Source organism: Rana temporaria, chromosome 12 (genome assembly GCF_905171775.1).
Source record: "Rana temporaria chromosome 12, aRanTem1.1, whole genome shotgun sequence".
Taxonomy (NCBI): domain Eukaryota; kingdom Metazoa; phylum Chordata; class Amphibia; order Anura; family Ranidae; genus Rana; species Rana temporaria.
In genome coordinates this window covers 106664418-106736506 of record NC_053500.1, presented here as the reverse complement: position 1 = coordinate 106736506, position 72089 = coordinate 106664418, and the positions used below count along the sequence as shown (strand labels likewise).

Here is a 72089-nt window from a genome sequence, read left to right as displayed (position 1 = left end):
CAGACTGTGCCCCATTACATGCCAGACTGTGTCCCGTTACATGCCAGACTGTGCCCCATTACATGCCAGACTGTGCCCCATTACATGCCAGACTGTGCCCCATTACATTACATTACCCCTCTATTGTGCTGTTCTCCCCGTCCGCGCTCTGCTCCGTGTCCCCCCTCGCTGTGCCCTTACCGTATCCTAAGGTAGAAATGCATTAGACATGCAGAATCGCGGCCGTACTGTACGTTTTTCAAAAGCCGCCCCTCCTACATCTTCTGTTCCGTGATAGGCGGAACAGTCAGCTTCCCAGGAGGCACTGTGTTTAGTGTTCGCCTATCACGGAGGCCCTCTCGTCCGAGGACGAGAGGGCCTCCATGATAGGCGGACACTAAACATAGGACGAGAGGGCCTCCGTGATAGGCGGACACTGAACACAGTGCCTCCTGGGAAGCTGAGTGTTCCTCCTATAATGGAACAGAAGACGTAGGAGGCGCGGCTTTTGAGAAAAACATACGGCCGCTATTCTGCATGTCTTTAGAATAAGGTAAGGTTAGGTTACCGGCGTATAAGACGACCCCCGACTTTCAAGAAGATTTTAAGGGGTTAGAAAGTCGTCTTATACGCCGGAAAATATGGTATATGTGTATATGTAGATCTATGTGGAGATATATTTGTCAGAATTTATCTGTTTAAAATTTCAGCAGCTGCTGGCGTATCTTTTAATTTGCAGAAATGTGAGGTTTTGGGACAGCCCAGGCTATTTTAAAATAGTCCTCAGCTGGCTTCCTGACTGGCACAAGCTAACTCGTTTTGCATAACTAATATTCCTGTTGGGGGAGGTAAGATAAAATCCTGCCCCCTCCCTATAATGGTGGCACAAACTGGGTGGGTGAGGAATGTGGGAGGTCCGGACTCCCACACCCTGACCGCCCTGGGCTCTGCCACAATTGCAGTTGGAGGACCTCCCCCTTGCAAACAGGTCCGCCTCCTCTTTCATTCACCACCCCCCCCTTCACACACCCCCCCCCCCCACAGAGAAGGAAAAAAATTAGGAGGCAGGTTTTTAAAAGACAGACTGCTGTTTTCCTAGCATGAGCGCCTGGTTATGTTTAAGATATGAGAAGGATTTTTAGTAACTTACCTTTGTAGCTTATTTCCTTCCGCTGAGCTTGATTTGGATATATATAAATGGGGACTATGATTCTTATCGTTTTATCAGTTAGATTGTGTGCCACCTTGGCTGGGACAGCATTATCCTGACGGTGGTATGTGATTCATGACCTGATACTTATATGGCCTGTTGCCAGTTTAGCTGTTGTAATGTGGTACCCAGGGCCTGTTACTATGATTATTGTCCCTTCATTTCCCTCATGTTCTGCCCGACTGTATGCTGAACAATGCCCCTGCTATCCTGGAAGCATGGGCCCCGCCCGAATGCTCGAGGCCTTGCCCCACCCTGAACGCAGGTGGTGTCCTCTCCTGCCCACTGCCCATACTGGATTCTGTGCTCTGCGGGCCACTGGCCCTTCTTCTCTTTGTCCGCTTGTCCAGGGGGGGTATCATATCATGCCATCTCGTTGGACAAGCATGGAACGAAGAGAGTGGCAGACCTACCTGGAGGTAGAATCCGCTCATTTGCTTGTCCTGGATGCCCCAATCCCAATGCCTTGATTCACCTTGTATGTTGATGGCTCCATGGGGTAGCTGAGGTGGTAGAGAGTGAGTAAATCCTTGCGTTCATTGCTACAGTCCTTGCGTTCACAGTCACAAAAGAAATATTAAAGGTTCTGGGTACCACATTAGAATGTTTTACATATCACATTTAAACGGTTTTATTCCACATGCCAACATACCACCCTCAGGCATAGTGTACGGTATTCCCCAAGAGCATTCATTATCCCCTTTTGAAATCCTGTTTGAGACAGTCTCTAGATTAGGTTGTTATAAGCTATGACAGTTGCAATTACAGTCTGATACTTTGAGAAATTATGTGACCGCTCTTGGAAAATAGTTAACTAATATCCGTGTATGAGTTTTTTCTTGCATTTCTGATGTAGGTACCGATAATTACCGATATTCCCTGGGTGATGATTAAGAGGTTCCTTCGAAAACATTCTCTGGAGATGAGATATGATGGACTGTGCCATCCACATCTGAATGAAACTATATATCTTTTTTTCAAATACATGTGATTGTGATCACTGGGATTTGTGGGTTGGAATATGGTTGATATAGGGTTTGATATATATAGATAACAAAGGGGGGTCCCGGATAAGTTTAAAGTAACTACAGGTTTTGAGTCCCATAATCACTGTGATATATTACATAGGGTAATTAGTTAAATAATGTCAGAGTGTAAAGAAGTTCTTTAATGAGAAAATTAAGTTTAATACTGCCTGTAAATGTTTATGAATATGTTATCCTAAACAACTGAAAATGTATTATGATATGTCAAAGCACAAACATGGGATCAGAACAAAGGTTTAAGAGAAAAATTATTGATTGAGATTGTGTGAAGAACTGTATAAAATTCAGATAATGGTAAACAACATGGTATTTAGTATTTAACAGGAAATCCTACAGATCTGGTTGAAAGAATTAATAATAAGTTGAGGATTGAGCAATGTTTACAACAGATTCTAAATTGGGTTTGGTTGGTAAATTGGGGTAGTAGATTTTTCTAAATTGCTTAAGGTTCCCCAGGAAAAATAATAAAATATGAAAGTTAGGGGCAATCTAAATTTTTTTTTTGTAAAAATAGTAAAAATAAAATAAAAACAAACAAGTGTTAAAAGTTTTTATAATGTGACGTTTCTGACAGGCTAGAAATATTGGATTGGTTGAAGGAGGTTCTCGTGAAAATGGTTCATTAGGCTGGAGCTAGTCTGTGAATTTCATGAGTTTGTCCTCTAAACGATCTTTTGTCGCTGCTGTAGTTGGGAAATGTCATATTATAATGTAATGTACATGATTTTTGGCAGATGTACACACCAAATATGTTTACATTTTTTGAAAAAAAGGGTTAAAAAAGGAGAAAAACTATACAATTTGATTGTAGTCACATTGTATGGTGAGTGGTGTCAATATAAGCTTGTACAATCTTCTCTAAGCAGTGGGGGGGGGGAACAGATGTGTTTCCTTTGGAGAAGCACTAAGGGAATGTGATCTTAGCTGTTAGAGATCAGATTACATAGCCTGACACGCGGCAGCAAAATTGCCTTCGGTGTGTTTGCAGAAACCAGAAACCAACATGTGACTTTTAAGTGAAAACATTTTTATGCCTAAAACATTTTGAGAGTTCATTGAGTTTTTTTAAGGCAAAAATATCTTAGTTTTTTTTAAGTGGACTATAAAGGTTTATTATAGGGTAAAATCTTTCTTTAGTAAGAGGTGATTGGTACACAATCATTTGGAGCTATTTCTCTCTTTCTCTCTCTTTCCTTCTCTCTTTCTTTCTCTCTCTCTCTCTCTTTTCCCTTCTCTCTTTCTTTCTCTATTTCTCTCTCTCTCTCTCTCTGGTATTTTACTAAAATGTGGGTTTTTGCACCATTTGTTTTAAAGAACATTTTCTAGTAACAACTGGATGTTAAGAAGAAAAGGTCAGTTAAAATAGTGAAAATCAAAGATACAACATGAACAGATGATGCAGTATGATAGAGCCATATTTATGGAACAAAAAGTAACTTTTTAGGCTTTAGATTGACAGATGTATTGTGGGAAGGGATATTGTGCCTTTATACTGTTTGTTTAAACAGTCATGTGACAAGAGTATTCATACTGTATGATCGGTTCTGAAAACTAGTGTAATTCAATATGAATAAGTTTCTTTAGGAAATAAAATATTTAGGAAAGAGTCCAATATAAAATTAATGCTCTTCTGCAAAATTAAAATGCTTATGAAGGAAAATATAGTAATTAGGTGAAACGGATGCTTTTATGAAATTTAACTTAGTAATGGGGATGTAGATTGGATTAATTATGTTTGCTATGGTCAACAGAGGTTTGTTAATGATAAACAGAGATATACTCCAAGGTTTAACGGAACACCTAGAGGCCAAATGACTTTGTAAACATTTGGCCCTAGTGAACAAGGGGGGTGCATTCAGAATGTTACCTGAGGACAGTACTGATAAAATAGTCATTTTAAGGGGGGACTGTGATGGACTAGGGTAAAATTCCTATTTTTTATGAGTTAAGCTAATTCTTTTTATTATTAGAATCACTGAAATGTTTTCTCTTTCCTATATTCCTTATACTGTTTATTTGTTTTTATACGCATTATGCATATGTATGTATGGGTATGTGTTGCAATGCAGATATTATGTTTTAAAGAAAGTTATGAACCCAGCATTGAAAATATGAAGAAACAGATATTATGTTGTAAAAGTTACCATTTGAAATGGAGATACAAAGGACTATTATTAAGAGCAGATGTCATTCCCCCCACTCTTCGCTCTCACTCCCAAACCACCCCTCCCTCCTAAATTCCTTAGTTGTAACAGGAAAGCCGCCCCTCCCCCTCCTTTTCACTCGGATCTCCAATGGAAGCTTGTGTGACTCTTGGAAGGAAACCAGCAGAGCTGAATGAACTTTTTATGCCTATATCTGAACAATGCACAAAAGGCTTACACGTGGATGATGTGGGCAGCAAGCCCAAACATTGTGCCAGATTCACGTAGCCCGGGTGCAACGTAACTTAAACGATTTAAGTTACACCGCCGCAAATTTTCCAAGTTGGTGCCCGATCCACAAAGCACTTACCTGGAAATTTGCGGCGGTGTATCCTAAATCCGTCCGGCGCAAGGCGGGCCAATTCAAATGGGGCGAGTCCCATTTAAATTAGGCGCGCTCCCGCGCCGGACGTACTGCGCATGCTCCCGACGCAAATTTCCCAACGTGCTTTGCGAAGTTATGATGCGCCAAGGTTTTGTGAATCGCGACGGGTAAAAAAGAGTTGCGCCGGGAAAAAAAGAGTTGCGCCGGGAATTTTTTTTTTTTTTTTTAAATTTGAAAGCGACGCGGGAAAGACGGGTATACTTTTACATGGTGTACTAATTTTACACTTTGTAAAAGCAGCCCTATCTTTGCGACGGCAAACTAACACTTGCGGCGACTTTCCGACGGGAAAAAGTTTAGTGGGTCGCCATAAGTGCTAATTTGCATACCCGACGCTGGTTTACGACGAGAACTCCCCCCAGCGGCGGCCACGGTACTGCATCCTAAGATCCGACAGTGTAAAACAATTACACCTGTCGGATCTTAGGGATATCTATGCGTAACTGATTCTATGAATCAGCCGCATAGAAAGAAACAGGGATACGACGGCATATCAGCAGATACGCCGGCGTATCCCTTTTGTGAATCTGGCCCATTGATTTCTTCCAAATAAGGACTTTCATTCCTTGTCCCCTTGCTCCTAGACAAGCTCCTCCCCTAGCTCATATCACCGTCTGAAATAAAGATGGCTCCTGGACTTTGGAATGTGCCATGTGCTATAGTACAGACGTCACAGGTGGGAGGGTAAAATGGGTCAGTGGGTGGGAATGTATAATGTGAACCAATCAGCATGCATATGTTTGTGATGTAATTTTTCCAATAAAAAGAACTGGGCAAGCCCAGTCACTTCCTGTTGGGCCGAGAAGCTGGAAGAGGTGAGATGTAGATTCTTTGTATGATCTATATATTTCACCTTATAATTTGGATCAAGCGGCAGAATGGGTTTAATCCTGAAATTGTGTCAGGAAATCAATCCTTGACAACCTGAATTTAAATACTTGGAAATCCATAGTTCTAAATAGGCTACAGAGTATCTGCCCCTTGATCTTCCTCCTCTTACGCAGAGATTTTGGAGTATGTGTACTTTGTGGTGCAAGCTTCTCATTATGGTTGTTGGCAGGGTTATACCTCCCTAAAATGTCCTTGACGCCGCAATCACTTTATAGCCTTCATAATTCACAATGCTGGATTCCCCTGCTTTACTTTAAAAATAAAGTGGCATATTTTGATATTTTGAGATCTTATATGGAGATCCCCAGAATTAAACTTATGACCCTGCAGTCCCCTAAGTATTGGGGAGGCCTCACATCTCCCAATCTTTGGATCTATTTTCTTGCTTCACAGCTACAACACCCGCCAGGCTGGGAAGGGGATCAACTGTTCCTCTACCTTCTATAACATTATCTCATACTCCAGGGTCAGCATCCACAATTATGGTTGGAAACAAATACTGTATTTATCGGGGTATTGCGCGCTCCGGCGTATAGCGCGCACCCCTAATGTGGACCCGCATTCCTGTAAAAAAAAACATTTTAGTACTTACAGTTTTGGTGTCTTGCGCGGCGTCCATCGGGGGCCTCGTCGGGTCCGGCGTCCGTCTGCGGCTTCGGTGGTGTCCTCGTCGGGTCCGGCGTCCTTCTGCGGCCATCATGGTGTCCTCCGCCGCTCGATCCCCGCTTCCCGCGCCGAGTTTGAACCACTGCGCCGGCATATACCGAGCGCAGTACACTCGGGTATAGTCGGGCAGGCTCGGCTCCTCTCGCGGTCACGTCCTGTACGTCCAGGACGTGACCGCGAAAGGAGCCGAGCCTGCCCGACTATACCCGAGTGTACTGCGCTCGGTATATGCCGGCGCAGTGGTTCAAACTCGGTGCGGGTATCGGCGTATATCGCGCACCCACGATTTTGCCCTGATTTTCAGGGCAAAAAAGTGCGCGGTATACACCGATAAATACGGTAGCTACAGTGTGCCAAGGCACATGACAGCTGCCCCACCATGTATCTTATAGGGAGTGTATGGAATGATGCCAAGCTCACACTCAGTGTTAGAAACCTCTCCAAATATACTCCTTTGTGGCTTATTGAATCCCCCCAAGGTATCCAAGCTCTTAAATTGTTTCCGCAGTGGGAAGAGGCTAAGATAACTACAGTGTCTGTGCAATATGACAAGGAAGTTCTGCAATCATTTTACTGATTGCAGATTGAGTTTGGTTTCAGCAAGAAATCCTTTGCCAATATTTACAACTCTGACACGCCCTACAGTCCCAGAATAAACTACAAAGATAGGCATTGTTCCCACTCCAGTGCTTTACACTGAAGTTCAGGCAGGCAATACTGATGGTCTAATCGCCTATCTTTAGACACACTTAAGCCTGCTACACACTATTATTATTTTTTTTCATTCAGACCAGCGGGCTAAATGAAAAAAAAAACTGAGGAGCTTGATGTACTAACTATGCAATGTTAGTAGAGTGATCTCCCTGCTGAGCAATTGTGTGTTCTGATAAGGGACCCCCCAGAACACACTGATCAGTGCTCAGAGCCATTGACTGCAAGCGCTGATCAGATGCAGATTACCTGCTGGTTTTCCAGAATGTTCCCTAGACAGAAGCCAGTTGTGAAATCGTCGCCTGGTTTCTATTGTACTGATTTTGGCTGATATTCGGCCCATGTGGACAGGGCTTTACTCATTAAAGTGGTTGTATACCCTAATTATTGATTTGTACCTACAGGTAAGCCTATAATAAGGCTTTACCTGTACGATTTAGGAGACATTCACTTTGCATGCAGCTGCTGACGCTGCCGAGAAGAAGACTCTCGTGCGCATGCGCTTGTGTGACGTCATCGCGGCTCCAGCCACTCACAGCTCCGGAGCCGCGAACCCGGAAGACACGCCAAGGGCAGAATGTCAGCACCCACGGCGTAGACTGGAATTATATGCCAACACCTTGTTCTAAGGTAAGTATTTCATAATCAGCTAGTATGTGCTGCATACTAACTCATTGTGCCTTTGCCTTACATTTTTTTTTCTTTCTGCGGGTATACAACCGCTTTAAATATTTTGCTACATTTCCCCAGCAGAGCAATTGCAGATCAAAATATCTGTGTGGTATCTCAGGGGACTATTGGAAGATATTATTAGTATGGAACCAATGGTGTCTCTGTTGCAGTCGGGCAGGCTGACCCAACCATTTATTGTACGCATACCTCCCAAAATTTGGAGATGGGAATGAGGGACACCTACTAGCAAACGTATGTAGGCATAGGACACGCCTCCTTCCACACCCCCTTAAAGGAGAATTAACCAAAAAAAGGTTAATTAAATCCACAAGGGCTTTTTTTACCACTACTATTCCTTTATATGGGCTTTTAAAGTTTACAAATGCAGCAATTTAGAATTTGGATGAAAGGTTTGGCACTGGGAAACACTTTTTGAAAGATAAAAAGTGCATTTTATATACAACTATAAAGATCAGACCAAAATGAGAGACAAATAAGGGGGGAAAGAGGGACAGAGGGACATTGCTCCAAATCAGAGGCAGTCCCTCGAAATCAGGGACAGTTGATGATGGGTTTTAAGGGAGAAAACAGGTGGTGAGGAAGTGGCATAACGCCTCCTCACTGCCTGTCAAATGCCCTCTGAAAAGTGGTCTTCAGAGGGCAAAGCATGTGTAAGCGAGCCCTAAGGAAATAACCTATTACATTGCGGAGTGCCTGGTTGTATACAATTGCCTGGGAATTGCAATGTTTGTATACCCATTCTGTAGATTCAAGACCTGGTGTTGCGTAATCTATACAGTTATTGCAGCTTGGAATATGTGGAATATGTCTATGAAATGTTGAGAGACACTCAGTATGTGGAACAAGAAAACAAACAGTATGACAGTAAATGTATTTCATGCCAAAAATGCAGCAAGTAATTTATTTTACTCAGTTTTCAATCCCCATATTTTTTTTATTAAGTTTCCTACTGCGGTGATGAGTATTAGACAAACCCATGGTGTGTAGAACAAGCAAATTCCCAATTTACACAAATAATGTGGCTCCTTGGAAGAGTGTGTGGGTAGATGATGAAAAGATTAGTGAGGAGTGATCAGGATGATTTGTAGTGGGTGTGAAATACTTAGAAATCAACAAATGTTTTGAAATTGGCTTCAGAAAACAAATCTACATGAGTAAATGCACATGTTGTAGACTGTTACTAAAGCTCAAAAGCAAGCAACCACAAGCTCACAAGAAAACCTTGTCAGTCTATTCGTTAAAAAAACTTTAATAGCTTTGGGTTATTTTTATATTCAAAACTGTATATAAGGGATAGAGAGGGCAAGCATTTGGCTGGTGTGTAGTGTCCCCAAGACCTTCTTGCTCCTATAAGCCCCTTAACTGGCTACAAGCCTTATACCAGCTTTTCCTAACCTTTTCAATATAGAAGAACCCTTGAAATAACTTTCAGGTCTCAGGGAACCTCTGTTAATAATTACCATATCTACAACTCATGATACATTAATGTAATGGTCATTGGAAAGAATGCTCCTTACACTGGTCATCATTGGGAAGAATTACCCCCTACAGCAGTGTTTCTCAACCTTTTTTCAGTCAAAGCACCCTTTAAAAAATTATGGACAATCTCGAGGCACCCTTTGAAAATGATGGAGAGGGGGATACAAGGGTGATGTGCAGGCAACTGATATCCTCCATATCATTTGATGATGCCATTGGTCATTAGGACGCCGGCAGCTAGAAGGTTGTAATGGCGCACAATGAAAACCTGTGGCTTTGTGTAACTAAAAGGCAGGATTCAACCACACACCAGCTTGTACACAATTTTTGGGCAATTTGTAGGTATCTTGCCAAGGCACCCCTGAAGAAACCTCAAGGCACCCCTGGGCATCCTGGTTGAAAAAGGCTGCCCTAAAGGCAGCTATAAATAGGGTTGTCCTGATACCACTTTTTTAAGACGAGTACAAGTACCGATACTTTTTTCAAGTACTCGCCAATACCGATCTATATGGGCTTGGTGTAACAAGATGTCTGCTGCTGGCATACTGTGGCCGAGTGCAGGGTGTACCACGATGGGCGTCTCTGACAGCAACATGAAGCTTAATTTCCACGACCGAATGAGAGGGCTCCGGTCGCCCTGAACTCTGCACTCCCTGCCAGTTCGACGCGCCACCCTCCTCTCCGCCCGCTGACTCCGCCAGGTATCGGCTAAGGCATCGGGAGCATTTGTGCGAGTACAAGTACTCGTGCAAAAGCTTGGTATCAGTCCCCATACCGATACTAGTATCGGTATCGGGACAACCCTAGCTATAAAGATCAATTGTGCCTGTGGGAACTTATCTATGAGGCATAAACTACTCTGATATTTTAAGAAAAAAAAATGGTAAACGGTCGTCCTTTGACTTATTCCATGGTGACCAGTTTATCAGGGATCTTCCTCTTGTTCTTTAAGTCTCTGGGAAGTAATGTTGAACGCATATTTGACATGTACATTATGAAGTCATGTTGGCGCTTGTTGTTGTTCAATATCCATTGAATGGTTGATTTTATATTTACATTGTGTACATTGGTGTACTGCTATGGTTTGTACTAAGTTTGTACTACTGTCTAACTGTCCTGGACATACCTTTTCTGATGAAAATAGAATATAATAAAAAAAAAAGAGGCAGAATTTGCTCATTGCGCAAGAAACCCCTAGAAACCTTAGGAGGTACCCTAGGTTTCCATGAAACCACGGTTGAGAAACCCTCCCTTATAGGAGGCATGGCTCAGGAGGAGCGGCTCATAATTTTACAGGAATGCACAAATACCAGCCGTTAAACATGATGGAAAAAGTAAGGCTGGTGTGGACCAGTAGCGGCTGGTGAAGTTTTAGGATGGGGGGGCGCAAGACACCGCCCCTCCACATTTGGTCCCTCCCATTTCTCATAAGCCACACCCCCTATAGAATACACCCACTTCGTCCCATGTATTCCACTTGCTTCCACTCATAGTGTCAGGAGTATACAGCTCAGCATCACAGCACAGAGTATATAGCCCCAGCATCACAAATCATGGTATACAGCGCAGCCTTACAGATCGGCGCAAACAAACTAAAAAATGACACTGTTAGTTATGAAGGACTCTAAATGGGCATGAGATTAATCAGAGACTGCGGACATACTGCACAAGATTACCAGAGACTGCGGACATACTGCACAAGATTACCAGAGACTGCGCACATACTGCACAAGATTACCATAGACTGCGGACATACTGAACGAAATTACCAGAGACTGCGGACATACTGCACAAGATTACCAGATACGGCGGACATACTGCACAAGATTACCAGAGACGGCGGACATACTGCACGAGATTACCAGAGATACTGCGTCATACTGCACAAGATTACCAGAGACTGCGGTCATACTGCACAAGATTACCAGAGACTGCAGACATACTGCATTACTTGTCCTGCGACTTGGGACTTCAACGTTGCATGACAAGTCGTACCCCATGATTTCCAATGAGAACCGTTCATATCTGTGCGACTTCAAGTCACAGCGACTCAAAGTAGTCCCTGCATTAATTTGGTCCCACTTTGATGCAACTTGAGGTCCATAGACCTCCAGAATACACAGGCATTGCTTTAAGTCGTATCAAACTTTCAGACTGTGTTAGCCTGAAAGTCGCAAGATTCTGCCACAATTTTTTGCGGCGATTTTGCAGCGACTTGAAGCAATGCCTGTGTATTCTGGAGGTCTATGAACCTCAAGTCACATCAAAGTGGGACAAAAGTAATGCAGGGACTACTTCGAAGTCGCTGTGACTTGAAGTTGCACAGATATGAACGGTTCTTATCGGGTCCGACTTATCCTGCAACTTTCCAGTCCCAAGTAGCAGGGCTCCTCTTTACATTATGGTACACCTTTACAATACAACCATAATATACAACACTGCCCCCTTTTACATGGCAGCCCCCCTTTATATTGCAGTCCCACTGTTTACATTACAGCCCTCATTCTAAATTACAGCTTTCTTTACATCACAGCACCCCCTTTTACATCACAGCCACCCCTTTACTTTGCAGCCCCCCTTAAAAATACATTATAGCACCTTCCTTTACATTAGTCCTGATTTGCATCACACTCCCTCCATATACATCACAGTAAAAGTCATCAGCCCGTGCACTGCCTGATCCCCACCCATCCACCTCAGAGCCTGTTATTGTAGTTAGACTGCTGGGACTTGTAGTTCTCCATCTTCTCCTGGTGCTCATGGAGAAGATGGAGATTGGCAAACTACAAGTCCCAGCAGATTATACATACAATAAGGCTCTGAGGTGGATGGGTGTGGATTGCATGCACCTATCAATCCCCGGGGGGGCAGGATCAGATAACAGTGTTATCTGATCCTGCCCCCCCCCCCCCGGGATTGATAGGTGCATGCAATCCACCACACCCATCCACCTCAGAGCCTTATTGTATGTAAAACCTGCTGGGACTTGTAGTTCTCCAATCTGCATCTTCTCCATGAGCCCCAGTAGAAGATAGTGAACTACAAGTCCCAGCAGTTTAACTACAATAACAGGTCAGAGTGATCGGTATAAGGCAGCCATCCAATTGAATGGTCAGTCCGATGTGATTTAGTGCTGTGGTAGCTGCTGATATAAACTTCAACCGTCTCCAAAGTTCTATCAGTAAATTTTGCTGGTCAAACAGGCAGGCAAACAGCTGGCTGAGCTATAAACACGCCTGCAAACAGCTATAAAACATCGAGAAATACACAAAGTAACAAATGTGACAATATCATCCCACAACAGAAGTATCTGGATCAAACGTCTGTAAATCTAAACCCACCGAAATCTCCCTCAGGCTTTCTCTCTTTCTCCATCTGCTTACCTAGCCGCTCCGCTCAGGCTGTGTAAAGTTGTGAGCTGCCGTGTGACGTCACTTCCGTGTTTCGTCTGTAAGACGAATGGCCGGAAGTAAGGCGCCCATAATAGTACTGGCACGGAAGGCTTATCAGCGCTTTCAAATGCGCTCAATAGGCGGGATAACAGCCCGCAAATGAAGCGCCATGTATGCAATCTAAAGATTGCATTGACGTGGCACTTCATAGGGCAATAGTGGCCGGCGCTCAATCTAATTTTAAGTAAAGGAATTGGTGTGGACTGAGCCCAGGACTCCAATGCTTCAAATCAAGATTGCTAACTATATAATCATTGTACCTCCATCACACTCTATGGATGCATATACAAAAGACAAAAATCCTTCAAGATCTCTGTCTGATCTATGAAATTAGACCACCTACTTTAACTGTATAATATCTATAGATATTTGACTTTGCTCACCAAAGCTGTGGGGGATTGGAAGATTAAGAAAGATATTTCACAAACAGTAATGTTCTTAATCACTGGAATGAACTTTCAGCAATCTTTTTAAGACAAATATTTTCAAAATGTACCTTTATACCAACCTGAATGTAACTTAACACATATTAACTAATTTACAAGACTACATGTACAAGACCGCTGATTGTCAGGATGTCAGATGTTGATAATCAGAATATATCAGAATATTTACATCACCATGTCTTCTGACAACAAGTGACTCACGCCACTATGGAGGTCAGTGTACATGCTGAAGGCCTCTAATCTCTGCTGATCCATAATCCTCTCTAAAAACCACTGACAGGTGCACACAGGGATAGAGGGTGGCAGGAAACTCTGCCTGCCCACAAGGCTCAGCTTGTGGATTCTCAGGCAATACACCTAGAGCTCTGCCACTCTTATCTCTCCACTGGTCCTCTTCCTGAATGCCATGCAGTAATTTCCTCACTCCTCCTGTGCCATGCTGGTGATGCTCCTGGCAGAATGTGTACCACGATTATGGTGATCAGTACGCTTGCTATGCTACTGCGACGGCATTTCTTCAACAAGGTGCAGCCGTACGTATTCTGAGAAACTGGCACCCATAATTCTATACTGACAGCAAGCTAGCATCTAAATAATCTAATAGCTACCCTGCTGTGCTGAATATTTGCAAACCTGTTGGGTACGGTAACTTGCCTTCTGTAGAAGTGCCTCTTTATTATTGCATCTCTTGCATGTTTTTAAAGCATACTGTATCTAAAGCCCATTTTTTTATATTTTGGGTGGAGTTCGATAGGGTTAAAACCCTGTCCGTGTTTGCCATCTGTGTCTCATTAGGGAGATTTCCCTTTACTTCCCATTCTGGAGACTCAACAGGAAGTGAGAGAAGGTCCTTTTTAATGTGAAGGATATCCCCTTTCATACAGTTGTCATGTGAACAAATGTCCTATTGGAAGATTGTCCCACTATTTGATGGCAACTCCAAAATTACCTTCACTTTCTTTCCTGGTGAGACTGGTGATGAGGACAATTAGAGTAAATCTCCCCACCGGGAACAGAGACGGCAATTAAAACTTGAATGGAGTTTTAACCCCTCACTCTTTTATCCAAATCTAAAAAAGATTTTGCTGTAGTTATAGTTTAAGTACACCATGTGCCAAATATCCATGATTATCTGACAATGGTGGATGCCAGGTTGCTGTCAAAATCTCTTTTAAGTCATGAACGTTATCCCTTGACATCTTAATAACATTTTAGGTCTTTTTGTTTTTAAAATTCTGTTTTTGCTATGGGTAGTTAAGATGAATTTATTGGTATTTTGCAGACTTGCTGAAGTAGCTGATGATAATACAGCTCGAGGGCTGCATGTGGCATCAGCATCACCAGGCGGGTGAGTTCAACCACATAATTTGGTAGCATTTTACAATCAATTCAAAGAACAAATGGCTAGTATAATTATGTATCTGAAACTAGCCATAGACAGGTTGCTTGACTGTAGAATATTTTGTCACCTGACTTGTACAGTATATCCACTGATATATAGACATCTTACACATATGTGTATGAGTCAAAATTTCTCTATTTGAATGTTGTTCAACCCCCTCATAGTCTGGAGTCCTTGGTATTAATAATGCCAAAAAATAAATAAAACCCGGTTTTCTACAGACCATACACAATACTAGACATCATCATTACCATATAATAAAATACTATGGTATGTGATTTCAATTGTGTACTAAATTAGGACATGTGCCAGCTTTTTTGGTGTTTTGTTATATGATAATGATGATATCTAGTATTGTGTATGGTCTGTAGAAGTCCATTAAGCAGGTTTTTTTCAGAGTTTTTACCAGAGCATGTACAGTCTAATTTTACCCAATTTTAATACTTTTATCTTTTAAGTTTGCTGTCTTGAGATTATCAGTTACACACAAACAAGATACACAATCTAGGTCAAGTTGAATTACAGTAAAACCTTGGTTTGCGAGCATAATTCGTTGCAGAAACATGCTTGTAATCCAAAGCACTTGTATATCAAAGCATTTTTTTTTACAGGGTATAAAAAAGAAGAGAGGCACCTCTAAGTGTAGCAATAAGTTGCTAAATGTTGTATCTTCATTAAATGTAACCATATTGCTACACTTAGAGACTCCTCCAGGGGCGGACTGACCATTGAGTCACTCGGGCACTGCCCGAGGGCCCCATGCCACTAGGGGGCCTCATCAGGGTTGCCAGGCTCAGTAAAACCAGGGACAGTATGTAAAAATCTATGTTTTTTTTAGATCTGTCCCTGATATGTCCGAAACCGACATGCTTTTGATCCGGAGATTTTAGCTGCCCCGCCTCTGCCCTGCCTCCTGGCCATCTGTAAGCCCAGGGGCCCCATAATCTTCTATTGCCCGGGGGCCCCATGAGTTGTCAGTCCGCCCCTGGGCTCCTCTCTTCTTTTTTATACTCAGTTGTGACATGGCGCTGCTCTTTTATCAAGACATCGCTTTTATATCAAGTCAAAATGTATTAAAACATTTAGCTTGTCTTGCAAAACGCTCTCAAACCAAGTTACTCTCAAACCAAGGTTTTACTGTATACCAAAGCTGTTACATGTATTAGTACCTTAAGAAGCCCAACTCCAGACAATACATATTTGTTTTGGTTAGAGTAGAGAGGGGTTTTTGCTGTCTTGAGGGACAGAAACTAAATAGAAAAATCTCTTCAATGGTCACAGAGCCATCACTTTTTTTTGTAGTAATGTTCTGAATGGTTAGAATCCCTGTAAAGTTTTCATTGAGTCTTGTACTGTAATCATATGGATAAAGGTGAGGGGAAATCCCCTCTGTGAGGTGAAAGACAGCAATAACAAGTTAGAAGGCTGGCCGCAGGCCAGCCTGTATTTGTGGGAGGAGTCTGAGGGTACTTAAGCCTCCCTCCCGGTCAGGGCTGGGTCCCCGTCTCACCCGCTCAACTCACCCGCTCACTTTCCATGTCAAGTATGGGTAGGCCAGGGGTTGGGGGGTTCCTCACGGAGCTAAGTCTGGCGTCCGGTTGTAGTTTCGTTGTTAGGCATGGTTGCAAGGGCTTCTCGGGCCAGTTCTGGTTCAGTTGCCCCCAAGTATCCTCGTATCATTAACGCTTCAGGCTCTCGGCTGGGTTGTCGCAGGCTCGAACCAATCTTTCTCGGGGCATTGGTCGAGTTCAGGGGCTGCTTCACGCGTTCGGCAGGGGCTTCCTTCTTTCACAGGTCATGAGGCGGTAGCTTCTCCGGTCATAACGGCTACTTATCGGGTATGCATACGGTTGCCATCCGGGCGCGTGCTGCTTTACTTCCTGGTCGCTTATCTACCCTCTCCACCTAAATTTTGGTCTTTTTGCCCTCTTTCAGGCGTACCTACCAGCGGGCCAAAAGGCACACACTCAGGCCATTGGTTATTAGGGTTATCGCATCCCTTACTCGAAGACTCCGATTACAAACAGATAACATAGCCCTTTCTCAATCTAAATGATAAAAAACAAGTTTATTTTTTTCCACATACATGACTGAGGTGTGCTCATTGGCTTGCAGTTGGAAAATAATCATTGGATGAGGAGTGTTAGCGAGAGAACAGTTATTATTTTAATACGAGGAGGCATCCCAACTTTTCTCTAGACATTCTTGCTCATTGTTTATCCTTCCAGGAGACATGTAAATGGTCTCTAGAGAGGTTTACTTTAATACAGTTCTACGTATAGTGTTCTGTGACAATCATTAGACTGAGAATTCAAACTGGTAGATCCTCTAGGAGAGCTCTCAGGAGCATTGAATATTAATATATAAGTGGTGACAGTCCTAAAAAAAAGTTTTTGAATTGTCTGGATTTTTAAAATACATATTTTTTTAAGAGGATTTAAAAATATGAAAGTAGATTGAAAAACATTTAACTGTAAGTGGATTCAGACCTGCATCTATGCTCGAAAAAAGAAAAGAAAAGACACAAGATCGGGATTCCCGGCGGTAAAAAGTCAGCCGGGAATCCCGGGGGAAAACCGAGAACCTGCTCGGTCACTTTCCCGGTGTACACACCAGAGGTTTTCCGGTCGGGAAAACTGCAGTGAGAGCTTTGGCCGGGAATCCTGGTCGTGTGTATGCTCCACCGCAGTGTTTTCCATAGGGAAACTGCCGGGAAAAATACTGCTGGAATTTGCGGCAGGAAAAAAGAGAACATGGAGCATACACATAGGCAGTTTTCCCGGCCAAAAGCTGTCTTGGCAGTTTTCCATACGAGAAAACTGATCGTGTGTATGAGGCATTAGTGGACCATGTGGTGTTTTTTTCTGCTCACTCTTTGAATAATAAAATCTTAGAGCTAACAGATGTGGTTACTGAATTCGTTTTTGAAATGAATAGCGTTGTCATCCTAAATGGGACATATTACCTGAATGCAGAATGCACAGCCATTCATGTCTATGGGTGGCTGTATGCAGCACCTGGGCTCTGCAGGCATGGAAAAAGACAGTTTTACATTGTATGCCTCTAATGCGTCCATGTGCCTGAGGCCTTACCTTTCTGTATCAGGACAACAGAGACAAAGCAGGACTACAAACTCTGCCCCTCTTCTCTTCCACATAACATAGAGGGACATGGTTCTCTAGTCTTCAGAATTAGCCAGTACAACAAAACAGTAGAGGCAGAGAGCACAGGAAGTGACCAGCTGACAAGATTTCTGGCAACATCAATAGGAAATGCTTGTACTTATTAAACAGATATAATAAAATGTTTTTAATGATATATTTAATAAACCAAAATGGACCAAAAAGGCAGATGTTCATTGTGAGTGGTTACCCATTATGTGCCAAGGACTTATAGTGAAAACCAAAATGGGAGGGTACAAAGTTTGAGAGACCTGCTGTGATTCAGCTTGACATCTGAAGCAATGTAACATGTCTTCTGTGTTGTATGCAGGGTTTCAGGGCGACACTGATTGGAAGACATACACTTCTCTGAATCTATGAAGGTAGGAATCATATCAGAAAATTGTATTTGACGTGTATATAAAAGGTACCTGATATAAAAAAAAATGCAATGGGAATGTTTAATCATAGTCTTTCATTAAAGATCATTCAGTGGCCGGGTAGGTTTGTTAATGTCTGTAGGTAGCTTGACATTGGCTGTACATGTAATGATAAATGTGTGATCGATTTAAAATTGTAAATGATAAATTGTTCAAATTACATAAAGATTGATTTGGTTGAATTAAGTTGGATTTTACACCAAGACTGATTTTTACTTTTCAATTGAGATGATGATTTACTGATCAAATTGCTAATTTTAGGCAATAGTTTTTTTTAAAGAGTTCACTATTTCATTCAAATTATTGTCACCTTGTGTTATGTGTATGGCCAATGCAAGCAAATGTACATGGACCTATGAGTTTTTATGCTGCTTTGTCATGAATCTCCATGCTTTTCAAAAGTGTCCCAAAAGGATCCAATACGAACAAAAAAAACTTTCCTCTGAAGCACATGAAACCATGTACAGTTAATGATATGCAAGTAAGAGAAATAAAGAACAGTATACCATATATAGTGACCAATCAGAAATCAGCTATTATTAGGCTGTGCAGTCTAGGCTGCTGTAACCTTGATTTTGGTTGGCTACTGCAAAGTTCTCTGCTATGTAACTTGAAAATATTTTAGTTTTTGTAAAGCAACCGTGCATAGTTTATATATGCCTAGTTACAAATACTGTGCTTATAGATAAAAAAAAAAAAAGATGAACTATAGGCAAAACTTTTTTTTTTTTTTTAATTTTGGATAGAGCAAAGAAGGGTTATTTTCTCAATTATTATTTTTTTTTTTTTTAACCACTTAATGCCCGCCGCACGACTATTTACGTCCGCAAAATGGCACGGACAGGCAGATGGGCGTATATATATGTCCCTGCCTTCTAGCGGGTCGGGGGTCCCGCTAGAAAATGACAATGGTCCCAAAAATGGGTCAAAATTGTCCGAAAATCGCTGATCGCCGCGATTAGTAGTAAAAAAAAAAAAATTAATAAAATGCAATAAAACTATCCCCTATTTTGTAAACGCTATAAATTTTGCGCAAACCAATCGATAAACGCTTATTGCGATTTTTTTTTACCAAAAATAGGTAGAAGAATACTTATCGGCCTAAACTGAGGAAAAAAAACATTTTTATATATGTTTTTGGGGGATATTTATTATAGCAAAAAGTAAAAAATATTGCATTTTTTTCAAAATTGTCGCTCTATTTTTGTTTATAGCGCAAAAAATAAAAACCGCAGAGGTGATCAAATACCACCAAAAGAAAGCTCTATTTGTGGGGAAAAAAGGACGCCAATTTTGTTTGGGAGCCACGTCGCACAACCGCGCAATTGTCTGTTAAAGCGACGCAGTGCCGAAATGTAAAAACGCCTTTGGCCATTTAGCAGCATATTGGTCCGGGGCTTAAGTGGTTAAATACAATTTTTTTTCCATTTAATCAAGATTCTATCACACTGTGTATCTGTCCCAACTCATTATACAGAACCCTGATCAATATCCATAAATAACATTACTTTTAAATCAAAATTTCTTACAACATATCCCTACATACATTCCATTGTCTTCCATTCCCTTTCATCCTCACAACCATTCATCTAAAAAACAAAAAACACCCCTTAACCCACCTGTTCTCTCCCTTTCCATGTACTCATTTTATACTTCATTTATCTTTCCCCTTCATATTTTCCCTTCTTTTTCATTTATAAATATTCTTTCTTTTTTTTGAGAGACAAAATTCATCCCATTTTTGCCATAATTCTGGCATTTGATTATTTATGTGTCCTTCTTCTCTTAACTGTCTTGTTATATATTGTATTTCATTCATCTCACATATCCATTCTACTATTTTTGAGCTTTTATTTTCTCTCCATTTACAAGCTATTATTGTTTCAGCTGCTGATGTCATATGATTGATGATTTTTTTTTTTTTTTGCCATCTGTGTCCTATTGTGGAGATTTACCTTCACTTCCTGCCTCATAGCCAGACAGGAAGTGAGAGAAAATCCCTGTTAATCAAGGGAATTCTTGGGCCCCATTTAGGTCACCAGAGCTAGTGTACCCATTGAAAGATTTTCCATCTATTACTTTTCTGGGCACAACCTCAAATTTGGGTAATTTATCTTACTATCACTTTAGAAAGGGTGAACCTCCTTAATGGGGGCACAGACAGCATTAAAAATGGCAGGTGTTCTAATCTCCCTCCACTCCATCCAAAACTAAAAAAAAAGTTTTGCCTTTAGTTATACTTTAAAACTGCACATACAATACCTTATAGCAGGCCTTTCAGTAACTTTACAAATCTACTCACTGAAACTGAGTAAAAACATCACATTTTGAGGAATTCAACCAATGAAGACAGCTGTTCCAGTGACAAATGTCTAAGAAGGAATTTTTTACTTTGTAGAGATATTCACTCACTTCCTGCTTTGGCTACAAGACAAGAAGTGAAGGGAAATCTCTAGGATAGAAAACAAATGCCAAAAAACAGAGATTTTAACCATTTCTTACATTAAAGTGGTTCTAAAGTTACAAGATTTCTTACCTTACATTACTAGCATTATGATAAAAAGCCTTTCAGTAATTATTCGCTCCCCCCACCTCCCTAAATACTTACTTAAAGTGGAGTTTCCATCTAAAAAAATATTTTTGCTTTATAGTTGACATGAGACCGAAAAAAATAAAAATTATTTTTACTCACCTGGAAATGCCTGTTGCTATGCGGTCCCACGTAATCTGCCCTCGGAATCACCGAGGATCCTGACGTCAGCTCCCTCGGCTCCTCCGAACGCTGATGCATTTCCCAGGATGCCGTGCGATTCCCCTAGGGCAAGAATCGTGTTACTTCGATACCGGAAGTGACGCGATTCAATGAATGCATGTTTTTTGTTTATGGGTTGCCATTACAACGGCGTTCACTTCTGCCGCCACCGCTCGTTGTGATGGCAACCCAAGTGGTTGACGGTGCGGTGCTGCTGCTATCTTGCGAATGCGTGAGAATGGGGCGGGACGGGTGGCCCGTTCAGGCTTGTCACCAGAGGAATCCCGGAAGTAATTGCTAGTGGGCTTCACAATGCCCACAAGCAAAATGACAACTGTCTGGAGACTGGAATAAAAAGTGTTCGTTCGCTAGAAGTCTGCGGGACGGGGGCGCATTTTTACCCAGTAAGTGACCCTATGTGTGCAACTATACAGACAGATGAAAGGACATACTTTTCAAAATGATAAATGTGGTTGGAACCCCGCTTTAAGTTCTTTCTCGATCCAGTGCTGTGACTGTTTGCACCAATACTGTTTTTCACCTTGGTCCCACCTGGCAGATTAATAGCAGCGAGACCTATTGGCTCCTGCTGCTGTCAATCAAATCCAGTAAGGAGGGATTGGGGGTGGAGCTGAGCTGTGCTGTGTGTGTCAGTGAACACACACAGCTCGACTCAGGATTTGGGAGCAAGCTATGGGGGCAGACACAGAAGAGGAGGAGCGTAGAGCGCCAGCGGGGGACCGCAGATAAGGAGGTTCTGGACCGCTCTGTGCAATACCAGTGCATAGAGCAGGTAAAGTATTTAAGGTTAAAAATGGAGGCTTTAGAATCAGTTTAAAATGTCTAAAAAGACGTTTGGCTTTAGATACATTTTAACATTAAAAAAAAAATTCTTATACCAGGTCAACATCAATACCCTAAAAGTCAACACAGGTGGTGATAAGTTAACATTTAAATATAATCCTATGTAAAAACATTATAGCCACAAAACACATGTTATTTGGTAAAATAAAGAAACTTGATGTTCATTAATGCAAACGATATCAATCTATTCCTATACCTATAAATTAGGGTGCCTCTGGCGATTGGACAACCGAAGTGTTATTTTTGCATCGTTTCTATGTACTGATAATTCACTGTAGTATCATTGATCACAATTTTACTGTTCCCACCACTGCTATTTTAATGCACTGTTAAGGCAAAGGGAATTGTGTGCTCCATCACTAGTGTTGTGCTTGCACACTTCCTTTTTTCCACTATTCAGCTTAAAGGAAAATGGAGGGTGGCTTGAAAGTAATTTTTTCAGGGTTGTTTGAGTTCTTGGAATCTCTGATTTCCTACTATGGTAGGAGCTTGTCCTTGAGAATGATTCCACTCGATATCACAGTCCTTACGGGAGAGGAGTTCTTTTCCCTCACACAAAACTGCACCCCTTGTGGTTTTTGGTCCTGCTAAGCCCTATCCATCTTCCTGAAAGACCATGTTCGTAATGTTCACATTGTGGAACTCTAAGGCCCCATACACACGATAGAATCCATCCGCAGATAAATCCCAGCAAATGGGTTTCTGCGGATAGATCCTATGGTGTGTACACGCCAGCGGATCTGTTTCCGCGGAGAAATCTCCTCTGGGATGGATTCCAGCAGATCGGATATTTGCTGACATGCACAACAAATCCATCTGCTGGAATCCATTCCAACGGATGGATCCGCTCGTCTGTACAGACTTACCGGATCCATCCGTCCAAAGGGATTCCCCGCACGCGTCGTAATGATTTGACGCATGCGTGGAATTCCTTATATGACAGCGTCGCGCCCGTCGCCGCGTCATAATAGCGGCGACGGCGCGACACGTCATCGCCAGAGGATTTCAGCGCGGATTTCAATGCGATGGTGTGTACACGCCATCGCATAGAAATCTTCTGAAATCCTCGAGAGGATTTATCCGCGGATACGGTCCGCTGGACCGTATCTGCGGATAAATCCTCTCGTGTGTATGGGGCCTAAGGCTCCGTACACACGACCGGATCTATCCGCTGGAACTGGTCAGACGGACCAGTTCCAGCGGACAGATCCGGTCATGTGTAGGCCCGAGCGGACAATTGTCCGGCGGATCGGACAGTTTCCAGCGGATAAAAATTTCTTAGCATGCTAAGAAATCTGTCCGCTCGAAACCTGTCCGTCGGACAAATCCGGTCGTCTGTACAGACTCACCGGACTTGTCCGACCGACCGCCATCCCTCGCATGCGTCGAAGTGATTTGACGCATGCGTGGAAGTATTTACCTTCCAGGGTCACGCACGTCGCCGCATCATCGTCGCGGTGACGTCGCGGCCACGTCGCGACACGTCACCGCGTATGTTTTCCGCTGGGATTTTGGTCTGATGGTGTGTACAACCATCAGAACAAAATCCGGCAGTGGATAAGTCCGATGGAAACGGTCCAGCGGACCGTTTTCATCGGATAATCCGGTCGTGTGTACAAGGCCTTAGGAAACCTTCCCTGAAGTGAGTTTGCCTCCTAGATTGTTGAAGTTTGTATTAAGCCAAGGTTTCTTTTTTATGCAATCTTTGTTTAGATGTGAATTGACAACTACTTGGTGCTATTACCCTGGGTCATCTTTGAGTGGCACTGTTTGACCTAAATCATCCCTAATAAGTTCACTCCATTTGGACCTTTTTTGGTGTGTAGCCATTTTTCCCTTAAACCCATTTGGGGTTTGCAGGGTTGTTTAGTGAATTCTCTTTTAGTATAGTACACCCTTCTCATGCAATCTCTCAGCCCTTTTTTATTTCTCCCTCTAAGTTAAGCTATCCATAGATGGGTAGAATTTCAAATGAAAATTCTTAGTAAAAGAATCTTCTAAGAAAGTTTTGTTTCTATTTATTAGCGGGTCAAATCAATGTTCGTTTTTCAGCGCAGTGATGAGAAAATTGAAAGGCGTGGATGGATTTTTTTTTTCTTGAATTAACAAATTTCAGTGGTTTTCATTCAATAAAGTCCATTCATTCCAAAATCAAATGTTAAGAGCAAACAAAACCTTCCAAACAGCATTCTAAAGTTTTGAGAATTTCAATATGAATTTTCCTAAGCATTCGGTTCAAATCTCCATCAATCTATGGCCAGCTTTAGTGAGTCTGGAATCTGGCCAAAGAACCAAGTTGGTTTGCTCAGACCAAAAAGACTCTGAGCAAGGAGGGGATGGTCCCCTTCCCCTTTTCTTGGAGCACTTCCCTAAGGCCCCTTTCACACGAACGGACCGTCTATCCATTTTTCTTCCATTCGTCAACGGATGACAATGCATTCCTATGGGCAAACGGATGACCATCGGTTACCATCCGTTAACCTCCACTTCCGATTTTATCCGTTTTTTTAATGTACAAGGCTACGTCCAGATCCATGAAAACGGATAGATCAGTTAAGATCCCTTTTGAAGAAATTATTATTTTTTGTTTATTTGTGAACTCAACCTATGGCCCAGGCAGTAGTTGGACAATAGGAATCCCTAGTACATCATCCCCAAGGAGAAACATGGCCAGAGATGTCTCCCATGAGGACCTAATAAACCTGGTCCACGAAAGGCGTTCATACAACTCAATGCACAATACCCAGAGGCCTTATTATGCTTCCTCTCCTGCTCATTCCTCACAGGGAACATATTCTCCGAGTGCAAACACTAGCTCAAATTCTTCCGATGTTTCTCAAGCTAATAGCCAAACCAGCTCTGGTTCTTCTTCCCAAACTTCTACTTCATTTTCCCCATCCCCCTCCTCTCTTTATCAGGATTTGTATCCTCTTTTTTATGTTAAACTAAGAATTTTGTGAAAGTTCGCGTATGTTATGCTTTTTTTTGCATATGTTATGCTTTGTTCAAACTTTGACAAAGTTTTGACAAATAAAATAAAAAAAGTTAAGTAAAAAAATTTCAAACGGGTTATGCAGAATAATAAAAAACAGTTTGAACATATCATGTGATTTTCTTGTCTTTTTATGCTATCAAGACACAATGAAATTACCAAAAATAGCAAACATAACAAGTTATTTTCATATGGCATCAAAGCCACAGAAATTGCTATAAACGGATCAAAATGGATGCAAAAACGGATGTTAACAGGTACATTAACGGATGTAAACGGCTGTAAACGTAACGGAAGACGGATGAAAACGGAGATTAACGAAACAGATGACGAGTGAAGATGGATGAAAAAACGGATAGGAATTGATACGTTTTTAACGTGGCAAAACTGATGGTGCCCACGTGAAGGAGGCCTAAAGGATGTATCCTTTGTCAGGTCCTCTTAAATAGACAGTTCCTGAGTTGTTTAGGGAACTGTTGTTTGGTCTATTGGTCTGATCTCTTCTAAACAACATCTGGAGGCTGTAAGATCTTCACCTCTAGAAAGTTTTGAAATTTTGCCTTGCTACAGACAGGGCAACCCATTCCACATATGCATTTTTAGCACTTTTTGCATTTTGCATATTTGCACTACAGTCCATTTAACATGGTTTCCTAGGGAACACGTTCTGTAGTGCAAATCTTCAAATGCACTAATAATGCATGTAAATTAGGCCTTATAGACAGTGTTGAATGAGTAATTTGTGACTACGCTGTCTTTCTGAATTCAAGATATTTTCTTTAAGATTACCAATTCTGACCATCCCCATTTTGCACAGGGGGGAGTTCTGCACCCTTGCTAACAAGTATTCTATGCTGTAAGGTTCTGTACTTTATTGAAAGATTAGCAGGCTAGACATCACTTGGCATTTCCCAGCCCCTCAGTTGGATTCCTTTTTGAATTTCCTGTCCTGTTTAAGAGTTTCTATAATTCCTGTATGCCTCAATGGATGATAAAGAAAAAAATCTTTTGTTGAAGTCCATTGAAGGACACAGGTCCTGCCCCTCTGTGATACTGACCTTATGTACTGATCACAAAACGTAGAAGTGACAGTTAGGCCCCGTACACACGGTCGGACAAAACCAATGAGAATGGACGAGGTTCAGTTTCATCGGTCCAAACCGACCGTGTGTATAGCCCATCGGTCTGTTTTCCTTCGGTCCAAAATTGTAAAACATGCTTTAAAATCGAACCGATCGGTCCAAACCGATGGTTAGTACAGAAAACATTGGTTCAAAACCCGTGCATGCTCAGAATCAAGTCGACGCATGCTTGGAAGCATTGAACTTTGTTTTATTCAGCACGTTGTGTGTTTGACGTCACCGCGTTCTGTCCCGATCGGTTTTTGGAACGATAGTGTGTCAACACACATCAGACCATCAGGCCACTTCAGCGGTGAACCGATGAAAACGGTCCGTCGGACCTTTCTCGTCAGTTTGGAACGACCGTGTGTACAAGGCCTTAGAGGTGGGGTTTCACGGGGGCTGGCTTATTGCTTTTTTGTTTTCCAGTATCCCACCTTCGGAATGTGGAAGTGTAACCCAACTGTTTAAGATTTTTTTTGTGTCCCTCAATTGACCTCAAAAAATTTTTTTTATGGTAAGTACAAAAATATTATTTTATTCATTTGACATCATTTTTACACAAAGCAGATCAAGACGTAACTATGCATATTTTTGGGGCAGATCCACAAAGAGAGTACGCCGGTGTATCTACTGATACACCGGCGTACTTTCAAATTTCCCGTGTCATATCTTTGTTTTGAATCCTCAAAACAAGATACGACGGCATATAGTTAGACCTGCTATGTTAAGTATGGCCGTCGTTCCCGCGTTTAATTTGAATTTTTTTTTTCGTTTGCGCAAGTCATCCGTGAATTGCGGGATGGACGTAATTTACGTCCAAGTCAAAACATTGACGTCCTTGCGACGTCATTTCACGCAATGCACGGCGGGAAATTTAGGGACGACGCATGCGCAGTTCGTTCGGCGCGGGGACGCGCTTTATTTAAATGAAACACGCCCCCTACGCGCCCAACTTGAATTCCGCGCCGTTACGCCGCTTGAGATACACTATGCCGCCGTAACTTACGGCGCAAAATCTTTATGGATTCGAGCCAAAGCCAGGTAAGGTACGGCGGCGTAGCGTATCTCAGATACGATGCGCCGGGGCAGATCTTTGTGGATCTGCCCCTTTTGTGTGTTAGCCTTGACATCCACTTTACGTAACGATTGCAGGATGTATGTATGTCTGATTGTAGGAATTGACAAAAAATTCTTACAGTATGTGTAGGGTGCTTGTGTCTGGGCTAGCCTTATAATTTTATTGGAAAACATTACCTGTGCAGTATGATGACATTGAGTGAAATGTTCACAATCAAAACTGTAAAGACTAGGCTAGTATTTTAATCTCAAAAGCTCAGTAGGGTATCCCTAAACTAACACAGATCTGAGAGACTGCACAGTGAAATGCCATAAAAACATGAGATCAAATGTACAGTATCAAAGTAAAATAATGGCCCGGATTCAGAAAGGACTTACGACGGCGTATCTCCAGATACGCCGTCGTAAGTCCAAATGAGCGCCGTCGTATCTATGCGCTGATTCATATAGGCAGTTACGCCTAAATTTGGCCAAGATACGACTGACGTAAGTCTCTTACGCCGTCGTATCTTGGGTGCATATTTACGCTGGCCGCTAGGGGCGCTTCCGTAGATTTACGCGTTGAATATGCAAATGACCTAGATACGCCGATTCAGAAACGTACTTGCGCCCATCGGATTTAGTTACGCCGTTTACGTAAGGCATCGGTCCGGCGTAACTTTACCCCTCATAAAGCAGGGGTAAGTCATGTTAAGGTATGGACGTCGGAACAGCATCGTATTTTACATTGTTTGCGTAAGTCGTACGTGAATGGGGCTGGGCGTATGTTACGTTCACGTCGACAAAGCATTAAGCCGACGTATCTTAGGGAGTATTTGCGACGTGATTCTGAGCATGCGCGCACATGCGCCGTTCGATCGGCCATGCATTTACATGGGGTCACGCTTCATTACAATACAACATGCTTGCTACTTTGAATTACGCGGGCTTACGCCAGCCCATTTACGATACGCCAACGTAACTTTGGGAGCAAGTGCTTTCTGAATACAGTACTTGCCTCTCAATGTTACGTTGGCGTAGCGCATAGGAGATGCGTTACGCCCGCTCAAAGATACTCCAATGTATCTGAATCGCGGCCAATGTGTCTGCATCTACCCATAGCAATCAATCAGATTCCAGAAACTGAAACACTGCCCCTGAAAAATCTCTGTAATTTCATTGGTGGCTGAACGAATTAAGACATTTTCCTTTCAGAATATTTAGATACATTTACACACTTTATTGAAACAGAGGTTGAAAAATATGTAAACCCAACTGCTAAAATAAGCATATATTGATTGGTTTACGCAAAAGTTATAGCATATACAAAATAGGGGATAGCTGTATGGCAATTTTATTAATAATTTTTTTTTTACTAGTAATGGCAGCAATCTGCGACTTTTATCATGACTGCAAAATTATGGCAGACACGTTTGATGCTATTTTGGGACCATTGCCATTTATACAGCGATCAGGGCTATAAAAATGCACTGATTACTGTGTATATGACACTGGCAGGGAAGGGGTTAACCACTTGCCGACTGCCGCGCGAACTTATACGTGGTCAGAATGGCACAGACAGGCAAATGGGCATACATGTACGTCTCTTTAAATTTGCTGCCGTGTGGTCACGCACGTGACCCTGCTGCAAACTCTGTGATCGTGCCTGCCATTACTAGTAAAAGAAAAAAATGATAATAAAAATACCATAAAACTATCCCCTATTTTGTAAACGCTATAACGTTTGCGCAAACCAATCAATAAACGGTTATTGCCATTTTTTTACCAAAAATATGTAGAAGAATGCGTATCAGCATAAACTAAGGAAAACAAATTATTTTTTTATATATTGTAGCACTACCCCTGAAGGAGCTGCTGGTTAGTTTTGAGTGGCATGTTATCTCTATTCCTTCGCTGTCTAGGGTATACGATGAGAGCTGAGAAGAACTGCAATGTCCACACTTCAGGTGTCTTTTTCTGTGCTTTATTACCCAACAGGGTAAAGTAATAAAAGTAGTAGTTGAAGAGGTAGAAAGAGTAGTAGGTAGTGGGTTCAGGTATATAACACAGTGGTGTGGCACAGCCTGTGCCACACCACTGTGCCAGTTAGGAGGAGAATATTATATATTGCAATTTGCTGCTTGTAAAGTTGGACAGCTGAGCTGAGCTATTGCTGGAAAAATATATGTATGTGTGTAACAGTGTATGTGGCACTGCTGCTGTTGCAGGCTGCTGCAGGTATTCTCTCTCGTCTCGGCCACTGCACGACACGCACCTGTTGGAGGTGCCGTCGCTTCGCCGGCCGGATAGGCATAGCAAGTGCAACATACAATTACACAGGCAGGCAGGCTAAGGCAACCAATCACAGAACAGAACTGCCGGGATGTTAAGCAGAGGCCCGAGCGGCAGAGCCAATCCGATGCTTGAGCCAAGGGGATGGAGGGAGGGATGGATGTGTCTGTATGTATCGCGGTCAGTGTTGTAAGTAACAGCGTTTAAATAAACGCCGTTACCTAACGCAGCCCCTTTTGAGGGTAACTAGTAATCTACCAGATTACTATTCCCCTCTCGGCAACGCCGTTTCCATTACTTGGGCGGCGTTACCGTAATTACATTTACTGCGTGCGGGGGGGGCAGAGGGGGTCATGTCAGCTGAAAAAAATTCACTGGTTGCTATGGCCGCCCCGCTTGGCGTGTAGCAACCAGTGACGTGACACGCAGAGACTGGGAGCAGAGGGAGGCGGCCGACCGAGGGAACAGTGCTGCCTGAACTGCGCTCTCCGACTCCACCCACGACCCACCTCCTCTCCTCCTCCGGCAGCAGCAGCAGCGGAGAGAGCAGCACCCGGGGGGCGAGAGGGGCGATCGGCAGCTCTGTGATGTCCGTGTGATGTCCCTCCGGCCAGCACAGTTCAGTGTCAGTGTACACAATCAAGAGGGGAGGGGCCTCTGACCCGTGCAGGCACCAAATTTAATGCACAAGTTTGTCCCTCTGTTTGCACACTCTGAGTCTCTTGCCCATACATGCTCGGGTCAGAGGCCCCTCCCCTCTCCATTGTATACACTGACACTCAGAAAGTGAGCTGTGCTGGCTGGAGGGACATCCTGCAGATATCACAAAGGAAAGAATGGCTGCTGTTTCTTGCATTTTTAGACTTATAGTGTAAGGTAAGCCCAACACTGCCCCCCCATCTGTGACACTGACCCCCCCACCTGTGACACTGGCTCCCCCCACCTGTGACACTGGCTTCCCCCACCTGATGCCCCCACCTGTGACACTGCCCCCTGCCTGTGACACTGCCCCCCGCCTGTGACACTGCCCCCCCGCCTGTGACACTGCTTCCCCGCCTGTGACACTACTCCCCCGCCTGTGACACTGGCCCCCCCACCTGTGCCCCCATCTGTGACACTGCTCCCCCACCTTTGCCCCCACCTGTGACACTACTCCCCCGCCTGTGACACTGGCCCCCTCACCTGTGCCCCCATCTGTGACACTGCTCCCCCACCTGTGCCCCCGCCTGTGACACTGCCCCCCCACCTGTACCCCTACCTGTGACACTGTCCCCCACCTGTGCCCCCTGCCTGTGACACTGCTGCCCCACTGATACCCCCCCACCACCATTACTGCCACTGATACCCCCCACCACCATTACTGCCACTGATACCCCCCACCACCATTACTGCCACTGATACCCCCCACCACCATTACTGCCACTGATTCCCCCCCACACCACCACCATCACCACTAGTGAGACTGATACACACCCCCCCACACCGTCACTAGTAACACTGATAACACCCCCACCACTAATACCCCCCCACACCACCACCACCGATCCACTGATCCCATCCAGCAACCACCATCCCTGCCACTGATCCCACCCCCCACCACTACCACTCATCCCATCCCATCTTCCCCAACCACCACCGATCCACTGATCCCATCCAACAACCACCATCCCTGCCACTGATCCCACCCCCCACCACTACCACTCATTCCATCCCATCTCCCCAACCACCATCCTCACCACTGATCCCATCCTCCCACTGCCACTCATTTCATCCAATGCCCCCCCAACCACCACCCTTGCCACTGATCCTATTCCCCCACCACCTCTGGCACTCATCCCATTCAATCCCCTCAACCACCACCCTTGCCACTCATCTCATCCCCCCCACCACTGCTGCCACTCATCCCATCTCTCCCTCACCGCTGCCACTGATCCTATCCCCACCCAACCACCACTGCTGCAAATCACGAGTAATGTTTGTTTATTTTTTACCTAATTTCTATCACCCGCCCGCCCGCAGGCCACAGTGCATTTCAGACTGCAGCCTGGGTATGCGCGACATCCGACCTCCTCCAGGCTCCTCCTCCTCCCGTCCAAACAGCCTGACTGCCTGCCTTTTCCGGACAAGTAATTTGTAACTGTAACTAATTACTTTTTTAAAGAAAGATGAGCAACACTGATGGCAGTGAATATGTCAGAACAGACTGAGAGCAGCCCCAACCCCCAGGTCAGCAGCAGACTTAGAAAAAAAAGTCCACGGCTGCCGCTGAGGTGGCCGCAGCGGCCATTGCAACACAGGGGCAAATCAAGTGTCTTCTCTTACGATTGCCCCCCCCCCCCCTGCCCTATGGAGCGGACACCCATGCCTGTATTGTCTCCCTGTCTCACAATGGAGACTGCAAACTGCTATGCCAATGCACAAGGTGGACTACGGTGTAAAAATCAGGAAACCTTTCCATGCAGCTTTCTCAAGAGCCAATGCATGGAGACAGGAAGTGGCTTTAAGAAGGCTTCTGCAGATTAGCAATGCCGATATATACAATAAAGGATGAAACAAGGTGAAAACAGTATGTAGCGCCCTGCTCCTGTTGAACAGGCGCTGATTTAAATTTAGTGGGGGTCTGAGCTGTTATTTGGCTCAGACCAAAGTGATTAAGGGCAATTTAGCCTCTGTTCCAGCCATGGCTGTGCTGAGAGTATCCACCATTGCCAGCTTGGGGGTGTCATTGCCACCCAGGCCAAGGGTGGCAGCAGCAAAGTCAAGGTGTATTGAGTGTCCCCCACGGCAGCGAATCAGTGGGAGTGGTCGCCCGCTGTGCATGCTGGGGAGGGGTACTTAAGGGATAGACGCCATTGGTGCGGGGTCCCTCCGTCCGTACGTACGCGCCTTGTGGCCCACCTGGCCTGAGGTACGTGAACTGGATCCTGGTTGCGGGACCACGTTGGCCCGGGGCTGCGGCTTCGTCTGGTAGGCCCAGTTGTCTGGCTGGGGCCTGCACTGTAGGGGTGATCCTGTGCTGTCCGTCCTGCGGGAGGAAGACACTTGACGAAGGAAGCCAGGGGAGGACCTATCCTGGAGAGGGCCATGCAAGGGGCTGGTACCTTGGGAGAAGGCCTGGAAACTTCATCGAAGGATGCACCGTACACCGAGAGGCTTGACAGTGTTGCCTGTCGGATCTAAAAGTTCTAAAGAAACTAAGCTAAAGAGATCTGGGTGCTGAATCCTGTGGCAGAGGGTTCTGGACCAAAGTGTCTCATCAATAAAGGAAGGTCTGTTGCAGACCGTTCCTTACTTCGTGCGCAATCCCGGCTGCTAGGCCAGTGAGAGGAACCTATCCAGGTGAGCAAAACCCACTCTGGCTAGAGTGGCGATGAAAACTGTTGCTGGAAACAGGAGTGTTTCTCAACCTTTGATTATGCACCTGAACCTACCTACCCTTCCACCCTGCAAAATAAATCCAAGAAAAAGAAGAGCATTGTGTGGACATTGAAATTCTTCAGACTCTCCTTTTACCCTAGACGGCAAGAACATAGAGGTAACATGCCACCCAAAATATAACCAGCAGCTCTTGCGGGGGTATTGCTACAAGTATATTTTTTATTTTATAAAAATTGCAATTGTTTAGTATACACAGTGCTGCAGCTAAGTAAGCGCCATTCACTTGGGATTTACAAGACAGATCTTGTATGTGCCAGGACTGTTCTTCATGCAGTTTAGCAGCATGCTACAACAGGCAGTACAACAGAAAGGCCTGTGTGTGAGCAATTACTAATTTCCACAGGAAAATCGCTAACAGATGAAAATATTGGGCAGCTCAAGTTGCGGCCTGCAAAGCATTGTGTCATAGAAGGGTGAAGCCTTCCTCTGTCATTACAGGACGGCTATTGAGAGATGCAGGGTGAGATTACAGTGATTCTGTGGATGTTCTCAGACTGCTTCCAGCATGTTGTTACTGCAATTCCTGGAAAATGTGCCATATTTCAGTTACTGAACTGTAACTTTTATTGATAGAAATTCTGTGCGCTGGAGCCATTGTCAGCCGTGTACATCAGGTGTATGACAGGACGGGGACGAAAGGCCCCCCTCCTCCCCCTCTGCACAACAAAGCCTTGTAGGGGGGAGGTGTGGAGATGGGGAAAGGAACTCTGCAGTCCAGTCACGCTGAGGCTGAGCTCCAGAGCCCATTGCCTGTGGAGGCAGAGCATGCTGGGAGATGGGGAGCAGCAGGGAGCTGTGTGCTACAGCAGATTACAAATACACAGCATAAATCTTCACTGCAAAGAGGAAGGGGGTGGCTGTATGTCCAGAGATTTACATCAGATGTGCACACATGGCCATATGTGTGGGGGATGAATATCCTGTATATGGTCAACCGCACTATATTCAATATACAAATCCACATATGAACTGAGAACACACATTTTTGGTGTCCTACAAGTAATGACAACAGTTTTCTTTCATACATATGTAGTCATATATGCATAAATAGACACAGGGCTTCATCACTGTACAGCTGTTCTACCACATAACTTAATGGATAAGTCCCATTAATCAACAAAATGTCTGTCTGTATATGCATAGGAATGGCAAAAAACAAACAAAAACAAAGCTGCTTAGACCCAGTTCATATTTATACATTTTTATTGTGCTCAAGCAGCATCCTATTTTGTTAAATTCCCCCTAAAAAAATAATGTTCTGCTATGTGAGTGTGCCTAGGCACCAGTGTTGCCAACCTACCAGATTGAAATTTACTGACAGGACACCCAAAATTTACTGGCACAGCCAAGTTTTTACTGGCATTTCCAAAAGTACAGATGATGAAGATGACACCTCACCGACACGACATGTCCCCTCCTGAGTCACAGTGACAGTCTCTCTCCAAACCAGGTGGTCCCTTCACTCCAAACAGCATTGACAGTCCTGGCTTGCCTTGTTCCCATCCCTCAGACCCGCATGCGAGGCTCCGGTCGCTTCACTTGGCTCCCTTGCAATATGGCATCACACGAAACTCTCAGGCCTCGTACACACGACCGGACATGTCCGCTGAAACTGGTCCGCGGACCAGTTTCAGGGGACAGATCCGATCGTGTGTACAGGCTAGCGGACAGATTTCCAGCGGACAAATGTTTCTTAGCATGCTAAGAAACATGTCCGCTGGAAAGCTGTCCAGCGGACATGTCCGCTGGTTAGTACGTCTAACCAGCGGACCGAAATCCTGCGCATGCGTTGAATTGATTCGACGCATGCGTGGAAGCATAGAACTCGCGCGAGAGAGAACGTCGGTGTCGTCTACATCACCGCGTTCTCTGTCCGCGGGGATTTCGGTTTGATGGTGTGTACAGCCATCAGACCGAAATCTCCGAGCGTACATGTCCGATGAAAACGGTCCGTAGTGAAAACCGGTCGTGTGTATGAGGCATTACTGGTATTTACTGGCAGGAGAAAAGTGCTAATTTTTTACTGACTGTCAGTAAAAATACTGACGGTTGGCAACGGCACTCCTGTGCATACAGTTCCATAGCTGTATGTTTCCAATGTTAGATTAAAGTGGATGTGGATGTAAACCCTAAATTTTTTTTTTAGGTCACAATGTAGAGTATAAGATTTCCTATCATCTTGCCACACAGAGTAAATCCAGCTCTGAGCAATCCTCTTGTATTGTTCAGTTAAATTTACAGACTTCCAGATAAAACCCTGTCTAAATACAAAGTCCATTCCTCTCTCCTTGCTTTGAGTGACAGGTTATTTACATATCTAGCTTGGACATGTTTATCATATGTTATGTTTATCATAATATGAGGTGATCCACAGTATAAAAAGTGAGAAATCCACCCCTCTCCCACATAACACATCCTGGTAATATACAATGACCTGTGGATCACCTCATATTATGATAAACATAACATATGATAAACATGTCCAAGCTAGATATGTAAATAACCTGTCACCCCAGGCCAATTTTCAGCTTTCAGTGCTGTCGCACTTTGAATGACAATTGTGCGGTCATGCATACTGTACCCATAGGAACAATAGTATGTCGTCCGCGAAGAGGGCACATTTGTGGGTCTGTTCCCTACACTTGACTCCCAATATATCAGGGTTCTGGCGTATAGCAATCGCCAGGGTCTCAATTGCTATGGCGAAGATAAGAGGCGATAATGGGCACCCCTGTCTAGTGCCCCGTTTAATTTCAATAGGTTTGGAGTAATGTCCTCTGATCTTAACGAGTACTCTAGGGTTTGAGTAAAGGGCCGCATAAGTCCTAAGAAACGGGTCCCAAAGCCCCAACGCTCCAGTATAGAAAAGATGTAGGGCCAATAAACAGAGTCAAAGGCCCTCTGCAGGTCCAGTGACAATAAGAATCCTTTTTGAGTAGCCCCTCCCGTTCAATTAGTTTGTAATATCGATACCAGGTCTACAGCAAAAAATGTAATTACACTCCCTGTTAAACAGGGGCAGAAAAATTAGGCTTTAGGCACTGGTGCTGGTGCCACAACACTGAAACCCCTCACAGATACTCTAGTTGAGCACAAAACTGAGCCCTGCTGCAAAATCTTACAGAATTTTTTTTAATTATACACCCCTGTTTAAACAGGGGCAGAAAAAGTTGGCTTTAGGCACTGGTGCTGGTGCCACAACACTGAAACCCCTCACAGATACTCTAGTTGAGCGCAGGAACGAGCCCTGCTGCGAAATATTACAGCAAAAATTGTAATTACATGCCCCTGTTAAACAGGGGCAGAAAAATTGGGTCTTAGCCACTGGTGGTGGTGCCCAGAACCAAAAATGTTCTTAGAAGCTATCAACATGAACATTGAGGAGGAATAGGATAGTCACTCAGCATAGCAGGATAGTCACTCAGCCTCAGCATAGACTTTCTTCAAGGGATCTTGTTAAAAAAATTATCGGTTACATCAGCATCAGGTGCTTGGTATCTGGTGATCCAAGACTGATCCATTTTTATGAAGGTGAGCCGATCATCCGAGTCTGTGGACAGGCGCACTCTGTGATCGGTTACAAATCCTCCAGCAGCACTTAAATGTGCGTTCTGAAAGAACGCTGGATGCAGGACAGGCCAGTAGCTCAATTGCATACTGTGCAAGCTCTGCCCAGTGATCCATCCTTAAGACCCAGTAACCCAGTGGATTTTTGGTTGGAAAGCAATTAAAGTAAATTCTGCACTATGGTAAGGTAAGTGGGCTGCTGCCCCCCTGGCAAACCTGCCTAAGGAGGAGTGTAGAAATCAAGTTAATAGGGTAAAGGGGTGGTGGCGCTGCCTATGGGGGGGAGCACTTAAATTTTAGTGATTGGATAATTAATTCCCTATGGCAAGTGAGTGGTAAGTAACGTGCTTTGTGTGTAATATCAAATGTTGGATACCTCTGGTGGGTAGGCTCATATGCAAAAAGAGCCCCCTTAGTATTCTCAGGAAGTAATCCTAGTTAATGAACCTCAGAATCCTGGTATGTGGATTCTAAAACTGTTCCACCCGGAAGTGTACTGTTGGTGGTAATGTGATACCTCGTGAGTGTATACCTGTATGTTGGTATTAACCCTGTGATGTCCTATAAGGCCCAATGCCTACTGTGGTGCTCAAATTGATATATTCCAGTGATAATTAAGCATAAATGAAAGAAAAAGTATTACAAAGTGCAAATTAATTCAAGTGGGCATCACAAACAATCAAAATATATAAACAAAATAACTGTTGGTAATTGATGGTGAGTTCAAACCGCTATGACCTGGTAGGAATTAATAAAATAGACAACCAGTCTAGATAGTTCTATATAAAGTCCCACATATGCTTAATTATCACTGGAATAGATCAATTTGAGCACCACAGTAGGCATTGGGCCTTATAGGACATCACAGGGTTAATACCAACATACAGGTAAACACTCACGAGGTATCACATTACCACCAACAGTACACTTCTGGGTGGAACAGTTTTAGAATCCACATACCAGGATTCTGAGGTTCATTAACTAGGATTACCTCCTGAGAATACTAAGGGGGCTCTTTTTGCATATGAGCCTACCCACCAGAGGCATTTAACATTTGATATTGCACACAAAGCACGTTACTTACCACTCACTTGCCATAGGGAATAAATTATCCAATCACTGGAATTTAAGTGCTCACCCCATAGGCAGCGCCACCACCCCTTTACCCTATTAACTTGATTTCAGTTGGAAAGGTCTCCAAGTCTGATCTTGCCCCTAGGTATTCCTGCACCATGTAAATCAGATGCTGGCGATGGTTGCTGGAATCGATCAGACCTTGGGGCTGCGGACTAAAAAATTGTCTGAACGCATCGGTCAGACAACCACCTTCTCCACCGCTCCTTCTGTGACTGACCGAAGCCTCAGCAACATGTTGTCTAGGAGGACCAGGAAATTGTAACCTCCTAGGCTCTCGAAACGCATTGCACATACCTTTCTGCAAAGCCTCCCGAAGATGTTTCATTCTCTCCTCTCTCTGTGAAGGCTGGATAAGTTCCATAACCTTACCCTTATAATGGATCAAGAAGGGTTGCCAGCCAGTAATGATCCTTCTCCTTGATACCACGAATCCGAGGGTCCTTTCGAAGGCTTTGCAGGATCAGGGAGGCCATGCAGCGTAAGTTTGCTGAGGCATTCGGTCCAGAGTCCTCTGGGTCACTAAGGATGACATGATCCGCAGCCACCCCCTCCCAGCCACTTACAAGTCCATGGGTTTCTGAGGACTAAAAACTATCTCTTGAAGACTGCTTCTGATGCTGAGTGCTAGGCTCCACCTCATGGCCTCCTCAGATGGTGACAGGATAGCGCATGCATCCTTGATCATGAGCCACTGGCGTGGCAAAAAAAAGCCAAGCTCCCCTGACCCTGTCCTAAAGCCATACTCGCACAGGTACTCATTGATGGCCCTCTGCTGCAAGTACAGCCGCCGCAGCATTGCCAACGTTGAGTTCCACCTAGTGGGCATGTCACAGATGAGGCGGTTCTTGGGCAGGTTGCATTCCTTTTGGAGGTCAGCCAGCTGAGCACTGGCATTATATGACCGGCAGAAATGCCCACAGACTTTCCTGGCCTGCCTCAGGAGATCCTGTAAGCCCGGATACCTGCACAAGAACCGCTGCATCACCAAATTAAGGATGTGAGCCAAACATGGCACATGGGTCAAGTGTCCCTGTCGGAGGGCTGATAGGAGGTTGGTGCCATTGTCGCAAACAACCATCCCTGGCTGAAGCTGGCGTCCCCTCAACTAGGGGTGCTGAATTTAACTTGCTGCATCGATGCATCGCGATTCGGGTGTCCCCAATGCGGCATCGATGCATGCGACCCGAAAAATCGATGTCCGTAACGTCATCCGACATCCCCGCCCCTACTGGGAGAGTGCTCTGAGCGTGTCTGTCAAAAGAACTTTTTTGTAATAAATGCCGTGTTATAATCCATTAACTGGCCACCGCTGTATGTGCTTTTTCAAATGTATGCAACTCCATACCTAATTTCTCAGTGTGTATATAGCTGTATATGCCGCTCATGTGACTGCCTGGTCCGGCCCACCTCTCTCTTCTCAAGTCTCATGTCTCTCGTCTCTCGCTCTGCTGATGTCAGTAGGAGTTCTCAGCCCCACCCTCCTCTCTTCTGATCTGATACCTACAGTCGGTGGGCGGGTCTGAGAACTCCCACTGACGTCAGAAGAGCGAGAGACGAGTGACATGAGACTTGAGAGGAGAGAGGTGGGCCGGACTAGGCAGTCACATGAGCGGCATATACAGTTATATACACACTGAGAAATGAGGTATGGAGTTGCATATATTTTAAAAGGCACATACAGCGGTGGCCACTTAATGGATTATACCTGCATTTATTACCACACAGGTATTTTAACAGCAGTATGTGGACTGTATATATATATTTATGGGCTGCAGATCATTGAGTCGCCTGCCTGCCTCAAAGTGTCTTTGAACACGTACACTAGGAATGGCCTACAGTCAGGTATAGGCTTGGCTAGACTAGAATGCAATGGATAAGGGAGCTGAGGTGGCTCAACGTGATTGGCACTGCGCTGACAAGCCATTCACCTCTGCAGCCAGGGGTTCGGTTCCCGGTCTCGGCTACATGTGAATTGAGTTTGGTGGTCTCAGCCCGGCTCCCGGTGGGTGTGCTATGCGAGGTAAGCCTACGCTTAGTACGCCCACCCCCCTCCCACAAAAAACCACCACACCTACACACGCACTCGAAATTGGGTTAACACACATGCACTTTGACCACGCGGTCTCTAAAAAAGAGAGGCGAAGGACTAACGGGGCTGGTTGAGTGGGCTAGATCCTCTCACTCCCTTATAGGGAGTCCCTCTGCCCCGTTGGGCTTCAAAGTGGAGCAGGTAGGGCGGGCTGTGTGGGAGGACCCCCTCACACACCCGCCATTGCCACCTGGGGCATGGAGAAAGGTGGCAGATTGCCCCTGGGGGAGGCCTGCCTACTCCCAACTCCTGCAGTCCGGCTCCTCTCTCGAGCACACGCACAAAATACACTTTAGAAAAAAAAAAAAAAAAGAAAAAAAGAATGCAATGGATAAATATGTAGGAGACTATATATATATTTATATACAGCGCTGTATCCTGGCCTAGGCCAACAAGGCCCAGGCCTAGGGCAGCACTTTGCAGGGGGGCAGCACGGAAAGAGTCCACGCCAGCTACACTATTAGTGTAGCGCCAGTCTTATGGGGCAGACTGGGCCGATAGGCAAATTAGTCTAGCGCCCCCATAAAGCTGCCGCACTGCTTCCGGTATGCGTGCGGCCGACATTCCGCAACTAGGGGCACTGCTTCTAATTTTGACTGTCCTATAATCCTGGACCACAAACCTTCCTCACTGTGCTATATGTTTTCTGCTGCACCATTGGCATAGTTATATCTTCTTAGTCCTCTCCATAAAACTTCCAGAAATTTGTGCTTGAAGTAGAACTAAAATCAACACTTTTTTTTTGGATAGAGTAAGGGAGGGTTATAGCCCCGATCAGTTTATTTTTTACCCCCCCTCTGTGACATTGCAGAGATTTCCCTTCACTGCCTGCCCCATAGCCAAACAGGAAGTGAGAGGAAATTATGCAAATTAAGGGAATCCTTTGCCCCCCCCACAGGCCCTCAGAACTAGTCTGAATGTAATGTTAAAAAAAATGTTTTACCCAGAGTTCAACTTTAACCACTTCCATACTGGGCACTTAAACACCCTCCTGACCAGACCAATGTTCAGCTTTCGGTGCTCTTACACTTTGAATGACAATTACTCAGTCATGCAACATTGTACCCAAATAATTTTTTTGTCCTTTTTTTCCCACAAATAGAGCTTTCTTTTGGTATTTGATCACCTCTGCGTTTTTTATTTTTTGCGCTATTAATGAAAAAAGACCGAAAATTTGGAAAAAAAATGTTTTTTTCTTAGTTTCTGTGATAAAATTTTGCAAATTATTAATTTTTCTTCATAAATTTTGGCCACAATTTATACTGCTACACGTCTTTGATAAAAATAACCCAAAGTTTTGGGAAATTATTTGGTCTGTGTGAAAGTTTTAGTCTACAATCTATAGTGCAAATCATAAAAAATTATCACATCTGATCACACCTGATGTACTAAAGGCCTATCTCATTTCTTGAGACCCTAACAAGCCAGGAATGCCCACAGATGGCACTGATGAGGTGGCAGATGGCACTGATGAGGTGGCACTGAGATGGGTACTGATGAGATGGGTACTGATGTGCACCGATGAGGCCTGTGTACTGGTGGACACAGGTGGGCACTGATGAGGCGGCACAGATGGCACTAATGAGGCGGCACAGATGGCACTAATGAGGCGGCACAGATGGCATTAATGAGGTGGCACAGATGGCACTGAGATGGGTACTGATGAGATGGGTACTGATGTGCACTGATTGACTGTGGCACAGGTGGGCACTGATGAGGTGGCACAGGTGGGCAATGATGAGGTGGCACAGGTGGGCACTGATTGCAGATGTGCACTGAGGTGGCAGATGGGCACTGGGCACAGGTGGTACTGGTGGCACAGGTGGGCACGGTGGCACAGGTGGGCACGGTGGCACTGGTGGGCACGGTGGCACTGGTGGGCACGGTGGTACTGGTAGGCACAGGTGGGCACGGTGGTACTGGTGAGCACACGGTGGTACTGGTGGGCACACGGTGGTACTGGGGGGCACACGGTGGTATTGGGGAGCACACAGTGGTACTGGGGGGCACTGTGGCAGGCACTGTGGTGGGCACTGTGGGGGCACTGTAGTACTGGGGGGTACTGTGTGGGGCACTGTAGGGGGCACTTTGTGGGGCACTGTAGTACTGTAGGGGGCACAGGTGGTGGCACTGGTTAGTCATTTTTTTTTTTTTTAGCGCTGGTTACTTTGATTCCTCTCCCCTCCTCACACGCGGTGTCTGTGTGAGGAGGGGAGAGCCGGCAATGAGAGATGATCTCATATGTTTACAGATCGCGCTGTAAATAGCCGCTGCGATTGGCTATTTACCGCGATCTGTGTTTGGCTGTGTCCAAGGGACACGGCCAGCACAGCAGTTCCCCGCTGCGCGCTCGGGAGCGTGCGCGGGGAACGAGCAAAGGGGCAGCCGTAAAAAGACGGCCTGTTAGGGATTGAGAGCCGTGCTGCGACCGTACAAAGTCGTACGGCCGTCAGCTAGTGGTTAAACCCCAACTGAATATTTTGTTTAAAAAAAATGAAATAGATTCTAGGTGCCTCAAAACAACTGGTGAGTAAAGTGCTCCAGTTCATTTACTTTGGAAAAAAAGCCAAAGGCCCGGATTCACATACATTGGCGCATATTTATGCACGCGTAGCGTATCTAATATACGCTACGCCAACGTAGAGTAGAGAGGCAAGCACCGAATTCACAAAGCACTTGCCTCCCAAACTGCGCTGGTTTCCCTCGGCGTAAGCCGTCGTAGGTGGAAGTGGGCGTGAGCCATGCTAATGAGGCGTGACCCCATGCAAATGATGGGCCGAGTGCCATACAAGTACTTAAAACGAACGGCGCATGTGCCGTCCCGTGGACGTATCCCAGTGCGCATGCTCAAAATCACGTCGGAACTACTCCCTAAGATACGACGGATCACTGCCTACGACGTGAACGTAACCTACGCCCAGCCCTATTCACGTACTACGTAAATGACGTGAAATACGACGGCTGTGTTCCCTGGTCCATACCTTAGCGTGAGTTGCGCCTCATATATGGGGAATAACTTTACGCCGGACGTACGACTTACGCAAACCGCGTATATTATGCGCCGGGCGCAAGTACGTTCGTGAATCAGCGTATCTCCCTCATTTGCATATGTGCATAGAAAATCAATGAGAGCAGGCAAATGCACCCAGCGTAAATATGCGCCCACGATACGACGGCGTAGGCAAGTTACGTCGGTCGTAGGAAGCCTAATTTTAGGCGTATCTTAGTATGTGGGTCAGTGCATAGATACAACAGCGCACATTTGTACTTACGTCGGCGTATCTTGAGATACGTCGGCGTAAGTGCTTTGTGAATCCGGGCCCATGTCTGTGTAGAAAAAACTGCTTCCTGCCAGTATACTGTAGAGAAGGACCCTTGCTCTCTGTATGTAAGCAGTGATCTATCTTCAGAGGTCTGACATGCCCAGTGCAAAGTCAGCAGGGTTATACTCTACAATCAGCCGGCGGGTACATGTGTTATTGCAGAAGACACACAGCATGACGATGAAGTCACGATCCCCATCTAATCAAATCAGGTAATGCTTTGTATTCATTGGAAAAAAATACAAGGCTTTTTTTAACCACTTAAGCCCCGGACCAATATGCTGGCTAAAGACCCAAGGTGTTTTTACAGTTCGGGACTGCGTCGCTTTAACAGACAATTGTGCGGTCGTGCGACGTGGCTCCCAAACAAAATTGGCGTCCTTTTTTCCCCACAAATAGAGCTTTCTTTTGGTGGTATTTGATCACATCTGCGGTTTTTCGTTTTTGCGCTATAAACAAAAATAGAGCGACAATTTTGAAAAAAATTCAATATTTTTTACTATTTGCTGTAATAAATATCCCCCAAAAACATATATAATTTTTTTTTCCTCAGTTTAGGCCGATACGCATTCTTCTACCTATTTTTGGTAAAAAAAATCGCAATAATCGTTTATCGGTTGGTTTGCGCAAAATTTATAGCGTTTACAAAATAGGGGATAGTTTTATTGCATTTTTATTTTTTTTAATTTTTTTACTACTAATGGCGGCGATCAGCGATTTTTTTCGTGACTGCGACATTATGGCGGACACTTCGGACAATTTTGACACATTTTTGGGACCATTGTCATTTTCACAGCAAAAAATGCATTTAAATTGCATTCTTTATTGTGAAAATGACAGTTGCAGTTTGGGAGTTAACCACAGGGGCGCTGTAGGAGTTAGGGTTCACTTTGTGAGTGTTTACAACTGTAAGGGGGTGTGGCTGTAGGTGTGACGTCATCGATCGTGTCTCCCCTATAAAGGGGATGACGCGATCGATGCGCCGCCACAGTGAAGCACGGGGAAGCACTCGAGCGGCGATCGGTCCGCGGGACCCGCGGTCCCGGAGCTTCGGACCGGGTCGCGGGAGCGCGCCGCGGGCGCGCGCCCGCGACCCACGGCTGGGTACAAGTACAGAACGTATATATACGTGCTTGTGCCCAGCCGTGCCATTCTGCCGACGTATATGTGCAGGAGGCGGTCCGGAAGTGGTTAAAGGCAGCCAAGCAACGACCTGGTTACTATACAGAAGGGCAGTTGATCTTCTGGATCCAGTAGACTCCCGCTATCACTTTATTAGCCCTGAATACTACAGTGATTTGCAGCTTCCACAGGCATTGGTCAGGCATGCATACCTCCCAACATTTTAAGATGGGAATGAGGGACACCTACTAGCAAACGTATGTAGGCATAGGACACGCCTCATGCCACACCTCCTTAAAGGTGAATTAACCAAAAATGTATCCACAAGGGCTTTCTTTTTACTACTGCTATTCCTGTATACTGGCTTTTAAAATTTAGCACTGGGAAACACTTTTTGAAAGATAAAAAGTGCATTTTATATACAACCAGGGCTTTTTTTCAGGGGGAACTTGGTGGAATCAGTTCCACCACCTCTGGCTCAGACCCTTGGGGGGGGGGGGCTTGCTCACCACAATCACATGTAAACACAGACGTCTGATTTCTGTGTTTACAAGTGACAGCTCTGCAATCTTTGTGTAACCCCTCTGAACTCTGCACTCTGTATGTAAGGCAATCCTGGTATTTAATGCCCCTTTAAGACTCTCCTACTTTTTGTGAAATTTGACTGACCACACCCACTATTTGATGTGATTTGGAGGGTGTGTGTAGGTGGATGGGTTTTGGGGGGGCCATGGTTGAGTTCCAGCACCTTTTGTTTAAGAAAAAAAGCCCTGTATACAACTATATAGATCAGACCAAAATGAGGGACACATGAGGGGGAAAGAGGGACAAAGGGACATTGTTCCAAATTAGGGACCGTTCCTCGAAATCAGGGACAGTTAGGAGCTAAGGGTATGGGATATAATTACGTACATTGCTCCAAGCTGGAATAATACTACTATGGTATAAAAATTATACCAAAATTGTAGCTTTATATTAGGGATCATAGGTAGAATAAAGGCATTATTCACTTCTGTGAGTGTCAATCGATGAGAAGACTGGGATGGAAGGGAGGTAGGAACCGCACAGACCCCTGGGAGAGGAGTTTAGGAACCTAAAGCAGCCTATAGTTGATTTGGTTTTCTGACCTTCCACCATGGGGAAAAGAAAGAAAATCGCTTGATTACCCCATCAACAAAGTTGTGGTAATGGGGGAATGCCTTGTGCAGCACTATAGGGTCCTGCCGGTGGGGGAAGGGGGGTCGCAAGGAGCCTTGCCGGCCAGTAGAACATATTGATTATTGCTAGAGGCTATATCCAAAAGCAGTAAATCGCATGTAAAACAATCCAACAAACTGATTATACCCAAGTCCATTGATGAGTCAACTTGGGTACAATCAGGCTGCCCATAGATGGATCTAATTTCGATATATGTATGGCTAGCCTAACCGGGTCTCATTAAGCTAAATACTGCAGTAACAGCTTGGTAATATGTGTTTACTGAAAATGTAATATACCTCACTGTCTTGCGTAGTGAAAACTCAGATATTACTTAGTGATTTTTATAAGAATGTACTTGGTTATAAAAAAAAAAAAAAAATTGTGTTCCTTTGTGTTTCTGCAGGTCTTGTCATTAGCTGTTTGCACCCCATGTTCAGTATGAGTAGTGAAGTGGTAAGTGTGGAATATGCCTAATAACTGAGGGTTGCTTGGAGATCATATTTTGTTAAGGCCGGGCTGAGAGCGTACAGATGTGAGGGGGCTGAGAGCGTACAGGTATGAGGGGACTGAGAGCGTACATGTGTGAGGCGGGGCTGAGAGCGTGCACGTGTGAGGGGGGCTGAGAGTGTGCAGGTGTAAGGGGGGCTGAGAGCATACAGGTGTGAGAGGGGACTGAGAGCATACAGGTGTGAGGGGGACTGCTAGCATACAGGTGTGAAAAGGGTCTGAGTGTGTACAAGTGTAAGGGGGAGCTGCGAGCGTACAGGTGTGGGGGGCTGAGAACGTACAGGTGCGAGGGGGGCTTAGAGCATACAGGTGTGAGGGGGGCTGAGAGTGTGCAGGTGTGAGGGGGGCTGAAAGCATACAGGTGTGAGGGGGGGCTGAGAGTCTGCAGGTGTGAGAGGGGGCTGAGAGCATCCAGGTGTAAGGGGGGCTGAGAGTGTGCAGGTGTGAGGGGGGCCTGAGAGCGTATAAGTGTAAGGGGGCTGCGAGCGTACAGGTGTGAGGAGGGGCTGAGAGCGTACAGGTCGGGGGGCTGAGAGAGTACAGGTGTAAGGGGGCTGAGAGCGTACAAGTGTAAGGGGGGCTGCAAAAGTACAGGTGTGAGGGGGCTGAGAGCATGCAGCTGCTGGATTGGGATGTCTCTTTTGGGCAAAATATAATTTCCTACTGTTAAACCTTGAAAGCACTAATGACTTATAATACACTGTGTATTTTCATATATGACGTTGTATGAGTGTTAAAATAAAAGTGTGTGCACTGAAGGACTTGGGATAGCTAGTGCGCGGATTCGGTGGGACGGCCAATGGGCGGGCCCTGGGAAATATTGGTGGTCAGGTCTGGTGGGGTCCAAGCCTTAAGCTGTCTAAGGGACCCCCACGATTTGTGATGGTTGCCCTGCCTCTGCGTCTTTGGGTCCGGTTCAGGTGCATTTTCAAGTAAAAGACCTGATTAGCACCTGAACTGGTGAACAGGGACGCACTGGACCCCATGCTGGGAACCGTGGTCGCACATATGTAAACCCGGCCTAAAACATGTTATAGCAGCCTTCACTTGGATACAGCTATTAGTTGAAGAAAACAAGTGACCTCTCTAATATCCTAAAAAGGACCTTAAAGGATAAGTTCACTTTTTTGAGCATGTTACACATTAGACCCAAGGGGTCTAATGTGTAACAAGCTCTAGGCCTGCCCCTCTGCACACCCTCCCCCCCTTTTTCCCCGTAACAGAAGGTGGGTATCTCCTCTCCACACCTGCTGCCACTTTTTCACCCACACAGCAACATCATTCTTTTACAGCAATATGTAAATGAATAATCTACAAGTCCACTGCTGCAGACAGCTTGTAGTTCAAGGGCGATGATAAGTGCTCTCGTAGTTCATTGACACTTCTTCCAGCTTAGTAACAGTCTGCCCAAATGTACGGGCAAGAAAGCTGGTGGCAGTGACTTTGCACTAGCAATCTACTGTTCGTGGGTGCAACTCTCTGCAGGCACATGAAAATAAAATAATGCACATTTTTTTCCTGAAAAAATATGAGCATTTATTATTTTTTTCTTAACCACTAATTCTATCACACATGTAAAAATCTGTTTTTTTTTTGTTAGAAAATTATTTAGAACCCCCAAAAATTATATATTTTTTAAGCAGACGCCCTAGAGAATACAATGGTGGGTGTTGCAATTTTTTATGTCGCACAACAGTTTTTTCAAAGCAAATTTTTCGGGAAAAATACACTTTATTAAATTTTAGGGAACACAAACACAATATAATACCCAATATTTTGGTAAAATATAAAAGATGATGTTATGAGTAAATAGATACCAAACATGTCATGCTTTATATTTGCACACACCCGTGGAATGGAGACAAACTATGGTACTTTAAATGATCAATAGGCAACATTTAAAAGACTTTACAGGTAACCAGTTTAGAGTTATACAGGAGGTCTGGCCCTAGAATTATTGCTTTCACTCTGACATTCACAGTGACACCTCAGATATGTGGTGCTATCACTGCAGGATCGACGTGTGCGTACCCCTTTGCGCATGAGCATGGGGGGACGGGGCGCTATTAAAAAAAATATATATATTGTTATTTATTTTATTTAATCACATCCCTTGTAATAGCATAGGAAATTCTTCTTTATGAAGAGGTCTGGGGTCTGTTAGATTCCAGATCTCTCCTATGGCCTTCAAAGCAGCAGATCAAACTAAGACCGGTTTGATCTGCTGCTTCACAAGGTAGTCACTGTTTTTAAACAATCAAACAAACCAGAAGTGACTTAATCTTTGTTGCTTCTGGTTTCTGGCATTATTTGGTTCCTCTCACTGTGGGGGAAACAATGCCATCGGTCATATGCTTACTGGGCTCGCCGATCGGATGGGAGGGCCTGTTAAAGGCAGTGGAAGTAGGGTAGTGGAACCTCTTTCCACCACCTGTAAAAGTAATCCAGAGGCTGCATAGCCTCTTGGATTACTTTTACTACACAGAGAGGCGCCTGCTTGAAAAAATGATACCGGGATCATAGTTGCAGCCTTAACCATGATTCCACTTTAATACCAGGCCATATATATATATATATATATATATATATATATATATATATATATATGCGGTGGTGTTGAAGACGTTAAAGGTGAACTTATCCCTTTAAGTCCAGTAACTTACAGGAATCAAAATGTATCCAAACCCCAAAACAAAAAATGTAATACATTGTAGCTTACCAGTCTTTAGATGTCATGGCTATACTAGTTTTCTTTTTTCAAACGTACTTTCTTTTATTTTCACTTGGTGATTCTGCCGTAACATAATCCAAGTACTAGGATGATAACACTCACTCTTCTGTATCAATATAACAGAAACAAGATAGGACTACCCCTTTACCCCTCTTTTGTCAGCCAAAGAATCTTTTAATTCTGCAAATCAATCTTATGATTTACAAACTTTAGCCTCCATGACGTCCAACCATGCAGCTGACACTGCTGGCTCAGCAACGTAGCTTCCTATGACACTTCTCCACCTGCAGCCTTCTCACTAATAGAGATGGACTAGGGTGTGTTCTGATCGTACCTGCCAGGAAGCCGTCACTGTACACCACCAATCAAAGGAAGTGAAACATTTCCTGGCCCACAGCTGCACATACACACGCTGCCTATGATAGATGATGTGCAGCATCAGGAGGGGTACAGCCGATACAACTGTAAGGCCGCGTACACACGGTCGGACAAAACCGATGAGAATGGACCGAGGTTCAGTTTCATCGGTCCAAACCGACCGTGTGTATAGCCCATCGGTCTGTTTTCCTTCGGTCCAAAATTTTAAAACATGCTTTAAAATCGAACCGATGGACCGCTGCCCGATCGGTCCAAACCGATGGTTAGTACAGAAAACATTGGTTCAAAACCCGCGCATGCGCAGAATCAAGTCGACGCATGCTTGGAAGCATTGAACTTCGTTTTATTCAGCACGTCGTGTGTTTGACGTCACCACGTTCTGACCCGATCGGTTTTTGGAACGATGGTGTGTACGCACATCAGACCATCAGGCCACTTCAGCAGTGAACCGATGGAAATGGCCCGTCGGACCATTCTCATCGGTTTGGAACGACCGTGTGTACGCGGCCTTAGTTTCCCCTGGGGCCCGCCCAAGCCAGAAGAAGACAGGGCGGGTGAAGGGGAGCCGAGTTGTGCACGATTTTGCAGCTTCTGCTTCTCTCTGTGTCATTGAGCTCAGACATCGAGCTCTTTACTGCCACCTGGCTACTATGTACATATGCACCCCTCGAGTGAGCTGCCTGTAGTGCACTCCTTTGTGTCAGCAACATGCCAAGGTTGTGAAAATGAGCTGGGACTAGGTAGAAATATTTCCTTTACAAGTAGGGGCTGTTTGTGTACAGGGAGGGGCCAGAGGCTAGTGTTTTTACAAACTTGTGTATGTGTGGGGCTGACATGTGTGTATATATATATATAAGGGGGATTGACATATATACAGGTGTGAGGGAGGGCTGGCATATATACAGGTGTGTGGGGGGCTGACATATATACAGGAGTGAGGGGGGCTGACATATATACAGGATTGAGGGGGTGGCATATATTCAGGATTGAGGAGGGGGCTGAGTGTGTACAGGTGAGGTGGCCGGTTTGTGGATTTGGTTGGATGGCCAGTGGGCAAGCCCTTGAGAATGTTGGTGGCCAGGCTCAGGGGGGGTGGCAGGCCTAAAGCTGTGTAAGGGACCCAAACATTTCTGATGGCTGACCTGATGTGCAGTGACGGCTTCCTAGCGGGTACGATCCAAACACACCCGAGTCCATCATTACTCACTAATTAGTAAATCAGCATCAGGGGCTTTAACATCGCACTGACACCATTCAAATGGTTAGAAGTTTCTAGCTTGTCTATTTCAGCTTTATTGTCAGCAGTAACCACTTGAATACCTTATATGCCAAGGCAAATGGTCACTCCATTAGGCACCAGATCTTCCCTGGAATTACCTTTTTTATAAAAAAAAATACTATTGTCACTTCATAAGGGGCAGATATTTACATAAATACGAAGGCACATTTCAATATACACCTGCTCTGACTTGTAAATGTGGATAAGTGATTGGAAGGGTGTCATTTCAGGCCTTTAAAACTGATAGCATGGCTCTAGCTAATCTTTTTGAAAGTATTAAAGTCCATTAATTATTGACAAGTAACTTTGGTATAGGCTTGTAAAAGTGTGACCTAGAAGCAATAAACAGTTCAGCGTGTAACCTTACATTCCTTCTACAGTGCAATTACCTGGACTGTCACCGATACACCCAATGAGGGCTCATTTCTGACAGTCCTGAATCCCATCCTGATGCTGGAGGAGCGCAGAGGGGATCGCCGATCAAATCTTAGCATGACGCTGCAAAATCCTCGTGGCAAACAGGCACATAAGAGGCGCCAAGGACAAAGGTCCCTCTCCCAGGTGACAAGTAGCAGATGGCTTTGTCTGCAGAGAGATTAAAGGATTTTGCATGCATTAGAACTACTTGTGTGGATTTCTTGGTTAATCACGTGAGGAGACCTGCTCCTGTGGTTTGTACACAGCATTATAACAAATGGAAAACAATACCAGTAAGCGTCCATACACAAATGAACAGATACATTATCATGACGTTACCACAACACCAATCCAACACTTAAGCTGGCCATTATATAATTTTCTTATTCAATTTCCTTTAGATTTAGTGCAGTGTTTCTCAAACTTTTTTTGTCTTGCGGTGCATCAAAAAGATCTAAAAATGTTTATTTTTGTGGTAAAGTACTTATTTATTTTTACATATAGTATATATTTAATTTTAAGTTTAATGTGAAGTTGACACGTGCATGACGAAAATTGTTTAGTTTCGCTTTAATTTGTTAATCTAGTTATTTTGTTTTGTTAAATTCGGTTGATTTGTTCAATTCAAATTCATAATTTTTCTTCGAATTTAGTAATTTTATTTGACTCGAATCCTTTAAAAATCGAAAAATTTTGAATCGGTCAAAATCAAAATGTCATATTTCTTTCAATTCGAATGCGGCAAATTGAACAAACAAAAGAAAAATCTTCATCAGATCATTACAATGACTCTTTAAGTCACCTTTGGCTTAACAAAGACAGTATTATTTACAAAATGATACACTAATAACACATACACAGTCTTTGATTTCAGAAATATGTTTACAGTTTGAATTCAAATGGAAAAGTTTTATACATTTTTCCAAATTTGGATACATTTCATTTAGTTATTTGGAGCATTCGGTAAATGTTTTTTATACTGTAATTCGGGTATTCAGATATATCAGAATCTCTGAATAACAAAAAATGTGTCTGAATATTCATTCGGAATGGAATGAACTGCACATGTCTAATGTGAAGGATGTGCCTGCCTTCGAGAGCAAATCAGATTGAAGCGATTGTAATCTTCTTTGTACTTTCGCTTGCTTCCTTGCTTTTCATTTACCAATTTTCTCTTTCAGAGTTCAAGACTTGATTAAGTATTTCTCTATCCCTAAACAATAAGCAAACTTTATTTATCAACATCAAAGTTGGAATGGAACGTTCTCTATTATTATAATATAATTAGAGCGATCGAGTTCCCCCGAGATCTTGTACAAGTCTTGCGTTGCGAAAGAAACCAATGACAGAAATTGTGTTTTATGTTACTTTTTTAACTTTTGCGACATTGATTTACCATTTCATTTTTAGATATGTTCAAGGTTTTAAAACGCTAGCAATTTCAAATATTTTTCAAAACTTCTACGGCACACCTGCAACTGTGACGTGGCATCACAGTTTGAGAATAAGGCCGCATACATGCGATCAGTCCATCCGATGAGAACAGTCCGAAGGACCGTTTATCGGTTAACCAATTAAGCTGACTGATGGTCTGATGTGCCTACACACCATCGGTTAAAAAAACGATCGTGTCAGAACGCGGTGACGTAAAACACACGACGTGCTGAAAAAAACGAAGTTCAATGCTTCCAAGCATGCGTCTACTGTATTCTGAGCATACGCGGCTTTTTGACTGATGTTTTTGCATACTAACGATCGGTTTTGACCTATCGGTTAGGCGTCCATCGGTTCAATTTTAAAGCAAGTTCTAATTTTTTTGACCGAAGGATAACTGACCGATGGGGCCTACACACGATCGGTTTGGACCGATGAAACGGTCCTTCAGTTCGTATTCATCAGTTTTGACCGATCGTGTGTACGCGGCCTAACTGATTTAGTGCAAGGGTCTGCCTGATTATATTCAAATTGAAAGTGTATAGCCCCTTTCACATGGCCGCCTCCGCTAAGCGAAATCTTCATGCTCAGAAAGGGATCTCTCCGCTGATCCCTGCTGAGCAGGCAGATGACGCAGATGAGCAGACACAGACACAGTCCCGCTCTCCTCTTTGAGTCAATCCTCTATGGGGTAATCTGGTGGATCGTATCGGATGGCTTTGGATGGAAACGGACCGCCTGTCTGTCTCTATCCAAAGCCATCCAATCCATCTGCTTTTGGTGGACTGGATCGGATAGGATGGTGGCAGGTGGCAGTGTAACAAGTGTCCGATAATTTTAGCCGATCCAGAGGACAATGCAGCGTCTGATCAGCTGTCCACCTAAAAAACTGACAGTGTGAAAGGGGCCTTTAGGTTTGACCCCACATTAAATTAGTTTGATAAATCTAATATAAAATTTTACAAGAAAATGATATAATGTATGACCAGCCTTACTTCATACAAGTATAGTATACCAAGATACACATTTAAATTGATCAGATAGAAAGATAAACAGATAGTCTTATATAAAAGTTTATATTCCAAAAAAAAAATTGTGTTTTAGGCCTGTTTCATCAAATCTTTGCCTTCTCTACCACTGGACTACAATAAAAAATAGCTTTTATTTGGTACTACCACTGTCTTATAAATCATACACATAACTCACTTCCAGTTCATGTTAATCACATCTCCTTTACTGTTTTGGTTTTTGCGCTTTGCATACATCTCTTCTCTAACATTGTTGCCCTCTTTCAGGGGCTTACTACTTTGACCAGTTTTCTTTAATGCTTTTTAATAGGTCTGCTCTTTCTATGATTTGCAAAGGCTCTTAATTTTTAATGACTGATGGATGTGCAGATTGCTGAGGCTCCTGCTACCTATAAAATTAAACAATTGACCTCCTCCTTGACCAGACGACAGTAAAAAAAAATTGGAGTCGGATGGCCATAGCAGTGTTTTTATTATTCTTTCAAACAATTGAAATACAAAAACGTCATAAACACTCGTAATGCATAAATACATTCAATACATAAACCATTAACAAAAAACCTCAGCCTAATCCTTCCTGGTCTAAAGATCTTTGAAGGCCTATTTACTTTTGACCAACCGGTTGTATGTGTCACCCCATGAAAGGCACCCAGCCGCAACTAATAAAAGAAACATGTGTAGTATTAAAACAGTAACATTTATTGCACAAGATTAAACACACTTACAAGATATAAGTGGGAGTCATGCTAGGGTGACCACATGTCCCAGATTGCCCGGGACAGTCCCGCATTTTGCAGGTCTGTACCGGGTACCTTCATTCAAGGACAATACAGTGTCCTGGAATGAAACTGACACAGCTACCCCCTGGGCCAATCTGATGCCCCCAAAAAAGGCTGCCACATCACCGCTTTACTTACTTACAGCACTTGCCCTGGCTGGGAATACCTGGAGGAGCACAATCCCCACCCCCTGCTTGTGATTGGAGACATTTTAAATCCCGCCTCTTGTGTCCAAACACTGTGCTGTGATTCGTTACAGCACAAGCTGATTTTTGGGAAGGGGGGTGCCCCTGAATGGAAGTTTGGAAATGTGGTCACCCTAAGTCATGCTCATCATAAGGAATGTAGTCCTGGCAGTTCTACTGCGTCCCACAGGCTCCTCGCACGATCCAGATAGGGAAAGGTTCTGGTGTGATGTTGTGCTGAATCACTGTACATTCAGGAAAACCAGGAAGTAGTCAGCTCCATGTTGTCCAACTTGAACCAGAAGAGGAAATTATGTCACCAGCAGGGGGCGGGAGGAAGGGGTCAGGACAGTCTCTGTGGAATGAAAGGCTACGCGCTCGGAGCTCACAGCTCCTTCTACTGGCCTGTTGTTCTCTGGGGGAGAGCATCATTAAATACACTCTCCCGGGCATGACGTCAACGTTAACTACAACAGTCAGCGGACCAAAGGCAATTGGATGAAGGACTTTGGGGGAAATAGTAGATTATAAATAGTTGGGCTTAAGAAGGTTGACAGCTGAGGCAAAACAGAGCACATATTGCGCTAAAAAAGGCCAAAAATCATGTTGGCTCATATATTAACAAATAAAAAGTTATCTGGAATTTAGGGTCAGCACCTTTTTTTTTTACCATATCTAAACTAAAAAACAAAAACATATTTATATTGTTGCTTACCAGCAATTAGATGCGTGGTCTGCTTCATTTAGATTTTTTCAGATTTTTTTTTTTACCTGATGTACCTACCAGTAACACAATTTTGGTCCTAGGGTAATACCCCTCATTCACTGTACTGTATCTCTGAAAGGGTAACTCCACTTTTCTAATTGTAGCACCTGTGTACTTTTAGGTACCAGTGGTATTCTAAATTTAAGGGGGATGAGAGAGTTAGTTAGCTCTCATCCAGTTGATTTGTTCAAATTGGGTCTCTGCTTTAGCTGGGCTGTACTGTGGGCTCATTCTGTTGTTGCCGGGGTGCTATACCACCCCGAAGTGACAGGTGGCGCCAGTGGAGTTCAGGCTAGGGTGCCACTTGCCAGCAGTCAATCAGGAGGGTTTTTCCCTTGCGGGGCATGCTGGGGGAGGGTACTTCTGGAGCAGATGCGATTAGGCGGGGTCTTGTTCCTGGTGTGGCACCCACCTTCAGGGTGACCACACATCACGGCTCCCCGGCGAGATGGCCTACCAGGCCAGGGTGCACGTGCCACGCGGTGTTCCTGGTTCCGGGACCATGTTGGCCCAGAACATCTAAAGCTGTGACGGGGCCCCAGTAATCGACTGGGTCCCCAGTTCTGAGAAGATCCCAAGCGAGATAGCTGTTCGGTGGGGAGTCCGCCTGAAGGGAGCCAAGAGAGGCTGGCGACCCAACAGGGCCTCGACAATCCATCTGGGATCAAGGTAACCGGACACTGAAAGGGTTGGAGGTTAGCCACCTGTCAGTCGGTAACCTAATTAAAACTACCTGAGGGAGATTCAGGCACTAATACTACTGAGGAGGATTTTCCCTCATGATCCACGTTCTAGGGAAGGGTCTGTGGCAGAGATCTGTTCCCTCAAAAGTTCTGAGTGATACTCTGGCTGCCAGGTCGGTGTGAGAGGCCTGTCCAGGTACACTATACCCACTCCGGCTGGAGTGGCAACGGAAGTAAAGTATCGTTGGAAGCAGGACTGCTTCCGTGCTGTTAGGCCTGAATCTGCTATTTCTCCTCCTCATACATCTTTGCTATCTACCTCAAGTTTTACTGTTTACCGTGTTGGGTAAAATAAAAGCACAAGAAAAGACACCTGCTGTTTGGACATTCCATCATTTGCTAAGGCTCTCATCATCTACCCAAGACGATCACAGAGGTAACACGCCATTCCAATCTATAACCAGTGGCTCCTTCGGGGGTGAGCGCTACATAATGAAAAAAAATATTGAAAATTATAAAAAAAATATAAAAGTTATACAATTGCATCAAAAGTCATATTGTAATTGAATGTTTTCACTTTCAAAAGATTTTTATTGAGAAATTTTAAAGAGGAACTGCACTCTGCTCGCATAATTTGTAATAAAAACATTTTTGCCCTTCTGAAGCTTCCCTCCAGCCACTTTGCATATTATTTTATATATACTGTGATGATCTCTACTTGCCAAATATGCTGCAGAAATCTCCCGTCACTAAGTCTGGCTGCATCCATTTTAACTGTGGGCAGCTGAAGCTGCTGCCTGTTCACTTCCTGGATTTACACAGACACACCTCCAGCTCTGCAGCTCTCATTGGCCCTCTTATGACTCATCCCCCCTCCCTTCCTGGCAAACTCTGAGAGTGAGAGAGCTGTGCATGATGTCATAAGCCTAAATTAATGACCAGACAAGGAAGAGGTATTTGCTGACAGAAAAAAAATGCTTTATTGACTAAAGATAAAACAACAAGGACAGAAGATTTAATAGATGGAGCAATGAACAAAATGACTGAATGTCCACTCTAAGTATAAAACATAGCGTAAAAAGATTTTTGGGTTATTGCTAAGAAGATGTTAGACAGCTGGAAGTAATTAAATGTTTTTGAAAAATGACATTTCCATTTTCTGTAAAATGCAATGCAGTATGGCTACCTAGAGGTGTTCTGTACACAGATGATGTACAGAATACCCCCCAGATATGTCATTTCCTGCTTGACTGATTGGCTTACTAATTTTCCCAGAAGTCTGCACAAAGATACAATTCAAATTCTGGGCATTCCCTGCAACAAAAATATCAGTTTTGGTCAGTGGCCGCCCGTCCATAGGGGGCGCCCAGGCAAAAGCCCCCCCCCCCCCTCCTGTAGTCACCAAAAAAAAAATTATATATATATATATATATTTTTAAACGGCCCTTTTAAGAAAAAAAAATGTCTTTTAACTAACTGCACTATGTTCAGGCGCCGGACACATGAATTATGGGAAGCGCCACGTCAATGCAATCATGAGATTGCAGACGTGGCGCTTCATTTGCAGGCTTTAAACCCGCCTTGTGTCGCAATGCAAAGCGCTAATTAGCTTCCGCCCGTATAATCACTATGGGCGCCGGGCTGGAGCATTTATTGTTTAACCACTTCAGACCCGCGCTATTGACAAAAGACGTCAACAGCATGGCTCTCAAGTGCCAAGTGGACGTTTTTGGCCATTTTTTTTCAAAGCATTACCCGCGCGCGCCACCCAGTGGGTAAACACTGTCCCGGCGCATCGCTGAAGAGCCAATGCGTGTACCTGGCGGCCGCGATGTCCGCCGGGTACACGCGATCGGCGGTGACACAGCAGGTGACACCAAAACCAGCCGCCACTGGTTTTGGTGAGATACTCCCAAAAGGGAAATAATGTCTGCAACTTTCTTCAGTAAAGCTCTACAGGTGAAGCAGCTGATTGATAATTATAAAACCACTCCCATTCAGATTCACTCTGCACAAACAATGATTTCTTCACAATATCAATAGGTAAGAATCTGCAACAAAGATCCTTGCAGTGTACATTGATCACATAGAAAGGAATGTTTTCGTTAACAAAAGTGGAGTTAGTCTTTAAAGAGCAGCGTTGTCACCTTAGACTCCCCCTCATAGCTTGGACAACACAACTCTATCCTTCGCCTCATCTATAATGCAAAAGTTGAAGGGGGAATGTAGTTCACAGAAAATAGCTGAGAAAGGCCAAAAAAAAATAAAAACAGTTTTCCCTTCAATAGTGGTGTTCTGGCAGCATCAATCATATTGTTTCTGTATGGGAAGAAGACATATTTAACCTGAACCTAATATGGTTGCATTATCTAAGGAATGGACAGCTGCAATATTTTAATATTTACAATTTTTGTCCCTGGATTTAGTTATCTGATAGGCGCTTCAGTTTTGTTGTTTTCATTATAGTTGCATGTGTTAATTCATATATGCAGTAAATGAGTTAAAAGGGCCATGTTAGGTCACCAATAAATGGGTGGAGGCAGGACTTTTGTACTGGGCCTGGCAGGGGCTGCCTGTGAGCGGGTCATGGAAGAGATGGGGGCCCTGTCAGGTAGGCTATACAGGGTCCTATGATATCTAGTGGTGGCCCGGTTTACATTGCTTTGTCAAGAAAGGCGTGTCATGCAGAGGTGGAAACTTAGACCCCTTTCACACTGAGGGCATATTGCAGGCGCTATAGCGTTAAAAATAGCGCCTGCAATCCGCCCTCAAACAGCTGCTCCATTGTATCCAGTGTGAAAGCCCAAGGGCTTTCACACTGAAGCGTTGCGCTAGCAGGACGGTAAAAATAGTACTGCTAGCCACATCTTTGGAGCGGTGAAGGAGCGCTGTGTTTACCGCTCCTCCACCGCTGCTGCCCATTGAAATCAATGGGACAGCGCGGCTATACCGCCTGCAATGTGCTGCTTCAGCAGCGCATTATGGGCATTTTAAACAATTTCTTGGCCGCTAGCTAGCTATGCGCCACAAATCTGCCCATAGCGTCGGCGGTAAAAATAGCAGCGTTGTACCGCCGACGTTATGGGCGGCTCATTGTGAAAGGGGTCTTAAAGTAGTATTAAAGGCTCAACTTACAAAAATGTATTCCCAATAACCAGGGCAAAACGTCCCCATATTTATTATTTTGTTCAAATTTGTGCCCAAAGACTTTAATTTTTCACGGTCCACTGATGCTGATTGCAGAGCCTGAATTTTCAACTCGGAGAGCACACTAAAGTTACGTTCACAATGGAGGAGGGTTTGAAATTGTGCGAGTTCAGCTGAAAACACACAATTTCAAAACCGCATTTCAGCCCTGGTTCACACTGGTTCAGCTGAACTCGCACGGCTTCACTCCCAATTTCGGCCGCGATTTAAGAGACATCTGTGCAGGTTTCTGCACAGATGTCAATGTAAATTGCGGCCCAAAATCGCAAAAAGTAGTACAGGAACTACTTTTTGAAATCGGTGCAGCGCCGCAGATGCGGCGTCGCACCGATTAGGACGGTGTCATTGCCAACAATTGCCGCCGATTTGAGATGCGATTTCACATGTGAAATCACATCTCAAATCGAAGCAAATCGTACCCAGTGTGAACCTGGGCTCATTGTGAGTTCAGGGGCAATGTGAAAGACATCTGTGCACAGATGTCTAGTGAAATCAGTCCCGAAGTTGCCAAAAGCAGTGCAGGAAATCGGTGCAACGAAGACTTTGCAATTGATTGGCAATGCCGTCGCCGGCAAAAGGCTGTGATTCTCCAATAAGAATGAGGGCTTACTGTGTAACATGTTTTGCAGTCTCCTGCAGCTGTTCATCATTTAGCAGGCGAATTTTAGAAAAAAAGTAAAGCTTTAATAAAACTTTAAGGTCGGGTTCGCAATAGCAGGAGAATGTGAATGGCTCTCTATGGAGCCAGTTCAGATTTCTCTGATGTGGCTCTGGTGCAAATTTGCACGGTAGGCCTGTGCGTCTTTTGGTCCATTTTAGGTCTGAACTCAGCAAAACATTTGGGCTGAAATCTGACCTGAAACAGTGAACCAGGACGCACAGGGCCCCTGCTGGGAGCCGCATCGGTATCCAGTGTGAACAGAGCCTAAAGTGTACTTGTTTACATGAGCAATAAAGAAAACATGCCTTAAATAATACGTCCTTAAAAAGAGACATGTGAGCCCTTGTTCACATTAGAGCAATTTGGAATGCAATTTGACATGTCATGACATGTCAAATCGCATGTCAAATCGGCGGTAATGGCGCCGTCCGAATAGGTGCGACGCTGCATTTTCGCCCCTGCACTGATTCCCGATCGCTGCACCGATTCTCAAAAGTAGTTTCTGTACTATTTTTGGTGACTTCAGGGTGCGATTTCCATTGACATCTGTGCAGCAACCTGAACAGATGTCTCTGAAATCGCCCCGAAGTTGGGACTGACATGCGGGAATGAAATTATGCGTTCAGCCTTTTTTGGTTTTAGACTTTATTGCTACCTTCCACTAAAAGGAAAATATTAATTAAATGTCAACCCAATAGTTTAGGATGGAAGGCAATGTTAAAATAGACATTTACTTTCATTCCTGTGAAACAGCCGTTTCTACGCCTAAGGCCCCAGCAAACTGGGCACTTAGCTACAGGCAGGAAGCACAGGTGCACTGACGTGCCCCACTGCTGGTAGCTTGTCAAGCTCTATGAGAGGCTTACAGCTGCTGCGGCTGGACGGTGCACCTAGTGGTACAAGTGTTTAGGGTAATATGTGTCCAGGGACGGATGCCAAGAATGCAGACTTCTTGTATTACGGGCATTCTTCCATGAGCGCATACTGCCCAAAATGTTCTTAGAACTAGGTGCAACATTCAGCCTTAGCAGCTGTCAGCCTCACACAGAGTCTGCCAGGCTGCCAGAAGCAGTGCTAAACTGTGCCCTCCACAAACAACGAAATGCCAGAGCTGGTATTAAACACCCAGTGCACATGGCACCTAAATAGCTACGAAGGAGAGTCTCACAGGACTGCAGGATATATGTGATGCTGTGATCCTCTTATCCTTAGCTCGAGTGGCTCTATAGAATTTTCTGTGTGGCAGGAGTTGAGAGACACCCTCTCTGGAAGTGTTCAAAAGAAGTCTCAAACACATCTGCTCAGCCAGGCATTTGGCAGCAATTAAATTCATTTCATCACATTGACAAAATCTACAACTCAGTCATTTATGCAATGTAAGGAGCTTTGAATTTATGTCAGGGAAGTACTAAATAAGGATAAATACACAGCATCAAAAGGGAAGAATAAAATGTACACTTGCATGATGATAAGCCTACTGAGCTTGTATTTTGGTGGATCAATGTTGAAGATCAGGTCGATTTCTTCCTCCCGTGCATGACCTATGGCTATGTTAGCAACCTTGGACTCACCTGAGCTTTCTTTATGATAATGAGCAAAGGATCTATTTTTAAATGTTTTTACGCATGATTCCCGAAGATTTCTAATTTGATAAAATGTGAGGATCCTTGGCGAAAGTTGTGAGCAAACTTTTATAAAAGCAGTCCCCTAGCACAGGGGTCTCCAAACTTTCTAAACAAAGGGCCAGTTCACGGTCCTTCAGACTTTAGGGGGACCAGACTAGGGCCATTGGGAGCAAAACATGTCCAGTGCCCCATTGTTGGTGTTAATGGAAAGAATTGATGGTGTCAGTTGGAGGAATAGTGCCCCATTGGTGTCAGCAACAAGAATTATGCCCCATTTAAATTGGATGAAATAGTGCCCTCAAGGGCCGCATCCGGCCCCAGGGCCGCAGTTTGAAGACCCCTGCCCTAGCATAATGACAAAACAATAATTATGATTCCTAAAAATCGCAATAACCAATGACTCATAATAAATGAAAATGAAAAAAAATGCAAAGGATAATGATAAAAAATGTAATTTAAATCCGCAGAAAAAGGGGAGAAGTGAAGGAAGGTGTTTATTAGGGTTAGCAAAGGGTTAAAAAAACTAGGCATACATTTTTTTTAATAAGGGTTCCTTGTAGACATTTGCAGACTACATTGTAATTTTACAATAATTTTGTTTTATAATAGCAATTTCTGGCTGTAAGCTGGCGAGCTGGTATTTGCAAGTAATATTAGTGGGAGAGAGGGGATGAACATAGATAAGCCCTAGAAACGTTGTTGAAGTTCTTTTATGGCATATGTCATATGTTTATATGTTGGCTCCTGCTGCTATCGGCAAGAGGTCAGGGCCAAGCTGCCCAATACCGCAGGTGTGCAACCATAGGAAGCGGCTTGCCATGGTGGCGCACTGAGAAGAGGAGGAGCCTAGAGCGCTGGCAGGGCACCCAAGAAGAGGAGGTTCAGGTCCGCTCTAGCCGATTAGGCAAATAAGTATAACATGTTTGTTATTTTAATAAAAAATAAATAAATAAAAAACTTTACAGTGACTTTAAGTGGTTAAAGGTAAAATGGTCTTTAAACTATCTTGGACCTGTTTTTGTGCCAAAAGACATTAGCCTCATTAGTTTACCTATTTCTCTGTGACAGTACACTAATAACAAATAAAAAGAAAGAAAAGGAAAAAACACAGCTACAAAAAAATACAAAATGTCTTCAATGCATTAATGTGCATGTTACAGAAATGCATGTGTTAATACATTGCAGTGCCATTCATTTTCAAAGGCATCCAAATACACTAAGGCCCCATGCACACGAGAAGCAATTACAAACACCTCTAAACTCACGTTTTCAAAGGCAAAAAACGGCGTTTAAAACGCCCGTTTTTGCGTGAATTTCGCGGCGTTTTACCGCGTTTGCGGCTGAAAAAAAAAAAAAGCTTCTGAACCCAAAATTTTGCGTCTGAAAAAACGGACATAAACCCAACTGCTTTAAAACGCCAAAAAACGTGATTGTGTGCATGGACACATAGGATAACATTAAATGTGTTCAGGGGCAGTTGAAAAAAATGCCCAAATGCCTCTGAACTCGAGTTTAGCAGCGTCTTGTGTGCATGGGGCCTAAGACAATACACCTCTGATGCACATGAAATGCAGCACAATACAATACATGGTATTGCACTACATGTTGTTATGCGCTTCGTTAGAAAAAGTGCTGCATGTGTGCTTTTTTTGTCAGTTCTGGTGTGTTGGTAGCCCATTAACTTAACAGGGCTGGCTTAATGTATTACATGTTAATGCAACATGCTATATAAATCCTGTATAATAACAATAATATTATAATAACGCACCAGATGTAAAGGTGAATTTTTTTTTTTAATGAAATAAACTAAACTCCTACTGTTACAACTACTACTAGTTTAAATCTAAAACAGTACTTATCAGAGGCTGGAAGGCCTTATAATCATGAGGTGATAACACCATAAGTGCTTGAAGTCCATAAGTAGTGATAAATAAATTAGGCCTCTGTAAAAGTTCCAAATCCCCCAAAAAAATCCAAACAGAAGTGACTTGTTGTGGGAAATAGAGGTGAGAAATTGCTAGTAGATCCACCACCAGAGTATAAATGGGAGGCTTACCGGAAGAAGTGGACCCAAATAAGCATATACTTATTAGGTCATATAAGCTTAGAGGGTGACGGTATCCCGACTCCAAAACAGCTTGAATGGCAGACAAAGGGATGGAACTCTGAGGGTTTCCACTGCATAAACAGTATATGGTAAACAATGGAAAATGGTAACCAAAGGCAGCCAATGATGACCGTGGGCAATTTCCAAGAAGTCCAGAGGCTCAGAGTATGAGAGGTAAGGAAGAAAAAACGAGGATGCACATAGTGTAATTCCGTTTAAAACAATTTACTTAGCAGCAAATGGTATAAAATTTACACTCACATTTCAGTAGACAAAAACAGGCATATATCAATTAAGCAGTAGGGTCAGCATGGAGTCCCGATGCGTTTTGATCTCTAGATCATCATCTGGGGCGCTGACCTACTGCTATAAACGACCCTAATATATAGATATGTCCCCCCTACCTCAATTGTGGCTCCAGCTGTAAGCTTCACGATAATCTGTCATTACTTCCGGTTTCTCGGAAGCATGGCGACGCCAGCATACGTTCCAAGACTCAGAACAAAAAACGAGCTGGAACACAGCGTCGAACGTCCGAACGTGCGAACGTCAGATGGTTTGTCCCAGACATGCGCGCGGAGACCATCACCAAGCCTTGTTCTCACTGCGGGACCACGTCACATGATCCTCAGTGAGAATAACACACAGACAGCGCGCATATACAACGGGAATTAACGTACACCTGTATTCTAACTGAGGCAACAAAAAGGGACAGGAGCATAAAACCGATTCAGAATTAGGACTTGAATCAAAAATTAGGAATCTAGTATTTAAATGAATAGCGAAAAAACACCAGGTTTTTTTTAATAGGATGGACAATAGGACAGAAATCCTTGTCCCCAACTAAACCGGTGTTAGCATACAATAACATCAGGCAGGAGTTGGAAAACCATGCCAATGTATAAAAAAGCAATATTATATGATATACCACAGTCAAATGAATATAAAGTGGTAAAGTAAATATAATAAGGAAAAAAATATATAAAATTAGAAATAAAATAAATAAATAAATAAATAAAAAAATGCATTAAAAAATAATATGTGGAGCCACAATTGAGCGTGAATGTGCATCACCACAAAACATTAAGATTGGTTAATGAATGCATTTATGTCCTATTCGACATTGAGGCCATGCGGGACATAAGTGCGTAATTTATATATTCAATATGCCTCAAGTCGGGACACTCCTCTTGTTTTGGCCCCTCCCCTCCATGGTGGCACATATTTTTCAATTATTAAAAACTGAGTACCTTTGGGGTTACGGTCGTGACATTCCCTATAGTGTCTCGGGACAGTATGCTTAGTACACCCACCAATGATTTGAGTGACATGTTCACCTACCCGTACGGAAAAAGCCTGTATGGTACGACCAACGTACTGTTTTCCGCACGGGCAGGTGATGAGATACACAATGTGCGTGGTCGCACATGTGCAAAATGATTTGATGGGATAAATACGGCCTGTATTACTGGACCTAAATTCCAATGACTTGGACTTCCCATTAGTATTGTAATGGCAAACACTACACTTCTTACAAGGAAAATATCCTATCATGTCCTGAAAAAATACAGGGCGGCATGGGGGGTCCACAACATTAGGGGCAATGCTGTTTCTCAATGTTGGTGCCCCTTTGAACATGACTTTGGCCCGTTCAGGCAGATTAGGTCCTAGGACCTTATCATTTCTGACTATATTCCAATGCTTATCAATGATGGTTTTTATGTCCCTATGCTGGTTGGAATATGAAGTGACCATAGAGAATTTAAAAGATTCATCCCGTTCTAGCGGAGCTTTATCCGTCAGAAGAGAGTTGCGTTCAATTAATGCCACTTTTTGTAACTCAAGGTCCACAGATGTGTCATCATAGTAACAATGGGTGATCTATAGAATGCGCCCCAGAAAGTCGCCCACCGTTGCGCCTATGGAGGAGTGGATGATGCCTAGCTGCTGTTTAGAAGATAATAAGTGAACAAAAAGAATGTAAGATGATGAAACTCTCTAAGGAGTGTCAACAAATTAAAACAGCGCTATCAAATAACTGTGCATATTTGACTATATAAAATACATTACTACAACCCATATGTAATGATATACAGTGATAATAAACAAAATATATCCAGTTTAAGAAGTAAACACTAAACTGTGACTGTAATAATAAACACCCGTGATTGACTTAAACGTGAAGTGAACGCACTGAAAGTGCAAGAGACAGTCTTTAAAAAATTTTAGAATGTGGCCAAACAAAGCAAAGTTCATGTGTATAAGGATCCTGCGATCTTCAAATTTTTTCAAAAACTTCCACCACACCCGACAGTGCTCAGTGATTCCTCCCCCATCAAATGGACACTCACCGGATAGGTATGCCTCACACTCTCGTGTTTTGGCACAAAAAACCTTATCAGATGTAGTTGTTCCCGTCAATAAAGATGTAATCCAAATATGACATCCAATCAGTTCCACATATATGTCAGAGAGAGACAAAAGAAGTGCAAATAGTGTGATACCATCAAAGGTTTAATAGCACACCAAAATAAAACTTCAAACAGTGCACTCACAAACAAAATCTTGTAAAACAGCAGAATATCACATCAAGAAACTCCTTCAAACGTCAAAATGGTGAGAAGCGGTCACGGCGGACCCCCGATCAGCGAGAAAAAGTGAAACCAATTCTCCTACTCACGGTGCCATGGACTTCTGTCAGATGCAGCTGCACATCCACTTAAATAAAAAAAAACTTCAAACGCACTCTGCATCCAAAAACGCAGCACTCACTAGTAAAATTAGACTGTATGGCAATACCCCGACATGTTTCGTTATAAAAACTTATTCATGGGACTAACCACACAGTCATAAATGGTTACCTTATATCTGATGTAGTCAGATCAATCAGCCTATCAGTCCTGGGCGTTTTCCCACTTCCTCCAAAACTGTGGGCGGAAGTAAACGATAATCCCAAACTACTGTGGGCTGACAGCATCATCCACCACCACTGGCTGGTGTATGAATCAATCAGCCAGTGCGATAGGCGTGGCGCCAGTCCCCAGATTCCAATAGGTGAGAGAGTATGTTAATCACATCCCCCAACAGCAGCAGTCTGAGCCAATCACGTGCTGCACAGCGCATCCCGCTCCGCCTACAACGATGGGCGGGCCTAAAGCGATTATGCAGCCAAAGCTAGGAGGAAGTCAGCGCCTCCTCCATTGGCTGGCTGTCTTACCCAGCAGCCACAGCGGTAAGCCGACCTGATAGGTCGAGCAGACGCTGCTCATGATAGGCTCGCCGCGGGGAATGGCTTCTAACAGCACAACAGGGGCAAATCAGCTGTTGTATAGGCAGACGTGGGCGGCGGAAATGAGAGGAAAAAAAAAAAAAAAAAAAAAAAAAGCCGATTTCCGGGTGTCCCCGTGACCACGAATCACATCTACAGCACAATCATTACACTGTGTTTGTATTGAATAGCCATACAACAGTTCTTAATTAAGTCATCAGCTGATATATATCAATCATGCGCTGGAGTATATCAACAAATACATATAAAAACATTTGTCACTGGATGAAGGCAATAGTCAGTTAAAATAAATTAATAACATTTTGCATTAGTACATATTAGTATCAAACGCTAATTGCAAATTCATATAAATGATTAAATATATATAATTAAAATATATCTAAAATATGTAAAAAATGCATTAAAAATGAAACTCGATAAAATCAATCTAAAACTGGAACTAAATACAAGTGGTGAATTAATGATCGCTGAGCTGATCGCAAATGGTCACCGATAACACCACCACTGGAGAAGGGATTAATTAATAGCAAAATATCAGATAAATGAATAAAAGAGTACATATACTGAAAAGATGCCAGAAAGGGTAATACTAAACCCACGGAGGGAAAGGTGTGGGTATGATAAATGTCTAAGAATTATTGATGAAGCAATTCAAATCTACCTCTATATTCAACCCCCGCGGAAAAAGGCATTTTAGCAAGAATATCCAGTGAGTTTCGCGCTGTGAAAGGTCACGGACTCTGTGTGACCCCCTCCAAGATGGGTAAACCACATCTATGCCACAAAATTGAGCAAGCGTGGGGTCCTGGTTATGTACCTTTTTAAAATGCATGGAAACGCTATGTTCCTCAAAGCCTTTTTTAATATTTGCTAGGTGTTCTGATATGCGGATTCTTAGAAGTCTTTTAGTCCTCCCAACATATAATAACCCGCATGGGCACCATAGCAAATATACAACATATGACGAGTTGCATGTACTGAATTCTTTAATGTCAAACATTGTGCCATCGGAGCTGGTAACTTTGTTAATTCCTTTGTTGTGTTCTTTCACCGTGCGGCAGCAAATACACCTTCTGCAAGGAAAGAATCCTTTCAGATCTATTTTCAATTGGCGATCAGGTGGATCCAATATTTTGCGGACCACTCTATCGCCAAAATTGGGCGCACGTCTATATATAAAACGTGGCTGCTGAGGAATTTTCTCAACAAATCTCTGTTTAAGCATTAATGCCTGTGAGAAAAAGGTGTCATCATAAACGTAGGAACTGACTACGCGGAACTGAGTTAAGTCAGGATTTATGATGGCAACTGTCAGTAGGAATAAAACTATTCCTATCAGTGGCTTTAAAGTGTGTTTGGAATTTGAACTGTCTGGATTCAAGTTCTATTTCAAGGTCCAAAAAGGTGATCTTAATAGAACTACAATCAAAAGAAAATGAGACGCCACGTTTGTTGGTATTCAAAAACAGAAAATACTTTTCCAAAGATTCACGTGTGCCATCCCATAGGAGGAGGACGTCGTCTATATACCTGGCCCATAGGACAAGGGATGAATGTCTATCTCGATAGACAACGTCCTCCTCCCACTTGGCCATAAAAAGGTTGGCGAGGCTGGGGGCAAACTTGGCCCCCATAGCCACACCACGTTTTTGAAGGAAAAATTTCTGGTCGAACCAGAAATAGTTGTGGGTGGTTGCAAATTCCAACAACTCAACAATGAAGGATTTTTGCACATCGGTGATGGAATTTTCACGGTTCAAAAAATGTTTTACAGCTTCAACCCCAAGATGCTGGGGAATACAAGTATACAAGGATGCCACATCAGCAGTGGTAAGTAGGTAGTCACCCTTTACCTCGATACCCTCTAAAAGTTTGATGGTGGAGGTGGTGTCCTTAAGATAGGATGGTGTTAATTTAACCAAGGGCTGTAAGTAGAAATCGATATAACGACCTATTCGTGATGTGATCGAATCGATTCCACTTACAATGGGTCTACCAGGTGGATTCAATGGATCCTTGTGGATCTTAGGTAGGTGGTATATGGTTGGAATCCTAGGAGCAGTAGGCACTAAGTAGGCCTTTTCTTTCTTATTTAAGATAAATAAACTAAAACCCTAATACACTATTAGCCAGATTCAGAAAGACTTACGACGGCGTATCAGTAGATACGCCGTCGTAGGTTTGAATGCGCGCCGTCGTATTTGCGGCAAATTCGAAAAGCCGTGGAACACCCTGTTAAAGTCTATGGGAGAAATCTAGAGCAGTGAATTTAATAAGGCTTAGAGTAAAACAATAAAAGTGAAATATTCCTTTAAATTTCGTACCTGGGGGGGTGTAAAGTTAGCATGTGAAATAGCGCATGTTTCCAGTACTTAGAACTGTCACTGCACAAAGTGTCATTTCTGAAAGAAAAAAAGTCATTTAAAACCTGACTTGCGGCTATAATGAATTGTCGGCTCTCGGCAATTCAGAGAGGATTCATCCATAAAAATTTTTTTTTAAAAAGCGTGGGGGTCCCCCCAAATTCAATTACCAGGCCCTTCAGGTCTGGTATGGATATTAACCACTTCCTTACTGGGCACTTAAACCCCCTTCCTGCCCAGAGGACTTTTTGCGATTCGGCACTGCGTCGCTTTAACTGACAATTGCGCGGTCGTGCGACGTGGCTCCCAAACAAAATTGACGTCCTTTTTTTCCCACAAATAGAGCTTTCTTTTGGTGGTATTTGATCACCTCTGCGGTTTTTATTTTTTGCGCTATAAACAAAAATAGAGCGACAATTTTGAAAACAAATTTTTTTTTTACTTGTTGCTATAATAAATAGCTCAATTTTTTTTTTTTTTTTTTTTTTTATCCTCAGTCTAGGCCGATACGTATTCTACATATTTTTATTAAAAAAAATAAAAAAAATCGCAATAAGCGACTGGTTTGCGCAAAAGTTATAGCGCCTACAAGATAAGGGACAGAATTTTTTTTTTTATTATTTTTTTTTTACTAGTAATGGCGGCGATCTGCGATTTTTATTGCGACTGCGACATTATGGCGGACACATCGGACACTTTTGACACGTTTTTGGCACCATTCACATTTATACTGCAATCAGTGCTATAAATATGCACTAATTACTGTATAAATGTGACTGGCAGGGAAGGGGTTAACACTAGGGGGTGAGGAAGGGGTTAAATGTGTACCCTAATATTAGTGTTCTAACTGTGGGGAAAGGGGGGTGACTGGGGGGGGGGGTGACCGATCTTTGTCTCTATGTACAAGAGACACAGATCCGTCTCCTCTCTCCCTGACAGCACCGCTGTCTGCGAGAGCCGGCAATGAGAAATTATCTCATATGTAAACATATGAGATCATCTCTCATTGATACCGCAAAGATCGCCTAGGAAACGGCCACTCCGATTGGCCGTCCACGGCGATCTGTGATTGGCTGTGTCCAAGGGACACGGCCAGCACAGCAGTTCCCCGCTGCGCGTTCGGGAGCGCGCGCGGGGAACGAGCAAAGGGGCGGACGTCAATTGACGGCGCCTCAGAGAATTAGAACCACCCTGCGGCCGTCAATAGTCGTACGGCCGTCGGGAAGTGGTTAAGGGAAACCCCGCCATCAATTTAAAAAAAAATTATGTGGGGTTCCCCCCAAATATCCATTCCAGACCCTTCAGGTCTGGTGTGGATTTTAAGGGGAACTCCACCCCAAATTAAAAAAAAATGGCGTGGAGTTCCCCCAAAAATCCACACCAGACCCCTTATCCGAGCACGTTAACCTGGCCGGCCGCAGAAAAGAGGGGGGACAGAGGGCGGCCCCCCCTCTCCTGAACCGTACCAGGCCACATGCCCTCAACATGGATGTCCCCATGTTGATGGGGACAAGGGCCTCATCCCCACAACCCTTGCCCGGTGGTTGTGGGGGTCTGCGGGCGGGGGGCTTATCAGAATCTGGAAGACCCCTTTAACAAAGGGGACCCCCAGATCCTGCCCCCCCTATGTGAATTGGCATTATTAAAGCTCACTGGGCCAGATTCAGGTACCTTGGGCTTATGTCTGCGGCGGCGTAACGTATCCGATTTACGTTACGCCGCCGCAAGTTTTTTAGACAAGTGCTTTTCACAAAGCACTTGCCTGTAAATTTGCGGCAGCGTAGCGTAAATCACCCGGCGGAATTCAAATTCGGCGGGTAGGGGGCGTGTATCATTTAAATGAAGCGCGTCCCCGCGCCGAACGAACTGCGCATGCGCCGTCCGTAAAATATCCCAGTGTGCATTGCTCCAAATGACGTCAAAAGGACGTAATTGGTTTCGACGTGAACGGAAATGACGTCCAGCCCCATTCACGGACGACTTACGCAAACAATGTAACTTTTTAAAAATGTTGGCGCGGGAACGACGGCCATACTTAACATTGGCTGCGCCTCATATAGAAGGGGCAAATTTACGCCGGGAAAAGCCTAACGTAAACGTCGTAACTTTACTGCGTCGGCCGCGCGTACGTTCGGGAATTCGCGTATCTAGCTAATTTGCATACTCAACATGGAAATCGACGGAAGCGCCACCTAGCGGGCAAAAAAAATTGCAGTTTAGATCCGACGCCGTAAGAGAGTTACGCCTGTCGGATCTAATGGATATCTATGCGTAACTGATTCTAAGAATCAGTCGCATGGATACGACGGGCCAGATTAGGACTTACGACGGCGTACAAGGCGCTGCGCCGTCGTAAGTCATTTGAAAATCTGGGCCACTGACTACTAATGCATTTGATTTTATTACTCCCAGTGGAATATTTATTTATTACCTCTGATGCAGGGGCATTTCCACTGCCTTTCATTTCCACTGACACTGAATACTTTTTTTAACGCCAACTGGTGCCAGGATATTTATTACTCTCACTAAGCACTGACACAGAGGCATTTTTTACTCTTACTAATGCATAGGCATTAATTACTCCTACTAACCTCTGAAACTGTGGCATATTTTATTCCTGCTTGCCCTTTTAATATTTTTGGGCACACCTGGGGATAGATTCAGATAGAATGGTCTATCTGTCCGCCCGGCGTAACTTATCTCAGATACGTTACACCGCCGTAATTTAGGGCGCAAGTTCTGTATTCAGAAAGAACTTGCGCCCTTAGTTACGACGGCGTAACGTATCTGTGTCGGCGTAAACCCGCCTAATTCAAATGTGGATGATGTGGGCGTGTTTTATGTATATTAACTGTGACCCCGCGTATTTGATGTTTTTGCGAAAAAATCCCAGTGCGCATGCTCGAAATTCCGCCGCAAATCGTCATTGCTTTCGTAGGGGAAAACATAATTTACGTCCAGCCCTATTCGCGAACGACTTGCGCAAATGACGTAAAATTTTAAAAACTTGACGCAGGAACGACGGCCATACTTAACATAGGATACGCCTCATATAGCAGGGGTAACTATACGCCGAAAAAAGCCTAACGTAAAAAAATGCACCGGCCGGACGTACGTTTCTGATTTGGCGTATCTAGCTCATTTGCATATTCCTCGCGTAAATCTATGGGATCGCCACCTAGCGGCCAGCGTAAATATGCAGCCTAAGATACGACGGTGTAAAACACGCCGGTCGGATCTTAGGGAAATCTATGCGTAACTGATTCTATGAATCAGGCGCATAGATACGACCGGTCGGACTCAGAGATACGACGGCGTGTCTGGAGATACGCCGTCGTATCTTCTCTCTGAATCTACCCCCTGATCTTTAGAAATATCTCATACTACAATGGCAAGATTTATCAGTCTTTACCACTGTGACCTTTGCTTTATGCACTGATATATGTCAGTAGGTATGTATAGCATTCACTTACTTACAATATTTTAGTTCACATAGGAAAAACAAGAGCTTCAATAAATATTTTTCGCA

The 72089-nt window shown here is 43.9% G+C and overlaps 1 long non-coding RNA gene across 1 annotated transcript; it reads left to right on the top strand.

Annotated features, from left to right (window-relative positions):
• The first annotated feature begins 18065 nt into the window (after positions 1-18065).
• LOC120918507 lies at positions 18066-50637 on the top strand. Its single transcript, XR_005744409.1, has 3 exons — positions 18066-18108; positions 45525-45574; positions 50397-50637. It is a non-coding gene; the product is annotated as an uncharacterized LOC120918507 (long non-coding RNA).
• Positions 50638-72089: the final 21452 nt, after the last annotated feature.